Here is a 72,089-nt window from a genome sequence, read left to right as displayed (position 1 = left end):
TTTGAGATGGGTCAACCTTTTTATGTGAAGATAAATCATACATGCACAACTTGTTGTTGTAGGATACATATTAAATTTTCTAACCATTTTGATATTTTAAAGCATATATGCGTGTTTTTGCATTTTAAGTTTTTTTTGCAAGATTGTGACATGAATGAGCCACCTAGATCTTCAAGGGAATTTATATCCAACATTTTAAGTGAAATAGAGGAAGACCAACAATTTTAGAAGACATCATGCATGGATGGTAAATGCTTATTTTGTGGTTCTTTGCAATTTTTATCAACTTGTGGACATATGGATAGTACACATCCAATTGGAAATGAAATAGTAGATTACGGAAAATATAAGACAATGACATATGCTCTAAAAGATGGGAAATAGGGTAAAAGATGTGATTTAGTCATTGAAAAGATTTTAGTGTATGAGTTCATGAAGATTTTTCATGAAAACATTATTTACGAGTATGCAAGGAATACACATAGAGCTCGACAGCTAGATTTGCAATTCAAGTTGTGCAAGGATACGTTTCCATTGGATACCATTGTTTTAGTTGTAGACTTCACAGAGAACTACACACTACAACCACAAAATGAGGTGCAAGCAAAGTGTTATACTTGTCAATAGGTTTCCATATTTGTTCACATAACATTCATGCATTCACCTACAAGTACAGAGGATGACAGGAAGATTTTGAGGGAATGCCATTTTTACATCAGCGATGATCGATCACATTCTACAGAGTTTGTACATAGTTTTTTTCAACTATTTTACAAAGATTTTGCAATCAAGGGCATACCATATCGTCAGCACATTATTTGGTTAGATGATTGCACATATCAATTCAATAATGCATTAATGTTCTATTAGTTGAGTAGGATGCACAGGTTGTCTAGAATTCAATATATGTGGAATTTCATAAAGGCTGATCATTGAAAGGGAGAGCATGATGGTGCAGTCACATGCATCAAAAGAGCCTTAGCTCATGAAGAACTAAAGTACAAAGATGGAGCAATATTGACAGATGAAAAATCCATCGTCCAGTGGTGTAACGCTACAATGGGTCTAGGTAAGGAAGGTGAGTCTATGGCTTGTAGATTTTTTTGGTTGATAGATAATACTGACATTGCACCATATGAGGATTGCTGCACACTAACAGGATCAAGTGATTTGCACTCTTTTAGAAGCTCTGATGTAGGTTCATGGAGTATCCACACATGAAAAATGGCATGCTATTTTCCATCTTGTGTAGAGGAAACTGGGATGAGGTTGAGTTGACTGAATGGGTGGACAAATGGGATATATGGGTTTTGGACCCAATTGACACCTATCGTCCCCCATAAGCACTAAAAATGGTAGAGATGAATTTGTCCATTGAATTTGACCTCTTTTTTGATCTAGTGCAACCTGGTAATATATATATATATATATATATATATCTTTGTAATTTCAATATGTAACTTTATAACTTTTACCTAAGTATTTTTTGAATTAATGACTACATTTTGTACATTTATCACTGTAGGCCATATTTTTGTGGTTATTGCACTTGAAGACAATGAAGAAAGTGTAGACACCTAAAAACCTTTAGAAAATAAAGTATTTTTATTTTCAGAAAAATTCTTGACGACATCATCATTTATTAATTAATTAATTATTTAATTAATTTATTTATTTTTATGCCATTAAATCCCTTTATCTTAATTAAAAATATTTAATTAAAGAATACCTCCCAAAAATGTTTAAATCTTATTTAAACATTATTTTCTTATTTATTAATTATTTAATTAATAAATTGACCAAAAAACTCAAAATAAATAAAAAAATTATTTTTTACCCAAAACTTGGCCAATTTTTTTAAGATCACTAACCTCTTCCAAAATCTTCTAATCCTTCTTTAATTTTGATTAAAGGCTAATCCCATCATTTCCTACCCCTAATCCCAACTCAAAATATTTAATTAAGATTAAATATTAATCTTCCTGTTTATTAAAAAAGTTTTAATAAATATCTCCTCAACCCAAACCCTTGAAATAAATAAAACTTTATTTATTTCCTAAAAATCTAATTTATCCTCATCCTAAGAAGTTCTAGACTCTTCTAGAAAGTCTTCATCCTCATCCTAGGAAATTCTAGACTATTCTAGAAAGTCTTTATCCTCATCCAAAGTCTAGACTCTTCTAGAAGATGTCTTTAAACCTAATCCTAATCCCCTCCTAACCTTGTCACATTCTCTAAACATGGGTTAAGACTTACTAACCCAAGCCAAAGTTAACAAATATCTCCTCCTTCACCCACCCTCATTAAATGCCATCCACTTGCCTATCCCTAAGCTAATCCTAAACCATCCTAATCCATCCTCTAATCATTTGCACAATCCTAAGCAAGCTTAAAACCCTCCTAATCAAGCCCAAGTCAAAATTTCTCTCATCTCCCTCAAAATATCTCAACCATAAAACTTTATGAAGCCCACTAGGCCATAAATGACTCTTCCAAGCCCTTTTATTGCTCTTACAAGCCATTATGAGGGTCTTTATGAAGATTTTATCCCTTGAGCCTCCTTTGTTGACTCATCCTTCCCCTTTCCCCCATCCTCTCACCATGTGACATGTGTCACTCTTTGATTGACTGTAAGGAAGCACAATCCATGTGCTCTCCTCTCATGCAATCTGAGCCCTCCATGAGCTTTTTCCCATCCTTGCATCTTAGCCCTCAATCCCTCAAGCCTCTTGCCTATAAACTGGATCCTTCCCCTTTGCAAAACAACACAATCCATGAAGTAAAGTCATAATGCCATTTTGAGAAGCCATTTTACATCAAAACCATACACTCACACCCAAATTCCAACTCCATTTGAAGCCCTTTTTGAAGCATAAAGCTTGAGCATACATCCTATCTATTTAGACAAAGCTACTCAACAAGAGAGCTTCTCATTGAGAGAGCCCATTAATGGCTCATATTCTCAATTGAAAGCTCATCTTAGTCTATCTTGAAGTTTACGGATTTTGTTTAGTTTGTAGAAGCTTTATTTAAATTTGGTTTCTATTAGCATACTAACATTGCTCATCTACAGAAAGGACATATTATTATTTGTGTCATTGTGTCAAAGCCAAACACAAATTGGATCACTAGGTTATAGATGGTGAAGGTTTAGAGTACCATATCAACATCGTGGTTGTAACTAGCACATCGCTTAGACAATATTTTATGAAGAACCCTAACTTGTGGTTATTTGAGGATTGGCAAATAGAGAAGAATATTCTTCATTATTCAAACTTTGTTGTCGCATCAAATGTCCACTTGATAAAATATGGTGGAAAACCACATAATGAGACTCTTTGGAAAGTTTGTGAGTCAGACCACGAGGCAATACTTGATACATTAAAATGAAGAGCAGATCTAGTTTGTTCATTAGATTGAATAGAGAGAGAGAGAGAGAGAGAGAGAGAGAGAGAGAGAGAGAGAGAGAGAGAGAGAGAGAGAGGTCTAGGGCCACCTCGAATCATAGGGCCTTCACCTTTTCATTTTTTTTGTGTTATGCTCCAAGTGAGCCTTGTAAGTAGAATAAGGGTCATTGGACCTAGGTGTGGTAGTTAGGTTATTGGATGTCATTTAATGTCCTTACAAGAGTCACTATTTTGGCCTAAAAATCAAGGCATACCTTGTCATAGGGAAATGAGTAACCCAAGGGATGATTCATTAGCTTAGGGAAGGGTCCCTAGCATGGAATTTCTAAGGGATAGCCTAAACAACAAGTTAGAAGTGTTAAGAAGAGCAAGCAAGAAAAATTTCAAAAGTTGCTATATTGCAATTTTGCAATGTTTGTAAAATGCTGATTTTGCAAGAAATTGTGGATTTTCCTTTTAAAACTTGAAGGAGGCTGATGCAAACCATAAGGATGAAGGGGCAAGACCTAGGAGGAGATATAAAGACTTTCCAAAACCTGAAATGAGAGAAGTTAATATCATTATGTATGGTCAACATGCTATAGCATGATATTTGAAGGCAAAAATATTGAGTTTTTGAGTTTTAAGACATTTTTGACATTTCTTTTGTAGACTGTACTAGTTTCCATCGTAGATCGAGTTGTTTAGAACATTTTTTTTAAGGAATTTTTGTTTGATTGTCTTTCTTTTCATAGTTTTAAAAATCTTTCTCTTTTCACCAATCTGATGTCCTGTTTCAACAGCTTGTATTTATAGTGGTGTAACTCAGTATCCCATCATTGGAATTGTATGGCCTCTTGGGGATAGTGAGTATACACAATGTAATATATTGTGGCAAAAGCAAGTCCTACAAAAATTTGGTAAGCAATTTTAACCTCTTTCCCTAATCGAGCTAGAACATGTCTGGCTAGGGAATAGTGTTGTAACAGAGCTTATTTCTTGCAGGGATTGTGGATTTTTTTTGAAGAGTGAACATGGAGGTTGTAGAGGAGTGATAGGAGACCCCTTGGGTGGAAGGTGAAGGTGTTTCCAATCCATTAAGGCACCCTAAAAGACCAAAAAAAAAGTTAACCTTGTACACCCTCTAAAACCCTCAAAATTAGCACAAGGACTATACGGCCATTCTAGGGTCTAAAACCTAGAAAATCTCAAAGCTCTCACAAAATGAAAAGAGGTCCATGAAGACACCTTGGAAGGTTTAGTGGAAGAAAAGTGAGAAAATTCCTATTTTGTAGGTGAAATAGGGCTAATAAGGGCTCTTCCTTGTAGCCCTGTTTTAAGGAAAAAGGGTGAAATTGGTAGAGAAGATAATAAAAAAGAGTTGTTTTGGCATACTAAAGCAATGCATTGCAAGGCTTGGTGACTCCTCCATGATATTGCAAGTGGTTGTGAAGAAATTGTCAAAAAGACCTAGCTTAGTGGGAGTCCTTGAATACTCTTCATTCAGAATGGTAGCCTGGCAGTCAGCAAGTGCATCCAATAAAGAAAAGGAACATCATTGAAGGATATATATGCATATATGAACATTAAAAAATTAAAAATATAAGGGAATAGAAATATTGAGTATTGTATACAATAAAGATTTTTCCAAACCAAAGGCAATAATTCATTCATAATAGTCAGACAATTAAGAACCAGATATATATATATAAACTAGATTATTCTTACATATGTATACAACATTATTGATCAAATCAGAATTAGCAAAATGATATTGCACATAATCTCCATTACAACAACATGGAGGCTTTGCATTTTTAATAGTTATATCTTTAGTCCCAAAAATGTACATTACATATATTGCTCACTAATCCTTTACAATAGAAAATGTTTACAAAAAATGGCAAGTACTTGTATGAGGACGTTATATATTATAGAAATCCCACACCAAAGTAGCTAGCTAGCCACTCAAGAAATAGCAAATGAATGCAAGTAGTATCATAAAGATACCTTAATAAACTAGTATCCCCTTTACTCAAGCAACATCTTGGTCATTGATGTAGTAGTAGGTAGCATAAGTCTTCAAACAACAAGGAATGGTATAAGTTCTCAAATTCCCTCAACACCCAAGGTGAAGGGTCCTAGAGCCAAATACCTATCACAAGTATGGAGATGGATTTATAGGAAGGTTATCACAAACCCAGAAGAAAAGGTAACCTAATCACTAGGTCTACCAAATTTCTAAGCACCAAAAATTCAAAATGCACTAATGGATTCCCTTAGCCAAAGAGGGATCAAACCCCAAAAGCTGGATACAAAGACTAGGGGTGGCCTAAATTCATTGATATGGCCTATTTAGGTCCTAATCAACATGAATCAATGATTCATTTCATCAAAGACAACTTATATCATCAAGTTGTTTTGAAAACCAATTAATTGGCTTGTAGCCCTCCTAGAATGAGAATGAGGCATAAGTTTGAATTCTTCCAAACAACATGGTGAATTGACCATGGATTTAGATACCCTTTTGGGTTTTATAAAACATTCCAAAGCACCCCAGGATGGAGAGGAACAAAGGTTGATGTTGTTGCAACATTAGACTGGATTCCTAGGCCTAATTAGGGCTCCATTTACTCTATAAGTGTGTTTTGTACAAAGGAGAAAATCAATCCAAATATTACCATATGTGGGGGAATTCAAAAGAAAAAATAAACCAAGTTTTTAGCCTCTGATGAATCCAACAACTCAAACTAGAAGGGATTGTTACAAACGATGTATGGTGTACTCATGGTGATGCACACCTAGGGTATGGTGGCAAACTCAACTCCTTGCACTTCCTGAAAAAAAACTTGTAGAATCTGAAAGCACATTGTTACACCTTGCATTCCACCAAAGGGCATTAATTTCCCATGGTGGAATGTGTCAAAATGACCCAGCCCTAGCAAAGTGTTGATTTCTAGGCTGAATCCTAGGCAACAAGCAACAAAATTTGATAACTTTCAACCTATGAAGAATTAGAACATGAGACTTGATGGAAAATGAAATAGATAAAATTATCAAACTTTTAGATCCATTGGCACATTCCCTCTTTTCTATACAGTTTTGTACAATGGTCTGGAACACATGTTTTGCAAAGAAAAATGCTGATTTGTATTGATTTCAATGCCAAATTACAATTGTTCTTGCTATCATTAGTCTATAAGGATTTATAGGACATCTCTAATGGTTGCATGGTCAATTTAAACTACCTAGACATTGGAGGAAAGGATTTGAAAGTATTTGACACTTTTTTGCAAAGTTGCTCAAAAGTTGCTAACAACTTTTGAGCATTTTTTGCAAAATTTGCAAAAATGTAAATCTGAAGACCAAACTTGGTCCAGACATAAAGTAGGTGATCCAACATGAATCTAGTTATTAAAAATAATTAAAAACCTAGAATCCTATTCATTTTAAAGGCGTATTGATCATATTTGGTCTTAGTTACCTAGGGGCTCATATTTATGCCTAATCTTGGAACTAGGCCTTACAACTAGATCAATGTGCCAACCTATCCTAAGTGAACTATCTAGGATCCTTAGGTACCTTCTTTGATGAGTCTAGAGTGGGTGCTCCTTCACCAATCATCTACTTGATTGGGACATGTTTGGAAACTGACAATCCCCATTTAAACTCAAGTCTCCATTTAAAGGTGGCAATGAGCTTTTTGTTGTTCTGTTAAGATCATTAATATATTTTGACGAGAACTTTGAGGTATCATGCCCAGCTTGAGTATCCTGGCTTCCCAAGTCTTGTAAATTCAAGGCCATTGATGAATAGCCATTTCTAATTGAAACATTTGTGGTGTTGGAATGAAGTGCATGACTAGATTCTTTGCCTACTAATGAGCCAATTTGAGGCTTCACTTCACATTGCTCCATGGATAATTCTATAGCACTTGTTACTTCTCTATCTGAAAATTTTGTCTATGTACATGTGCACTCTTTCCCAATAGCTCTAGGTTTTGTCTCTTCATCCTAAGTAATTGGCATACCCTAGATGGAATAAAGATAACCATTTTCTTCTAAAATGTCCTTTTCTCTCAAATTAATCTCTCTATAAAGAAGTTTTTCTATATCTTCCCCTATATATTTAATAGATGTAGCTACAATTCCTCTATATATATTCTTTTGTATATTAAGCTTTCCTCCATAGGAATGAAAAGGCATGGAGATTCATGCCAACTGTTGGTCACTGTATTAAAAAGGTAGTTCTTGGCCATGCCACTAATGGGAATCATTTCAATCTTACTTTTAGAATCGATACCTCATTTTTCTTGAAAGAATAATATATATTGTTTTCAATGTCTTTGAAATATCTATCTCTGTTAGCTAATTGTTTATTCACTGCCTTTCAGTATTCATGGAAAACTAAGGTATTTGGTTACCTAGGTCCTACAAATCTTAACTAGGGTCCTAGAATAGTACTAGATGGACCTATTTGACCTAAATATGTAAAGAGCAAAAATTGCTCAAAAGTTGCAATGTTGCTCAAAAAGTTGCTCGAGAAACTTTTGCAATGGAAGTTTGGGAAGTTGTAACTATGCATGCTTGGGCCTATGAGCATGGGAAACATATTTTTGAAGGTTAGAAGGTTTCTAGTCAGATCTACATTTTTAAGTAACTTTTACAACTTTTGCAATTTTGTACAAAAAAGTGCAACTTTTGCAAAGTTCACTAGATTTCACTTTTAGGACTTGGAAAAGGTTCCAAACTATTAAAAAACAACTAAAATCACCTAATCCTAGGCTATCTTTACCAAAAATTGAAAAAGACCCAATTTTGTCTAATTAGCAACTTTTGCTCATATCTTGCACAGAGTGGCCTAGGCATACATATCTTGATCATATCTCTCTCACTGTTAATCATGAGATTGGACTATCTATTCCATTAGCTCTGGGTGGCTAGGTAAACCTTAGTCCCAAGCTCCTCCTATCCCGTTGAGCACTCAAACATTGTCAAGCACACCAAACCAAATCGACCCTAAGAGTCACTAAATGCCATAGGGCAACAATCTTTGACGAGGCATATCTTCGAGCTCGTGCGAGGTTGGATGTGATTCAGGGTGCTACAAGACCTTGTTGCGAAGGCCTAAAATAAACTCTCTCTCTTTTTGGAGATCCAATTCTATTTAAATTTTGTGGCCCCATATTGGGTGATGCTGAAACTTGTAGTGTTGGCCAGTACAAAGGTGTCAGCTGCCGAATCTCTCTCATCGTTTGTTGTGGGATCAAACTATCTATTCCATTAGCTTTGGGTGTCTATGTAAACCCTCTCCCCAAGCCCCTCCTATCCTTTTGAGCACTCAAATGTTCTTGGACACACTGAACTGAATCATCCCTAAGAGTCACTAAATACCATAGGGAAGCGATCTTTGATGGGCCATGTCTTAGAGCTCGTGCAAGGTATGGATGCAATTATGGGTGCTATAGAACTGTGTTGTAGAGACCTACAATAACCTCTTTCACTTTTTGGGGATCCAATTCCATTTAGATTCTACGGCCCCATCTTAGGTGATGCTGAAACTTGTAGTATTGGTCAATACAAAGGTGCCAGCTGCCAAATCTCTCTCATCGTTCATCATGGGATCGAACTATCTATTATATTAGCTCCAAGTGGCCAGGTAAACCCTAGACCCAAGCCCCACCCATCCTGTTGAATGCTCAAACATTCTTGGGCACGCCAAACTGAATTGTGCCTAAGAGTCATAAATGCCATAGGGCAATGATCTTTGACTAGGAATATATCAGAGCTTGTGCGAGGTACAGATGCAATTCTAGGTGCTATAGGACTATGTTACAGAGACCTACAATAAGCTTTCTCTCTTTTTGGAGATCAAATTCTATTTAGATTTTGCAGCCTCATCTTGGGTGATGCTGAAACTTATAGTGTTGGCTAATACAAAGGTGCTAGCTACCGAATCTTTCTCACCATTCATTGTGGGATCAAACTATCTATTCTGTTAGCTCTAAGTGGCTGGGTAAACCCTAGCCCCAAGCCCCTCTCATCCTGTTGAGTGCTCAAATATTCTTGGGCATGCCAAACAGAATCGTCCCTAAGAGTCACTAAATGCCATAGGGCATCGATATTTGACGGGGCATATCTTAGAGGTCATGCGAGATATGGATGCAATTCTAGGTGCTATAAGACCATGTTGCAAAGACTACAATAACCTCTTTCTCTTTTTAGAGATCTAATTCTATTTAGATTTTGTAGCCCCGTTTCGAGTGATGTTAAAATATGTAGTTTTGGCCAGTACAAAGGTGTCAGTTGTCAAATCTCTCTCATCATTTTTTGTGGGACTATTTATTTTTTTAGCTTTGGGTGGCTAGGTAAACCCTATCCCCAAGACCCTCCCATCTAGTTGAGTGCTTGAACATTCTTGTGCATGCTAAATTGAATCATCCCTAAGAGTCACTAAATGCTATAGGGTAGTGATCTTTGACAAGGCATATCTCAGAGCTCGTGTGAGGTATGGATGCAATTTTGGGTGCTACAGGACCATGTTGTGGAGACCTACAATAACCTCTATCTCTTTTTAGAGATCTGATTCTGTTTAAATTTTGTGGCCCCATCTCGGATGATGTTAAAACTTATAGTGTTGGCTAGTACAAAAGTGCCAGCTACTGAATCTCTCTCACAGTTTTTCATGGGATCAAACTTTCTATTTTGTTAGCTCTAGGTGGCTAGGTAAACCTTAGCTCCAAGCCCCTCTCATCCTGTTGAGTGCTCAAATGTTCTCAGGCATGCCAAATTGAATTGTCCTTAAGACTCACTAAATGCCATAGGGCAATGATCTTTGATGGGGCATATCTCGAAGCTCGTGCGAGGTATGGATACGATTCTAGGTGCTACAGGACTATGTTGTGGAAACCTACAATAACCTCTCTCTCTTTATGGAGATTCAAATCCATTTTGATTTTGCAGCCTCATCTTGGGTGATACTGAAACTTGTAGTATTGGCCAATACAAAGGTTCTAGCTGTCAAACCTCTCTCACCGTTCATCATGGAATTGAACTATCTATTCTATTAGCTCTAGGTGGTCGGGTAAACCCTAGCCCCCAAGCCCCTCCTATCTTGTTGAGCACTCAAACGTTCTTGGGCTTGCGGAACTGAATCATCCCTAAGAGTCACTAAATGTCAAAAGGCAACAACCTTTGACGAGGCATATTTCAGAGATCGTGTGAGGTATGGATGCAATTCTAGGTGATACATGACCATGTTGTAGAGACCTATAATAACCTCTCTTGCATTTTGGAGATCTGATTCTATTTTGGTTTTGTGGCCCCATCTCAGGTGATACTGAAACTTGTAGTGTTGTCTAATACAAAGTTGGCAGCTGCCAAATCTCTCTCATCATTCATTGTAGGATCAAACTATCTATTCCATTAGCTCCGAGTGGTTAGGTAACCCTTTCCCCAAGCACCTCCAATCCCATTGAGCACTCAAATGTTCTCGAGCATCCCGAACCGAATCATCCCTAAGAGTAACTAAATATCATAGGGCAGTGATCATTGACAGGGTATATCTCAAATCGCGTATGAGGTATGGATGCAATTATGGGTGCTACAGCACCATGTTGTGGAGACCTCTAATAACCTCTCTTTCTTTTTGGAGATTGGATTCTATTTTAATTTTGTGACCTCATCTTGGGTGATGTTGACACTTGTGGTTGAGGGCACCTAGGTGGCAACTAGATATGTCATCTCATCCAATGATGGAGACTCATGATAGAAGGTAAAGGGGTGATCATACACCTCATTTTGAACATGTTATTTTTTTATGGTAATAAGGTAATCCTTGTTTGTAAGGTCAAGGAACTTGAGGTCACCTATAAACCCAAGTTTCCTTAGTCCTAAAGATTTTTCTTTTTTATGTTATTTTTGTTACTAAGTTAACTCAATAAGTGTTTTGAGAGTCATTACACCTTATATAGGTCCTATGTGTTACCAAAAACCACCTGGTTAAGTCTAGGAAGAGTTAGTGCAAAAATTGTATTTTGCAATAAAAGTTGCTAACAATTTTTTGGCAATTTTAGCAATTTTTTGGAAAACTTTGAAATTAACCTTGTAACCAATCAAACCATCTAGTAACTGGTTGGAATGGATGTCAAATGATGAAAATACCCTCTATTAATTTAGAGGAGGCATAAGGTGTTGGTGATTGTTAAGTTCTTTTTATATGGCAAGGAATCACTGCTGATGTTAAACTTGTATATAGGATCATTGAGTTATTGTCAAATATCATTACTTCCTATTTAGAACAGCAAACCCATACTTTGTCAGAATGAAACACCACTTTAGCTACATGTTATCACTAAATGGAGTTAGTGGAAAATGTTAAGGATCTTCTTGGTTCTCTTAATAACCATTTCATGGGTTTGAAACATAATCACTTCCCTTTGTGAAGAGTTGTCTAAAAATCAGCAAATTATATGTTGCAAAGAAAATACAGTCATAGGATGTTGGAAGATTGGTTTCACTCATAGGATGTTGAAGAATCTCTTGGAAGGATGGAATATATGAGAGACTAAAGTTTGTGAGATAGTTAGTAGGTGTTCCTTGAAGTGTCTAAAGTTGATTATGATCCATTTCTCAAATTTGCTCATTTTTCCTTTATTGCTTCCCAAGTCTTGAATAGGGAAAGTGATCAAGTAGTTTTGTGAAGTTGGGTAGAATTTTGTTCAATGTTGTAACCAAGTTGGAAAGAGTCTTTGAAGACACTTAGGAAGGTGGGAAAGGTAGTTTTCCTTAAAAGTGTTCTTACTAGGAATCCACTAGCTTTTGGTGTGAGCACTCTGCATAATTTTGGATGCAAATTATATTAAAATGAAATACATGAAATGTACTTAAAACGTAAACACGAAAAATAAGATATATATCATGATAACCAATAATGTCATACATGAATGAACATATAATATATTATGATAACCAATAATGTCATACATGAACAAACATATAATATATTATGATAACCAATAATGTCATACATGAACAAACATATCATATATTAACCAATAATGTCATAAGTCTAATAATGTCATGCATCAAATATATGTCATACATCAAATATAAAATGTCATATATACATCAAATGTATATCGAATATGTCCACTAACATAAAATCCAACATATATGTCCACTTATGCCTATACATGTGTGTCTATCCCTATATCTTCTCCTTCCCACGAGGGAAAAAAATAAATCCCTAGAGGTCTTTGGTCATTGTGTGGAGGGGGATAATGGGGATGATGGGCCAGTCTTTCTCAAATGCTCACTTGTCCTCTTGTTTAGGCTCTTCTCTAACTGGAGTTGATACAAACAAAGTAGATATGAATCAATAATTATAATACATTAAAATCAAATATATGTACACACAAAATTAATTATATTCTTACCGCTATCAAATAGTCACTTTGTATGTCCACCTTAAAGGCTTGTAGATGATTGGGTGTAATAAGACCCTACAACAATTCAATCAATATAATCACTTATAAATAACATTTGAAATTTCAATACTAACTATTGTAAACAACAACTAAAACTAAGAAGATTCTTTCATACCTTGTTCAATGGCTTTGAACTAGCCATCACTACAACAACTCCACAATCGATGGACTGGCAAAGATGAGGAGTCTCAGACATTAACAAATGTATGCCATATAATACAATTTACATGTAACATGAAACATGAAACAAATGTACCTCTACGAAGCTTGTATCATGCCTAGGCTCAAACTCCCTTGTGAATGTCGATGGTCCAGTTGAGAATTGATGCACATGGATTTTTTTTTGTCAATCCTTCATATGATTACTTAATAAACATAAGTATTAATTTAAATGATTAAATCGATACATACCTCTCGACTCATCAACAAGACGTAAAATGGGGCTGGGGAATCTGTACTAGGGCCATCAACACTCTTACCTTGAATTTTGAACAATGTCAATACATGCTAATTAATTAGTCATTCACTATACATACAAAATGTGATCAAATTAGTTTATTATAATTGTAGTTTACCTATGTGTCAATGCCAAATGTGTCACTCAAGAACTCATCAGTGACTAGCCCATCATCCATACTGTCTCCAACATGACTGCCAAATATGTATAAGGATCCACATGATGTGCACATGTGACTGCGACACATAAAAGGCTCCTCCTCAACTAATGGACTGGTGCAATCAATGAGGGTCTACGTTAAAGCATTGATAGTCCCTAGAGTGTTGGTCTCTACATGTTCCTTCACAATTGAAGGAATAATCACATGCTCACCATGTGGCTTGACAAAAGGCACCCTAACTACATTAGGGTCACGATGTGCCCCCAGCCTCTCAAACGATGACCCCCCACCTCTACCTTGAGATTCTAATATATCGAAATAATTGGGGATCTCCCCAAAGACAAATTCACAATACAATGTCTTTAAGAAATACATTGGAACCTCATGATTATTATAGGGATGGGCATCGAAGACCATCCACCATCTATCCCAAAAGTTGTTTCTAATATCATCATGTATGCACCAATGGATGGGGGACCTTTTAGTTGTATGTTTAACAATGTCTTGTTCTCCAGGCTTTTTAAACAATGCACAATGCTACCTTTTTCTATTTCTTTTTTTCTTACATCTTTATAGGATTATTTATTTGCATAATATCTTTTTTGTTGATCCCTCTTAACATGCCAAATATCCAACTGACCACTAACAAAAGCTACATGGGTCATAATGGACTCAAAGGAGGATGCCAATTGTGCTCTCTTAGGATTGGTTTTTCCACAAGCTTTCAACCTACCAATGAGTGCTTCTAATTCATTTTTCCCTCTTTCTATTCCATTCATTATGTTGTCTTGGGTGCTAGGAGGAGGTCTTTCCTTCGATGGAGGTTGCAAAATTTCTTGCTCTTGTTGTGGAGGGTTTTTATTTTGAATTTGTTGATCCGGCTGAGGATTTGGTGGTTCATTATTCACATTTCCTGATGAGAAACCAATTGCATTCTAAATAAATAAACAAATTTAAAGAAAAACTAAAAAAATTTACAAAACAATCTAAAAACAATCTAAAAACTTACAAAACAATGTAAAAACATATAAAATAATGCAAAAACAAGAGTAGAAAACATATTACATGATCCCGATCTTGATCTTCGGTGATGAGGAGGCATTTTGAGGAGGTGGGTGAGAAAATTCTTCAACTTTTACAACTTGCATGTGTGCTATTAAGGAGAGAATGCAGCAACAAAATAAAATGAAATGGGTCATAGGTTTGTAGCCCACATATAAAAAGAAAAGATTTTGAGAAGCGCGTGTGTGCTTTTAGAATTTAAATATTTCATTTTGTGTGTCATGTTTTTGGAACCACAACTTGGTGCACTTACCCCTAAATTTTCATAAATAATTACTAAGAGGCTCAAGCCTAGAGACTAAATTACTATCCTTTTTAAAAGCTAGAATCTACCATATAGCATAACCAAACTAGATAACATTTGGGAAAATGAAAAGGCCCAATTTATCTAAGTGATAGCCTAATAAATAAGAGATTCTTACCAAGGGAAACCAAGAGTAAAATAATTGAAAAAAAGAGGTTAAGGAAAATGTAGTCCATCCATGAAAATAATTCTAAGAGAATAGACAAAAACATAATATATGTAGACAAAACCTCGATAAAAAAAGAACACCTGAGAAATAAAGGAAGGCAACATGTATAAACACAAGTGAGAGAAAACTTGAAAAACTCAAGAAACCAAAAAATGGAAGACAAAGAGCCATGATCATAATACAAAACTTATGAAAACCCTAGAAAGAAAGAACATCCAAAACCGCATACCAACACAGAGAAGAAAGAAAGCTTGCTAAGAAGGAAGGAAGGTAATAAAATTTCAAAGAAGAAATATAATGTTCATATATATAAAGGAAAACCAAAACACAATTAAAAGTATCAGTTTTGAGAGAGTATTGAATATAAAAATATAATGCCCAAATTATAATTTGAATGACGTGAAAAAAGATATAATTGCATGAAGTAAGGAAATAATTATTAAAGAATATCTTGAGAAGAAAATGATGCCAAAAAGAAGGGTGGAAAACTAGAGACCTACTTGAGAGGGAAAAAGGATCAAAAGGTGGTTGTGAATGAAAGCCTAGGAACAAATTAATGGGGTCAACACCACATTTAATGGTAACTTTGGTGACCGAAAGAATTTCCTTACACGATTATGTCAATATATTATATATATCTTCTCTAGGAAAAGTATAGAAATAATCCTTCTCGGCTAGAAAATTACAATTAAATTTGATGAAGATAACATTCATTTACCTACAATATGTGCCTAGATATTTTAAGAGGTGGGACCATTAGGGTAGAGGATATGTGGTGTAGGAGCACCTAGGGTTTTGACTCCAAAAACCTCAAGTTTTGGTTTTGAGTCCCTTTTATGGGTCCATACATGTCATAAGGGTGTTTAATATCCCAATAAGTGATTTGGACTAGTTTTGATGTCATTGTGTTAGTGTTGTGTCCGTATTGACAAGAAATTGCCAAGTATGCTAAGAGTTAACATAGTTGTCAAATGAGAGTTAAACATGTAAAATGATGTCATTTGGGGTGTAAAGTCATGGTGTAAGTGTTTTGAAGACCAAATGATACCTTTTTTCATCAAAAGGTGGGTGGAGTCGAAGGTTTGTGAAAAATCTGCATTGCAACTTTGATCATCTCAATAAAAAATGGTTGCCAAAGATTGCAACTATTGGATTTAAGCTTAGGAGGCATATAAAAGGCCTCATGATCGATGAATGAGGGGTTAGAAGATAATAAATTTTTTGTTAATACACAATCAATACCAAATTTCTCCAATTCTTGCACAATTTCTTTGCAATTTGTGCAACTTCTATACATTGGATTAGTTAGTGATTCATTTTGTGACATTTTGGTAGAATTTGTTCTATTCTTGCATTTTGTACAATGGTTTTTTGTAAGAGACCATGTCATCGGATGAGTGAGGGGTTGAGTACAAAATGGGCCCCTGAATACAACTTTAACTATTGAAAAATTATGGCCATTGGGGAACTGATAGTAGGGACTATTCTCTTTCTTCTCCAACTAGTAGATTGAAGAAAACTAATGAAGATGAATTTTTCAACCAAACCCTAGGCGAGTTGTCAATCAACCTGGCTAGGAGGAAGGCATAACAAAGTTGCTAAACTTGAAGGAAAGGATGGAAACACATATGAGAATGGAAAGGAAAGGTAGAATGAAGTCTTGTTAGCAGTGGGCCAACATCCCTCATAGGATTCACAACATGGCTTAACCACCTCATGTGGTTCTATAAGACTATTGATTGTATCAGGCATTCACAAGTTGATCTTTTGGTGCAACGAAAACTCTAACCTTTCTAACAATTAGTATTAGAACTCAAGGTCATAGGTTCAAAACTCGTAGGCCACATCAAGTGACACTAGGAGGGGGATTATTAGAAGTGGGCCAATGTCCCTTGCAGGATTTGCAACATGACGTAACTGCCTCATGTGGTTATATATGACTATTGGTTGTATTGGGCATTGCCAAGTTGATCTTTTGGTGTAATGACAACTTTGGCCTTTCTAACAAGTCTATGGAAGCCATATATGGGGTTAGACCCAATCATTGAATCCATTTTTTAGATAATTGAGGGGCAGGGGGTGGGGGAGTCAGGTGGGGCATGTGGGGGGGGTGAATAAGTTGTATCCAATTATCCTACATGCCTTTAAAACAATTTAGTACCCATTCAAATTTCATAAACTTTCTTAATAATAACTCGGTAACTACATTTAACTTCTTTAATCAAACTGATACCAAATTCACTTAAACTATCATCTCAATGTTCCTTACTTATACTAAGTATCAAAGTAATAACTTAGCTTATACCAAGTTGCAACAATAAATAAATAAAATGAAAATAAACTTCACAACACGTAAGTATTCACATATTTGACACAAATGTTTAACATGAAAACCCTATAAAGGGAAAAATCACTTGGGAATCGACAACCCAAAAGTTTTACTCTTTTGAAGTGAGCTCTTCTAGGAGCGAACCTTGTTAAAGGTTTACATGGACATTTTTAGTGTGACCTAGTTATAGGATTTTAACCAAAGATCATCTAGACTTTATTACTCCTTGTCATTACTAAAGAGCAACCTTCTCTAAATGACTTACAAACATCACTAATCGATGTTACCATATATGATTTCAAAGACTTGTTAGGTCCACTCAGTTAAGAGATTTTATCTCCTACAATGGTAAGAAAGTAATAGTCAAATTATTTTTTAGGTTTAGCACTACCTTGATTGCTCAGATCCCTACTTCACTCGATTTCTTTCTTCTCATCACTGTCTAGCTGATTCACACAATTTGACTTTCATTTTGCACTTCCTTTTCTTGATCTTTTCACTTATGTTATACTCGGTTCACCTTCTTCTTCTTTCTTTTTCTTCCACTTCAATTCTCACATAATTGACACATCATTAACAAATAATTAGTGGCCAAATATAGTCTCGGTCATCTCCTTAATATCTAACTTCACCATTCTATATCCTTTCATATTTTTTTGCTTAACCACAATCGTAGATCTCAAATCCAACGAATTTAATCACTTGGAAGAACTTCCTTTAACTTTGTACTTGTCTCTATCTTGCTTAGATCTCCACTAGATCTTCATTATATTTCTCCAGTTGTAAATCTTGTAACTAACTTTGACTTTATCCTTTGATCTTCCTTTAACTTTGTACTTGTCTCTATCTTGCTTAAATCTCCACTAGATCTTGATTATATTTCTCCAGTTGTAAATCTTGTAACCAACTTTGACTTTATCCTTTGATCTTCTCAAAATTTCTTAATTTTCACCGAAAATCACCTCAGATTAATCTTTTCCAAATGGGAGGGAAGTTGGTTTCCAAATTACCATACTTCATTGATGGGGACCATCAATATTTTAATCATGTCAACTTTAACATGAATGAGAATGCATGTCCTCGCACACATTAATATGAAGCTAATAGAGACATCTTTGTTTCATCCATATTTGAATTTAGAACTAAAATCACAAGTTGCGGAAACTTAGCCTGCGTAATGTTGGAAAATGAAAATTAACACTTGCATAGAATTAAAGTTACAAGTTTTAATTATTAGGGTTGAGTTTGAATTTCTACGTTATTAAGCTTATCAACAACGAAAATCAAAAGCTGCGAAAGCTTGCCTTGCTAACCATTGATTTCCACGCATAATGTTGGACAATGATAATTAACGCTTTCATAGAATTTAAGTTTTGATTAATAGTTTTAAGCACATAAATTACTTCATAGATTTTGAATTTGCAAGTGGAACTACTAAAATAGTTTACAGTCTTTTGGAGGAGATTGAACTAGAAAAGTTGATTACTCCTAAATCCTCTCATCCCATATATTTAGGATCATTTATTTCAAGTTAGTTATTCTTCATGATGTCATGACTTAGTTATTCTTTATGATGTTATTATTTATATTTTCTTCACAATAGATAATATGCTTTCAACATGTAGGTTTATTTTCAAGAGCATCCTGTTATTTACAATCAAAATAAAAAGATTGATAAATATTATTTTTCACATAATTGTAATATATAATAATTGTTAGAAAACAAAAATAAATTTTTATAAATTTTAAGTTGTAAAGAATTAAAAACTTCTTTTTCTATTGTTATTAATAATTTATAAATCTTTTTTTTTCTTTTTCTATTGTTATTAATAATTTATAAATCTTTTTTTTTTAACTTTTAGAAATTGGTTTTATTCACAATTTCTAATGTAAGAATTAAAATTTAAGCATAAACATTTTTAGTATTGTGTTACTGCTATCAATATTTAACTGCGTAGTTTTTGAGTCAAACTTATTGGTCCATGTTTCATGAGTAGCAATTCACAAACGAATCCATCTCTCATGATAATAAATGGAACACTTAGCACTCATTGGATCTAGGTGGTTCTTAATGGTATGAGAATAAATAGAACACTTAGTTCTCATTGGATCTAGGTGATTTTTAATATTGTTTATTTTAATTTTTAGTATTTTATTTTATTACTTTGAGTTAAAGTCAAAATCTACAGAAACCTTAGAGATTTTTTTATTTTTGATAAACTTTACAACTTGTATTGGTCTAAGTAGTTGTAGGAATGAACAAAATAAAGATAACCTTCAATCTTGCTCGAGACCATAGTCCATCAAAGTTTTAGAATACAAGATCATAGAATAATTGCGATGAATGCTATAGATGAGGACATGCCATTGTTTCCAATTACAATCAACATTTATACTTATTAGGAAATAAGTTACAAGAGTAGCCATTTACATGACAAATATTTCACACAAGGGGATTTGATTAGATGAATTCTTATAACCTTGAGGCCTTGAGAATTGATCCTCAGAGACCTACGTACTTAAACAACTTGTATTCCTAGTCTCAAGATAAGACCATTGTTAGTAGAGCTGAATTTTAATGGTCATATAAAATCCAAGAAAAATAATTCAAAGATCCCAGTCTTCCTAATTTATGTGTTCAGAAAACAAGAGTGTTTCCCTGCATACTTGTCAAAACCATGAAAAGGCATCAATAATCAAATTTCACAAGCCAAAGGGAATAGTGTTTTCTAATTATGAGGATCAAACTTCAGCCAACTCTTAACAACTGAAAAGTGAACTCCTTACATAATCTAAAAAGCTATGATAAATAAAAGTTCGAATAGTCCTTCATCCCTCCAAGCAAAGATTAGAAAAAATTCTTGGTTAAGAGGAAAACCAAAATATTTGTCTTAATTTCCAAATTCTGATTTTTAATGAGAGTTTCTACCACAAAAATAAGTTACAGTCTAAATCATCATAAATAATTACTAAGGGTGCTTGAAGAATTAAATTTTGAAGGGGCGAGCAGTCTGCAACTTTGTACAATTACAACACATTAGGATTCGTGCGGCATTACTGAATTGCCCCATTGCATGAAGTTGGCTGTTGTGTCCTTTTTTATTGTGGTTTTTCATGAGTCTTTGGTCTTGTGTGCCTTTAACTTGTGTTTTTTTCTGTGTGCCCTTGCCTGTAAATTGTGTGTGGTTTTGCATTTTTTTTTTTGCCAGTTTGAGTTGGCTGTTTGGCTTTGATGTTGGCTTGTGTATGTGATGGGGGCTGATGGAGGGTAATGATGTGGCCATAGCAAGTGAGCTATTGGGTGAACTAGTGTGTGATAATGATGAAACTTTGAGGGAAGAAAAAATTTCAAGCAATGATAAACTAGAGATCTCTAGTAATGATGGTTTTAGTGAAGTTATCATGGGAAATGGTGGCTCAAAGAATAAGAGTGAAAAACCTTCATATAAGGAAATCCTTACGAATATTTTAGTGCTAATTTTCCCTGAGACGACTTGTTTCAAGAGAAGGTTCGAAAGGATTAAAAGTTTTGAGTGTTCAAATGGAATTGGGAGGACTGCAACCCATGGAGATAGATGGGATGATAGAAATGGTGGAGGAGCCATTCATGGACATGAAGATGGTAGGAGCCCTTTTGACGGTTTGAAAACCCTAACCTTGTCTCCCAATGAAGATATGGTTAAAGCTGTTAGAGTAGAGTAGAGTCGGCTAAGAAATATTACTATATTCTTTGTTTGTTTAGATGCTAATGCTTTTCCTTCATGTAAATTTCTTGATGATTGGTTAAATGCTATGTGGGGAAATTTTTTTGGTTTACATTTTAAATTTTGCAGAATGATTCAAAAAGGGCTCTTCGTTATTTTTAAAAAATCTCATAATATGCAGGAGAGAATATTAAAAAAGGGTTTTTGGAATGTTGGTTATTCTTTATTTAGAGCATATCCATGGTCATCTAATAGTAATTTTGATGAAGTGATAAAAAAATCCATGCCAAATTGGGTGGAAATTAAGAATCTCCAAGCTGAATTTTGGCCATTTGTTTATCATATTTTGAAACCCCTTGGGTCGGCTTTGCAAATTGAAGAGTCTTGGGTTACACTTCTGCATTTAAATGTGCATTTTCTTGTGGCCCTAGACCAAGATGTGATTTTTCCTAATATTATCTCTTTAAATTTAGAAGAAGATAAATTCTCATGGGAAGTTTCTCTGTTAGGCAATTTGCATGTATGTTTTCATTGTAAACTTAATGGTCATATTAAGAAAAATTGTCCGATTTGTAATATGCAATTTGAGAAAGCTAAGGTGAATGTTGATAATACCAAAGAAACAATCCTAAAGAGGGTTAATGTTGTTGAAGTATCAGACAAGGACGGTTTACCATCTACTCCAAAGGGAAAATTGGATAGCAGTATGTCTAACCAGTCCATGCCATCAAAAGTGTCTTCTAAAGCTGACTCTTTGGATTGTGGCAGGCTTGTCACTTTAGATAATCCTTTATATGATAATAATTTGAGGTGATTTCAGCTATACAAGCCGGTCATATTCCTGGTAAAGTTCATTCCATGGCCCATGTTGTTTTAACCTCAGAGGTGGCTAAGGCTAGTCTTGGTGAGATCCCTACTAGATTGAATGCTCAATAGCTTGCCATGAAATTCATTAAAGCAAAGGAAAAGGTTATAAATAGTAAGGTTGGTATCCCTAAAGAGATCAGTTCTGCCTCACTTATGATTCAAAAAAATCTAGATACAGAGTCCGGGGGTCGGGGAGGTAGCAATTCACTGATGTTGTTAAAAGGAAAAGGAAAACATACGAGAAAAGGTCAATTTTGGGTAGCTCTGGTGGTAAGAATGCCATCCTGAATTGTTTCAATAGGCTCTATAAGGCTCCAAAGACTCCCTCTATTTAACCCCATACATGATGTTAAATATTCATAGTTAGAATGTTAGAGGTCTGGAAATGACAGATAGGAAATATATTGTTAGAAAGTGGTGTAATAAGTTAAAAGATAAGGATATCATATATCTGCACGAAATTAAAGTTGTTGGTTTTCAAGCATCTTGTATAAATAATTTTTTATGGGATAAATTTGTAGGGTTTCATTTTGAGCATGAGAAAGGAAAAGGTGGAGTGGCCATGTTAATTGGGCCCAATTGGGCTGAATCCATCCTACAACTTGGATGCTTAAGATGTAAAGGGAACTTTGGGTGACATTTAAATATGAGAAGGATATAATTGGGGTTTGTAACATTTATGCCCCAAATGATTATAGGGATAGAGTTGTGTTATGGGATTGGTGTTCATCTAACTTTCCTAAAGCATCTTGGATATTTGTAGGATATTTTAACATGGTGGAAGTCAGATGTGATAAACAAGGAGGTCTAAAACATCAATGGAAAGGCTATGATCAATTTTTTTGATGTAAATTCAGAAGATGTTTTAATTTGATTGATCCCTTGGAGAATAATAGGGAGAACTTTAATGACATTTGGTTCACTCGGTGCAATAATCAAGGGGGGTAGAACAAAGTATACTGTATATTGGATAGGATTTACTGTGATTCTTCCTTTTTCTCCTTCCAAACTAAAGAGGGTCATTCTCCTATTACTGTGTCACCTACTGCAATGTCAGATCATTCTCCTATTTTTGAAAGGATGCTGATAAATAAGGTTGATAATGTTAATAGAATGATTAACAAAGGAAATTTTTTTAAGTTAAATACCTCTTTGCTAAAAGACCCTGATAATAAAGAGGCTATTAGAATGGTGACTTTTTTAATCCAAATTATGTAATCAGTCTATAAGACCAGTTAAACAGTGGTGCCATCTAGTGGAATCTTGGAAAAAAACTTATTAGATTATTGGGAAAAAAGTAGCCAAAGATAAAAATGAAGAAGAGAATTATCTTCAATTCAAACTAAATGAAGCTAAATTTGCTCTTCAAAATTGTCCAGATGACCCAGTGTTGCTGAAGAATTTGATTTTCATCAAGCATCAACTAGGATTTCTTCATAGATATAAGATCCAAGGGAAAAGGATTTGGGCAAGAATGAATTGGCTTAGAGATGGTGATTAAGGATAACTTTAAGAAACCCCCCTTTAGAAAAATGTATTAAATTTTGGTGAATCAAACATTAATTAAAGGGAAAAAATTAATTTCTATTGGTGATTGTTTTTCAATCATATGAGAATTCTATAAAATCCCGGTGAATCTTTCATTACTGATGAAAATCATGGAAAAATACACATACTTGAAAATAATGATTATGTTATTATTATTATATGGTACCTAATTAATTATCAAACTTTAAGGTTAAATTTAGCCCACTTTTATCATTATAGTTTCCCTCCAAAATATTGAATGGTGGTTTGAGGGAAGCACCCCTATTATTTTTAATAGTTGGATGATCCTAAATCAATGGCCTAAATCATATTTCAAGCCAATCTTTAAAAAGGATACCAAGGTTTAAAGAAATCCCCCAAAGTAAAGACATGTGTCTCCAATCAAATCTATTTCATGGTTGAGAAAGGATAAAAAGTTCCATGAAAAGTCTTTAGAATAGAGACATGTGTCAAATCTACATACTTAATCTATAGTGTAACTTAATTTTTTATCAAATATTGGTGAATATGATCATCAATAAAGACAAGCCTTGAAAATTGTAGGAGAAAATATTTAATTTACTACGTAGAAAAATTAGATTCCAATGGCGAAGTCATCACTAAAATACAAATACTTCTATATTATTATTGGTGATTGGCCTAAGCATGGGATCCAATTTTGGTAAAGTGCAAGCAACATGGACACCCCAAAAGTGTTAAAAAAAAAAGCTAAATTTGGGAACCCCGATGAGTGAGATTAGCCAATTAGCAAATATTAGCCACTAAAGTTATCCTTGATGGTGATATAGGATCCAAATATTTTTTTAACATTATTAGAAAAAAGCATAAGGCAAAAAAGATTGAGAATATTCAGATAGGGTGTGGTAAAACTAATGATCCAAAGGTTATTAAGGAAGCATTTTATTATTTTTATGCTAAATTGTTCTCTTCAAAATTTGATCAAGATCAACATAAACAATTGGTAGAATGTTTGAAGATGATCCCTAAGAAGGTCTCTAATAATGAAAGTGATAAGTTGATTAGAAAAATTTCTTTAGAAGAGATTCAAGAGGCTATCAAAGCTATGGCTAATGAAAAATCTCTAGAAATGGATGGACTGCCAATTGAATTCTATAAGGGTAATCTAGATTGGATTGGGGAAGAGCTTTTGTTATTCTATAATGATACCTTTGATAATGGTTCTCTAGGTAGTAATGTGAATAGAGGAATAATTAAATTGCTTTCTAAAGTCAGCGATAGATCCTTAGTCAAGAATTGGAGACTCCTCACCCTGCTTAATTTGTGTTATAAAATCATTGCTAAGTTGTTGGCGAGGAGAATTGCAAAAATTACTAAAAACATTGTTTCAGTCACTCAAACTGGTTTTTATAAAAGGAAGATATATATTGGAGAATCTTATCACCAGTTGGGAAGCTATGAATTGGGCTAAGGCTAGTAGGCAGGATGTGGCTATGATCCTCCTTAATTTTGAGAAGGCTTATGATAGAGTCGAGTGGCCTTTTGTTATTGGAATGTTGAAAGCTTTTGCCTTTCCCTATTATTTTTGCAAATGGATTAAAATTCTATTTAAAGATTCATCCATGGTTATGGAGATAAATAGAGAATTTTCAAAACCTATTATCCTTCAGAGATCTATTAGGCAAGGATTTCCTATTGCACCCTCCTTATTTGTGATAGTTGTTGATGCTTTGTTTTACATTCTAAGGGATGCTTCTTTAGGGCATCCTGTTAAGGGCATCACCCTCCCTAATGTAGAAGGATTGATCAGTGCTCAGTTTGCAGATGACACTACTCTTTTTTTGGAACTATCTGAAGATAACTTTTTGATGGCTCTTAACAGACTTAATTTTTTATGCTCTATTTCTGAAGCCAAAGTAGGCCCCCATATGTCATATGTTATGGGTTGGAAGGAAGTACCTCCTAACTGGTTGTCAAAGATGGGATGGAATTGGACTGGACCTAAAACTATTACTAGGTATTTGGGTATTCCTTTCTCCTTGGAACCTTCATTTGTTGACATGTGGGAGTGGATGTTCAACAAGATTAATAGAAAGCATATTAGATGGAAAACTCACTCCCTTTCATTAGCTAGGAGAGTTTAGGTTGTATGAAAGGTCCTTTCTTCTCATCATTTTTTTTTTGCTTTGGCTTGGCTATTTACCAAAGCACAGTTTGGTATGCTTGAAAAAATTCTCAGAGATTTTCTATGGTCAGATGGCTTGGGTTCCAAGAAGAGACATTGGGTTAAGTGGGAGTGGTGTTTCCTACCTAAATAGTTGGGGAGATTGGGGATTAAAGATATTAGAATTCAAGGTATTGCTCTTGCAGTCAAGTGAATCTTCAAAGCATTTTGGGGGAATAAACCTTGGAAGGCTCTTATGAGAAACAATGTTGAAAGGTTTGTTATTAAAAAAGGTAAACATTGGGCCAACATTCCACTTTGAGATCTTATAATGGGAGACTTTAAGATGAAGGTGTTTGGATCTAAAGTATTCACCTCCCTATGGTTTGCATGGTCACAAGTGAGGGAGCTTATCTCTTGTAAGAATGCCATGGGGGTCCTCCTAATTACATTTTTACTGATAGATCAATCTGGTGGGGATTGTATTTGAATGATAAGCCTCTTGCTCTTACACAGAGTTGTTTAGTTAAAAAATGGAATGAGAAAGGTATTTCTCTGATTAGTGACTTAATGGTTAATAATAGGATTGGCTCATGGGATGAGATCTCCTAGAAGTTTGACATCCCCAATTCTCAAAGGAAGACATATACTCTTTTGACCAAAGTTTTATGCAAGGAGAAAGGTGGAAAGTTCATGGATACCAATACTTTTATTAGAAATGTAAAATGGAATGATGGCATTGGTATTGTCAACATCTCTATTAAACAAATTTATGATATGTTTAAAGCTGATCAATCTATGTTACAACGTATAGTTAATTGTTGGGGTCTTGACTGTCCTTTCTCAAACAAGATTTTTTTCTTTGATTATTTTTGGAAGGGTCCATGTGAGCCAAAGGTTATTCATTTTAGATGGTTGTTGTTGATTAAGAAGCTTGTTGTTGGGTCAATCTTGTCATCCATTAATGTTGAGTCTGTGACCTGCAATCTGTGTAATAGATCTGAGAGCTTTGAACATATTTTCTTTATGCATCTAAAATTTGGGCCATTTTCTTTGGTTATCCTATTGATTGGAAAAACAATACTATTTTTTGTTAGTGTGAAATTTTGGCTGGTTATGTGAGATCTTTTGACTTATCTCTTAACAGATTTTGGTTTTCTCTTACTGGTGAAGTGCTATGGTTTCTTTGGAAGGAAAGGAACAAGGAGATATTTCAAAATGTGAGAAGGTCCCTTACTAAGTTTAACCTTAAACTCACACATTTTTACATCATGTCACATGTTTCTTTTTTCTTGGAGATTACAAAGTCTAGATTCATGAAGTTGATGCATGATGGGATGCTGCTGATTTACAAAGATGAAGTTAAAGCTACACAGTACATTGAGAAATACCAAAGTTTCCTTACACAAGAAAAAATTGAGGAGCTTAGCATTCTCTTGGAGAAATTTCATTTGGATTCTGATATGGAGACAAGTACATGTGTTGGATCCACTTCAACACATGTTAATGATACTGAACAACCAAAACATGAATATCAGAAATTATAGTTCTCTAGTGCATGTATTTTCTATTGAGTAATTTTGTTGTATCATATATGGTTCTGGATGTTCATCTTAGAAACATTATACATAGTCCTATAGTTGGTTTAACTCCTCCCTCCAATTTTGTATAGTATTGAGGGTAGGTTGTATTTCAAATTGACAAGTTTTCTTGGATGTTGTTTAAAATTTTTCAATATAAAAAATAAATAAATAATTACTAAGAGACTCAAGCCTAGAAACTAATTTTGTATCATTTTAAAAAACTAGACTCCACCATAAAGCATAACGAAATTAGATAATGGGACAATGAAAAGGCCCAATTTATCTAGTGAGTGGTAGCCTAATAAAAATGAGCTTCTTACCAAGAGAAACTAAGAGTCAAATAACTAAAAAAATAGATGAAGGAAAATGTGGGATCCACAAAAATAATTTTGAGAGAATATACAAAAAAGACTATGTCTGTGTGAGTGAGAAACTAAAGAGATAAAAAATAGAGAGGAGAAAGAACACCAATACCAATAGGGAATCTAAAGAGGCACCCCAAATAAACCAAGCTAGGAAATTCCATGAGAGATAAAAATAGACAAGGTGAGAGAAAAACACATACACAAGGGAAGATGAGCCAAAAGAAATAGCCTAACATCATAGATGAAAGAAAAATGCCTAGAATCAACCACCAACAAGAGGCAAAAGAAAAAAGAAGCAAACCCCAAATATGAAGGACCCCAACCACACAACCCCAACCCTAAAAAAACCATGATCAAACAAGGAAACTTTAGAGAAAAAAGAAGGAAACATAGATAAAAGACAAGAAAGAGAAAGCACATAAGGGCAAAGAGAAACCAAAGAAGAAAAATAGAAGTAGAACAACCAAAATAATGGAAAACAAGGAAAATAGAAAAGGGAATATTCATAGACACAAATGTGTGTGTGTGTGTATGTGCGCGCGCACGTGTGTGTGTGTGTGTGTGTGTGTGTGTGTGTGTGTGTGTGTGTGTGTGTGTGTGTGTGTGTACATGTCTATGTATACATAAAAATTTAAAAAACTCAAGAGAGAAAGCCTAAAAACCCCAATCAATCAAAAAATGGAAGAAAAAGAACCAAGCTCACAACATCAACAAAAATCCTAGAAAGAAAGACCACCCAAAGCTCCACACCAACAAAGAGAAGCAAGAAAGTTTTTCCAAGAGAGTGCAAAGGAAAAAATAGAGCAAATAAATAGAGGAAGGTAGGAAAGTAAACATCAAAGAACCAATATAAAGTTCACACACACACACACACATAAAGACAAACCAAATCATGATTACATGTATCAATATTGAAGAGAGTATCAAACTAAAAATTCTAACTCCCAAATTATGATTTGAGTGACATGAATAGATATATAATTGTAATAAGTGAGGAAATAATTATCAAAAAAGATCTTGAGAATACAATGATACAAAAAAGAAATCTCGGGAAAACTAGAGACCCACTTGAGAGGGGAAAAACATTGAAAGGTGGTTGTGAATAAAAGACTAAGAACAAATGAATGGGATGAACACCACATTTAATGGTAACTTTGGCAACCAAAAATATTTCCTTACATGCTTATCTTAGTATATTATGCATCTACTTTAGGACAAATATAGAAGTAAGCCTTCCTAGATATCAAAATTGTAACTAAAATTGGTGAAGAAAATATTCATTTACGTGAGAAGTAGAAACCAAAGAGGAAAAATAGAGAGAGAGAAAAAAGAGTGAAAGAAGAAAAAACTTGAGAAGCAAAAGAATAACTAAAACAAAGGAAAACAAGGAACACGTAAAGGAGAAAAAACACACACACATAGATGTATAGGCTAAGGATGAGAATGAGATGATACCTACTAAGAGGTATAATTGTATTCCTCATTTTCATCAGTGGGAATTCTGGTTCTGCATGTGTCACATTGAGGGTCCAGGGTCCAGAGTGATTGGTCTAGGTTAAATCAATACTTCAGGGTTTAGGGTCCAATGAGAGACCAGTTCAAGGTAACTCAAGTAGTTTGATTATGTGATGTCACTTACTTATGTAGCCCAAGTCTCCTCTATAAATTTTCTTTTTTTGTCTCATGGATGCTATTTATTGTTGGTGGTTGGTGCTTTTTTTTTTTTACTATTTATTCATTGGTTAATTCTTTTAGTGATTGGTATTTTGATTTGGAAGTTGGTATTCATTTGGTGGTTATTCTTCATTGGTTTTGTTACTAATTTTGGATTTTTTATCTACTTGTTGACTTTGGTATGTGATGTTGGTATTGGTCAACTATTGTGATTACAAATTTTTTATCTTTTATTTATTAGTAGTTTGTGCCACCCTTGAGGTAGAGAGATCTTGCATGATTCCTTGCCTATAATTTTAGTTTTTGATTTGATATCCTTTTGCGGATCATACATTATCTTTTTGATACAGTGGAAGTTGGCCTGATTAAGTTATTGCGAGCTCCGAAGGTAGTGAATCTCTTATCATTAGGTCCCCCTTAGATTGGCACTAATGTTGGATGTAATGCTTTGCCAAGGAATCTGGTATGGTAAGACTAAAAGCCACAAAGTGTAGTGGATAATGCTTTTTATAAAAATATTTTTTTTTTCTTTTTTAACCTAACTCTAAATGCAATATTCATAACATGATTTCCTAACATTCTCCTTAAGTGCATTTCTTAGTTCCCAAATTCAAGAGTCATGTTTACTCTTCCAACCAACTCAATAAGTATTTCTTAATTGTTTCTAACTCAATATATTTATTAATATTTCATTACTTAAGTTAAACCATCTATTAGTTTATGTCTACTTATGGTTTCTTACTTGACACAAAATTCATCTTAATAACCATTTCTTTCTATTACTCTCTGTTCTTAAATCTCAAGCAGGACCTAACCACTTTTAGTCAGGTTAATCCACATTTATTCTCATAGAAATAAATGTATGGTAATAAGCACTTAGATAGTCTTTCCTAACTATTGGTTCAATAATCCCAATAATATTTATACAACTTCAATTTATTACTATTACCATTTCCTAATTAGGAGTTGATCTCCCAAGCCTTATAAATTAGATGTATTTACATAACTTGCATTACATATACATTAAATAGATTTAAACTACTAACTATACATGTAACTTACCAAATCATATTCTATTCACTAATGATTTTTATCATTCACTTGATAACATTTTTAAGGGAACATGATTCTTTTATTCATCATACGTATTATTGCTATCATCATGTAAATATAAGGGAATATACAATTTCATGATATAATTACTTCATCCATCTTTTTACGTGATATGTATTTATCCTAGACATACCCTTTACCCCTTTTTACATATATTTTCAATTCATGATACATATACGTATGCACTTATGATTTCTTCAAGAGTTTACATTACAAAATTACATATATTTTTTCCAAGGAAATTCAACAAATAGACTTCAAAAAATATTCTATAACAACTACTTAGCAAGGGTCCATAAAAATCCATCCATGAAAATTTGAGCAATACCTCAAAAATATTTTGCCACCCAACCACATGGAGCCATAAATGGTCCACTCCCCTGAGCAAGGAGATAAGACCATGATTCACATAGGTTGTACAATCTAAGGCTTATAATTGAAATCAAAAGTACATAGATAACATAAAGCCACATGAAAACATAATACCAAATTAAGTCATAAAGAAAATGGAGAACTGCAGGTGAAGTCATGTGTCAGAGTTCAATTACATTTAGGTGAATCTAATCTTACATTCCTATAGTGTTGGGATCAACCTCCTAAGCCAAAGACCAACTTGCCATATATAATGTCTTATCCCTGAGTACTCCAACATGTATGTATGATATGCTATAGTATAATTCTATATTGTTGGGATCAACCTCCTGATCCAAATACCATCATGACACACATGATATCTTCTCTCCAAGTACTTCAACATGCATGATATCCAATTACTTTAATTTATGTGAATTCCCAAACCCTTATAACCCATTAGGTTTATTAATGTTTCCACTTGATTGCAAACACTCACATGTAGAGCCACCCTACAAGACCCTAGTCTCTATCACATAGGATCATCTAGTGGCCACTTCTAGGCTCTATCACCTATAGTGAGCCACTCACATAGGGTCTCTACCCTACTCCCCAAAAGAAACCAAAATCCATAAAGAGTTTTAGGGCACAATAACCTAGGATCCCATACCCTTTGTCCTAAACACTAACTTATACATCAAAGCATATTCACATGAACTATCATCATAAAATCACAACAATACAAGCCAAATAATCATCACTACAAGGATTAAAATAATTTTTCCACATTTTTCAACAAATATATTTCATTTTACAATGATAAAATATACACTTCCTTAACATTGTCGGTTGCAAATAAAGTTTACTACAAGTCATACAACAACAACCTTTCTAGGATAGCCCAAATACTTCTCACTCTCGAACATAGGTACAAAAATAACTCTTTTATCACATCCCAAGCTTTCTGACATTAATTTTGGTTCTCCAATAAGATATAAGAAAAATATGATCAATTGTCTTTGTCATTATTCCTTGTACACTAGTCTACTACCAATCTTTAGCAAAAAAATTGTAACTCATCTAAATTCAACATAAAACTCAAGAAATATAGGCATGATGTTTATATTAATTATTATGAAAAGATATAATCTCAAATTATGTAGCCTACCATATACTAACTTCACTATACTCATAATCACTCTACGATATGCATAATATGTGTTTGTACAATCACACAAACATATTTTGTCATCAATGAAAAGAGTAGTCATCAATGAAATATCAAAGAAATACATCCAAGTGTCAAAAAAGACATAAATTTCTAACACAATTACTTTTGGGATAGTTCATGGGGTGGTTACACACCTTTAGAAAACTCAATATCCCTCAACATCATAAAAACTCTTCAAAATTTTTGGGTTCAACCCTAGAAAATTATTTTCAATTCCTACTGTTGGATCAAGGCCTAGGGTAGAGGTACAAATTCCTAGAGGACACTCCCTTGTCATCTAATGAAAAATTAGATCTATATAATGTTGTAAATTCAAGACAGCTGTGTTCCAAACCAAGAGGAGACAAGATAGTTTAGACTGGCTTCGAAACTAGAGAATACAATGTTAAATATTGTTATAACTCCATAGTTAAGAGTCAACTATGGGAAGAGTCTACCATTCCTTCACATATATGTTGGGACAAGAAATGTCTCCTTAAGGATAATAGGCTTTTCTAGATAGCAACCCAAAATAGAAATCGCATCTGAATTGTTTAGGAAGTTAGGATTTGAAGGACCTTCACAGTGTTTTTTTAATGTAAAAGGAATGAGGATATAATGGGTCACATTTTGTTACAATGCCCTTATGTGAAAAAATATTGGTATTGGCTTTACTAGAAACTACACCTCCAATCAATCATGAGTGATAATCTTATAAATCAACTAATATACAATCCCAAAATTAAAAGAAAAAATACATATATGAAACCCCCTAGATTCTAGCTCCCTCAATTCTTATCTAGGAATTATGGAAAGTAAGAAAGTGCAAAATCTTTTAGGAATCCCAATAAGGCACCAAATCCTCATTAAACAATATTAAAGCAAGTATTGTGGAAAACTTAAGCAACGAAGTTAGAAATATAATTCATTAGAAGGATGATTTTACTAACTGGAATAAATATATGAAAAGGGAATGGTTTGGGTTGATCAACCCACCAAGGTTTGGACAAGGTAGGTGTAAGGAAACTTGCAAGAAATAATATAATAGTTTCCACATAACTCATAATAGATTTGAAAATGAATATGGAATTAAAATCCACATGAAAGAGAATAGACAACATACCCACAAAATTGTGACACAAGATATACCCTGGGAAACCCTCATTGAGGGAAAATCCTAGCCTCCAAAAGCATCCATCACCATGTATTATTCAAAAAAAAAAATCATTGCAATACAACCATGGAAGCCTTCAATGCCATAGCCACTACCAAGAAATCCATTTGAACAAGCATGAATCCACACATCCCATGCCATGCTTCCAACCTTGACAAATGCTCCCTTGGCTAACCTATCAAGCCTTGTCCCACTTGACTCTTTCCTTTTTCCCTTTTGTCTTGTCACACAACAACTACCCTTGTGGTTGCTTATATAGTAGCAAGTCCCTAGAAAACCACCAAGTGGTATTACACAAACCATGTGCTACCTAACCCATTGACCCCACATTTAATATTGGAATTAATTATTTTCCCCAATATTAAATAATTACATGAAATATTATCACAATGTTACAATACAACTCATCAAGTATATCCCATGGAAACCTTTACATGTTGCACGTCTAACAAGGTGCAACATTACATAATAATATAATATAATATAATATAACAATATTATGCAATGTATGCAACACCCATTATCTCAACATATCCCACTTGTTGCATACATTGCATAAGGTCAATCTGTAGCCACATAAATGAACAAGGGAACAATCTCTCCTAGCACATCCACCATCATGGATCAAAGTATATGAAGTGCTCCATGCTGGTACCTGTAACAAAATAAAAGTATCCAAAATCTCAAACACGAATGCTCTCACCTCCTATTATGCCACTACCACCTAACATACATAGAAGCCATCCAAAGAGAAAGCGATCCAACCTGTTGCATTAGAAGATCATAAAATCTTATACCAACCAAAATGCCAAGCACAAAAACCTGAATCAAAGGTAATCACATGTATCCGTAGTTTTCAAAATATCCATAGCTAAAATAACACCCACATCAAGTGCCAAACCCATCCAACTATCCATACCTCCAAAGATATACCAAGTGAATCTCATATCATCAACATATCCAATCTATAACCTGCAATCACAAGCCTCAAGAGCAATACCTGCCACATATATACCAAGAAGCTCCCACTGCAAAAGATAATTTCAAATCTATAACCAATCCACTCACAACATCTCAAAGAAGTGAATCCATGTAGTATCAAGGACATCCAGAATACATAAACTGATATCCTGCAAGAACAACTCTCATAACAAGTCTCCAATACTCTCCCAAGTTCTCCACAACCAACAAAAGAAAGAGATAAAGGAATAACCATGTCATCTCTCACATGACATGCATGAAGAAAAACTAGTAATCATGATCTCTAACCAATCTCAAATCCAATGTAAGAAAAATCTAACATCTAGGAAGATAACCAAGACCAAAGAGAAACTATGCAAATCATAACTTATATCATATTCTTCTATACACATAGCTCTAGATGAAAATTTTGAAAGCATGATATCCTCCATAAAACTCCAACAAGAAGCCTCAATAACACCCAAATCATACCATATAGCTAATCATGGATGTAAGCCTCTCACAAGAAGATCAAACTGATAAACCATTCCTAAACCAAGGAATAACTATTCCTAATCCAAGGAATATGCCCAATATAAAACCATCTTCCAAACTCAACCAACATAACAACATATGAAAATGGAGATAACTAATACTAAACCATCTCTCAAATGAACCCTCTAGAACTAACTCATGTACCATAGCTCAAGATCCATATCCATGAAAGACAAGCATAAACATAATGCACCTAAGAGAAACAATGGGCTATACCTCTAAAGTAGAAAAATTGCCGAGTAGGCCAAGAGTGGGGAGCTCATAAAGATATCCAAGTCTCCAACCAAGACTCATCTAAGAAAAATCTCCTCTCAAGTCCATATCAAGTGAATGCCCCTTGGGATTCCTATTGAAACCAAACAACTGTCCCAACAAATAATTCTCTAATCCAAGAGAAATTAGAATCACCACCATCTCTAAGTATCCATGAGCACTTTAACCAATCAATCCATGCCAACTCCAAATGCAACATAGCAATATCATGAAGTATCCAACTTATGATCAATGTTCTCAATACCAAGAAACTAAACCAAGATCATTGTCAAAGTTCCAACCATGGCCTCAGGAACATAAACATGACAACACGATCTAAACCATCTCAACCAAAGAGATAACATGCTCCATACGAACATACTATAACATGTTAAAAATTTAAATACGTATCAAGAGTATACCATGACATAAAAATGAAACCATCCTAACACCAAGGATAACATGTCAAATGAAAGCATAAACCACACCTTTACCAAGAACCCTATAAGTCCTCAAGATGAAACCATCTCCACACACCATGAAGAAAAACCATCTCCACATACCATGAAGAACCATCTCCACACACCATGAAGATAACCAAGAACCCCACGAGTCCTCAAGATCTAACCATCTTCACACACCATGAAGATAACCAAGTGCACCATGCAAATGTTAAATATGCTTCTACAACAACAGGATCTAAGAAAAACCTTCAACATCTGCAAACAGTCAATAAATATATCAATGCCAAAAACCTCTCACTCAACTATGGTACCAAGTCACCTATGGCATCATAAAATCCATCTCCTACATGAAAATCCTCTAGGTCTAAATTACACAACTAAAGTGTCAGTACTTAATGAAACCAAGATCTCTAAACTTAAGAAGATACAAACCAAACTAAGAACTAATCATACACTATCACCTCATCACTATCACAAGCTCCCACTAAACCATGTATCCAAGCTATCCATGAAATCATGATGAAAAACCATACTCTAACCATGATAATCAACCAAGGCATCAAACCATCAAAAAACTCAAAGTGCACATCATGAGCTCCTCAAAATAAACCAAATAACCATGATCCTCAACCAAGAAGATATACCACCATAACCAAATCAGAAATCCAAGCCAATGAACATCAAGGATGTACCTCTATATCCAATCATATCATGCCAAAATCCATGCCACCATGATCACATCCATGAATCAAGCATCTAACCCTCAATATGTCCAACCTATTAGCATAAAATAGTCAACCACAATCCTCCACCATGACTATAGTTGGTAACAACATCTCATCCCTTCTACATAAAGAAAAGAAATCAGAAAATCATGTGACTTAGGGAATAGACAACACAAATCCAAGCCACCAATCTGAGTATGCATCAATAATGAAAGATCAATGGGAAAAGAAAACCCATAACCAAGCCATAAATGCAACCTACAAGTATAGACAACTTACAACACTGCACAACTCATAGACCCAACAAGTCATCATACATATCCAAATCAAATACTGATAACCATATCATCATGAGACCAATATGAAATATGAACTTAGTAGACAATGACATCAAATCCAAATCTCCAAAATATGCAATGCCATAAACTCACAATGTTACCATAGTCAAAATATATCATAAACTATTCAGATTAGTATATGACCAAATAAACCATGCCAAACTTGAACCAAATCTAAACAAAAGTATAGAGCTCTCCAAGGGCTTTTCGTTGACTACTCGAAGTCCAAAATCTGACTCCATATGCCCAAGTTATGCCCTAATTTGTGCTCAAAATAAATAACATCTGACTTTCAAGCTCTTAAAACCTAACAAAATGTCAAAATCATAGAACTAAACCTACACCAAGTTGACCACTTAGCTTCCACAAGGTGGTGTGGCACTAATTCTTTTCCATTGAGATACAACAAATAGACACTAATGTAGGATGTACCTTGTGGAAAATGTTTCATTCTTTCTACATGATGATTTATGTTGTGTGTTCATACTTTGATATTTTGTACTTCAATTGTTGTGGTCCTCCAGGATGATGTATCTTATCCTGATGTATATTATTTCAATTTTTTTGATCCACTATGACATGTGAAGTGGATGAGTATGCACCCTTTTGTACTTGTATATTCTTTTATGATATTTTACACATGTGGTTATTCCTATGGTATGGACTTGTTAAATTATTAAACTTAAAAAATCATAAAATATATACATATGATTTAGCGTTATGGAAACCTTGAGAAATGGAAATGTTATTGATTTTCTTATGTATGTATGTGATGTGTATTTGAGTTATTGTGTTCATATTGTTTTCTTTGGTATGTTTAATCTTTAAAAGAAAAAGTGTAGAAAACTTAACATCATTGTAAGTTAATTTCTTTTAGGGTCCTTAGCAAGTTGTTACATTTGTTATCAGAGCTTGAGTTTCTACACTAGGAACCTTGGGCATATTGTGCATCCACTAGAATACAATTAGGCAAATTGCTACTAAACTTGAACATAAACATCAACAACTACAAACTTGAAAACAATTGGAAACAACTTGCAACCAAACTTGAACATAAACATCAACAACTACAAACTTGAAAACAATTGGAAACAACTTGTCAAAAAATCAACATAGGAAAATGGAAAAATTAGGAGAACTTATAACCTTTATCTTCAAAACAAATGTTCATGCAATTTAAATTTATGATTCCATTCCTTTGGTTGATTTTAGTATGTCTTTCTTTTTGCTTGGTTGTTGTAGGAGGATGGTAATTGAGACTAGATCAGGTGTGAGGGGTCATAGCTCGGGATGATGTAGAAGCCAAGGAAGGGGTAGGAATAAAAGTCCTCATTCGACTGATCATGAGAATCTTATTTCAGAGGAGAATGTGGAGGAGAATAGAGGAGATTATAATGATGACTCAAAGGAGGCCAATACTTGGTAGATGTTGAAGACTATGTTAGAGCTCCTACCCCCTAAAAAGGGTATCAATAGGGTAAAAGCACAAAGCTCTGTCACTGTTTGTGATATCTTGTACTGTTTCGACCGAAACCCTTTCGGCCGTAACGGATCTGGTTGTACACACGTGGCGATTTCACGTGCCTACGTGGTATGTACTGTTTCAGCCGAAACACGTTCGACCGAAAGGGTTCCGGCCGAAACCCCGAGCCGGAATAAAACCCGGCCAAAACCTCTAGCAGCTATCATTGTTACTGTTGCGGTTCCTGGATGTTTGGAGAGCGGGTTAAGGGTTTCGGCCATAACTGGTTGGTGGTTTTTTCCTCCCCATTTTTTAATAGTTTTTAAACATATTTTTTGATCAATATATGTTAATCGTACTTAAAATAGTTTTTTTTGACATATTTTGCGAGTGAAATGCTTTAAATTGTTTATTTTTTAATATGTTTAAATTATTTTAATTATTTTAGATTATTTTAGAATGGTATTTAAATTAATTTGTTAGCAAAAATGTAGTTAAACATGAGATAAAAACGTAGAAAAACATTAATTAAAAGTGTAGAAAAACATTAAGTTAAAATATAGAAAAATATTAGGAAAAACATTAGGGTAAAATATTGAAAAACATTAGTTAAAAGTGTAGAAAAACATTAGGTTAAAATATAGAAAAACATTAGGTTAAAATATAGAAAAACATTAGGTTAAAATTTAGAAAAACATTAGGAAAAACATTAGGTTAAAATATAGAAAAATATTAGGTTATGAGGTAAACATGTAAAAAAATATTAGTAAAAAATGTAGCAAACCTTTAGGGAACATTATTCAGTTTCTAACATAACCTGATGGATCTAGAGGTGAAACAATAATATCTTATGGTGAAATTAATTTTGACATTAAATACACCTTCTAACATAACCTTATATTAACTACAATCATAACCCATACCACATTCAAATCATAACATAGGCCCTCTACTAACCAAATGAACCACACTTAGATATTGATGATGTTCATTTTAACAACTAGTTATTGTTAGGTAATGATGATTCTTACATTATCAAATGACACAGAACGACCTCATGATACATTTTTAGGTATTTTTATCCATATATATGTTAAGGGGACCTAGGGACTCCTACTAGGTCATTACGTCTGTTATAGGTTGTAATAGGTATTCATATGTTTACTAGCACATAATAGGTATTGTCAGGTAATAATGAGTCTTACATTACCAAACAACACATTACTTGATCACTTATGTCAACTGCATTTTTCAATACGTTATCCATACATGTGTGTCTTAAGGGGACATAGGAGTCGTAATAGGTCATACTATTTTTTTTAGGTTCTAATAAATCTTAATATGTATTATCAGGATATAATAGGTCTTATTAGGTAATGATGATTCTTACATTACCAAATGACACATAACGACCTCATGATACATTTTTAGGTATTTTTATCCACATATATGTTAAGGGGACCTAGGGACTCCTACTAGGTCATTACATCTGTTATAGGTTGTAACAGGTATTCATATGTTTACTAGCACATAATAGGTATTGTCAGGTAATAATGAGTCTTACATTACCAAACAACACATTAAGATCACTTATGTCAACTGCATTTTTCAATACATTATCCATACATGTTTGTCTTAAGGGGACATAGGAGTACTAATAGGTCATACTATTTTTTTTAGGTTCTAATAACTCTTAATATGTATTATTAGGATATAATAGGTCTTATTAGGTATTGATGATTCTTACATTATCAAATGACACATAATGACCTCATGATACATTTTTAGGTATTTTTATCCATATATATGTTAAGGGGACCTAGGGACTCCTACTAGGTCATTACGTCTGTTATAGGTTGTAATAGGTATTCATATGTTTACTAGCACATAATAGGTATTGTCAGGTAATAATGAGTCTTACATTACCAAACAACACATTACTTGATCACTTATGTCAACTGCATTTTTCAATACGTTATCCATACATGTGTGTCTTAAGGGGACATAGGAGTCGTAATAGGTCATACTATTTTTTTTAGGTTCTAATAAATCTTAATATGTATTATAAGGATATAATAAGTCTTATTAGGTAATGATGATTCTTACATTACCAAATGACACATAACGACCTCATGATACATTTTTAGGTATTTTTATCCATACATATGTTAAGGGGACCTAGGGACTCCTACTAGGTCATTACGTCTGTTATAGTTTGTAATAGGTATTCATATGTTTACTAGGACATAATAGGTATTGTCAGGTAATAATGAGTCTTACATTACCAAACAACACATTAAGATCACTTATGTCAACTGCATTTTTCAATACGTTATCCATACATGTGTGTCTTAAGGGGACATAGGAGTCATAATAGGTCATACTATTTTTTTTAGGTTCTAATAACTCTTAATATGTATTATTAGGATATAATAGGTCTTATTAGGTAATGATGATTCTTACATTATCAAATGACACATAACGACCTCATGATACATTTCTAGGTATTTTTATCCATATATATGTTAAGGGGACCTAGGGACTCCTACTAGGTCATTACGTCTGTTATAGGTTGTAATAGGTATTCATATGTTTACTAGCACATAATAGACTGACCTTACTATCAACCTTAATAAAACTATATCCCATTTACTTTATTAACATTCTTAACTCTAATTCAAACTACTAAATTAAGTCATGAGTTCTAAATTGTATACTAACATTTTCTAACTAAATCATTTACTTATCTAGTAACAAATTTTTCTATCCCTATGTCCTAACTCTCATCTACACTCCCCATAATCATCAAAGCATTTACATCAAAATTTAGATTTTAGTCAAGAATTATATTTTTTTATTGCATGTATGTACATGTGTACACTTAGTTATCATTTAATCAAGAAATTTTATTTTATTTTTATTGCATTTACATGTACATGTATGAATATTTATTTTTCACATTTGCATGAGCACGTTACAATGTACATTAGATATGGTCTCTAAGATAATTTGTTTTAAAATACATATGTATGTTACATGATTGTTAATTTAGCACCATACATTTAATGTTGTGTATTTATATGTACATGTGTTTCAAATTAAATTTCACTTTTAATTATTTTAATTTAAATAGACGTGTATGTTTATATTTGTATATATATGCATGTGCAGATCTCTAGATATTTATCACTTAGATTGTAGCTTCATATTCATATTCTCATATTTATTTTCATATATACATTATGGCATCTGGTTCTTGGGATCGTGCTCCTACATCCTCAGGGGATGCCAATGTTCGTGGTGGGGGTTAGAGTGCTGAGTCTAGTACAACATGTAGATCGACCTCCACCCATGATAGACAACAATTCTTAAGAGATACAGTGGCAAGATTATCTCGTGCTATGCAGGTTTTTGATACCTCACTTTCCTCTTCTACCACCCTCCCTAATAGGGAGAAGGTCATAGCGATGTGAGAGGAGTTATTTCATATGATTTAGACAGTTGAATCATACAACCCTTTTGATGATATGAGCATTGAGACATTTTATTCTTCTTTATCTCACAGTGTCACTTGCACTGTGAAGTACACACAGATTGATACTGAAGTTTCCACCAGCATGGTGAAAACCATGTTTCCATCTTATGCAGATCATTGTAGAGTTAGAGGCTACTTTGCGATGAAGTGTACTGATCCACTCGTCGCACCATTGATGTATCCTCATTGGTTGGCTACTCATCATAGATGGCCACAGAAGGATGAGTTCCCCCTATATTTCTGCAAACAATTGTTTGCAAAATTTCATTTACACTATGATGTTGACTATACAGATTATCCAGGGCATGTTGGGCAGGGTCAGGGGAGACTTTCTGATAGATTTAGACCCGTGGACACTCCTATGCCCGTTAACAAATGGGAAATGGTGGGTCCAAACCTTTTGGTTATGCCGAGAGGTCCACAGATGGCTACTGCAGGTGAGAGTGTTCCTGATGACACAATTAGGACACAGATTTTTTTGAGCATCACCACCATCGCCACACAGTTACACGAGATTTCTTCTGATTGATGTAGTCGATATATGCTACGATCTTGAGGTACCTCTCCCACAGCTACATCATCTAGCAGACCTGTTGATGATGATTATGGAGTTGCAGACATACCTTCTCCTGTAGACATTTCTGCAGTCATAGAGGTGGATGCATTGCATCGTTTGGCATCATATTTAGCATCTGATCTTTTAGATGCATATCGAGCATTATCTACACTCTCAAGGATTCCACTCCATGACATGAGCTCTCAGATTAGACATATTTTGTCACGTACAGAAGTCCCAGAGGATTCACAGAGGCAGGAGGACATTCCTGCACCTTCTACTACTCCTACTGCTACACAGGCCCAAGCTACAGCACCAACCCTAGCTACTTAGGACCCTACAGCACCCCCCCCCTACTCAAGATCTTAGTGGCACCATACAGCCTGGTCTATTTACTTCCATGCTTTCAGAGCAGGGCTGCACTATTGACTTGGATGCTGATACTATTTTTTCATTACATGATTCAGATATCAGTTAGATTGGCAGAGCATTACATAATGGTACGGTAAATATCTCTATATGTTTAGATTTATTTTTATTATAGTAAATAATATGTCTATATGTTTAAATTAATGTATATGTGTGTGTTTGTGTATGTGTTATAGGGTTTGAGTGATAGTATGTTACGTTTTGCTGATCTGCAGACACCGACAGATCCTACACGTCATGAGTCCTAGGTATGTTACAATTTATATATATATATATATATATATATTTGATTTATATACATGTAGATCTTGATATAATTTTTATGTACACATAATTAAATGGTTCACTTGTTATCATTTGACACAGGGTTCAGATGCAGCTGATAGACCCTTTTGGGGACAAGGCCCAGGATCAAGAGGGGGGATGTAGCTGATTAGATCATATGTGGCCTTTTATTTTATTACACACATGTTATGTCTAGATACATATTTATATGGACAGTTTGATGTTTTATATGTTATTTCCATATGCATACATTTTATATCCAGACACTTTGATGTCTTATATGTTATTTTCAGATACATGGTTTATAAGGACAGTTTGGTGTTTTATATGTTATTTCTCGATACGTGTTTATATCATGGAAACTAAATGATGTTTTATATGTTATTTCTAGATACATGTTTATATGGAGATTTTGATGTTTTATACATGTTATTTCCAGACATTTGATCTACATGATCTATTTTTATACATTTGATATGGGTACATTATATTCTCCAGATATATACACATGTATGTTATTGATCTTTTAATGTAGACGTCTATTTTATTGATCTTTTGATGTCTTCATCTTTTATGTAACTTATGTATGTGTTATGCACATGTTTCTATATGTTATTCATATTTTCAATATTCAAGTTTACATGTATATGTATAGTTATTCATCTTAATGCCTTAATCTAAGTGTAATTAACTATATAATTTTAATGGTCGATGTACATAACGATATAACATATATTTAATGACATGTCTTAATTAAATGTATAATTAACTATATTTAGTCTAATTATATTTAATGTAGATCATTTATTAACTATATTTAATGACATGCCTTAATTAACTATATTTAACCTTTAAATTAACTATATTTAATCTAATTATATTTAATGTCTTAATAATTAACTCTATTTAATGACTTAATTAACTGTATTTAATGACATACATTCTTAATTAACTATAATTAACAACATTTAATTAATAAAATATAATGTACATGTAATATGTAACATAGTTCATATAACATATACATGTAAGAACATAACGATTATATACAAACATAAAGAATGTATCATATAAGAACATATAAAGATTATATTTACATACAAATACATACAAATACTAAAAAGGTTGTCTTAAGGGGAGGTCCTAAGAGACCTGGTCTTAAGTGAGATATCCATGTCGAATTTAAATAAAAATAACAATACATGTCTAATTTTGCATATGCAAGATAAATGATCCAATGTACAAAAATTTATAAAACAAATATCCTATCAATATTAAATATGAAAGTATAAGAGCTATATAGGCATAACTCAACTAGAGCTCCACAATAAGTACATAGGTAAACTAGAGCTCCACAAACAATGTATTGTTAGGATCCTTTCTACTTTTTATTATCTCTAGAAGTTTTTCATGTTCTTCAATAGGCAATTTCCACTTTTGATTTCCACGACGTCCTTTTCTTTGTACTGCTTCAAATTGTAATTTGGTTGCTATAACATGGTTACTGTAGTGTAAAACCTTTTCTCCAGGCTTGTATTCAATAAATTCAATACCACTACCAATTACCCTTGTTTGTTGATAATATGTTCTTTCAATAACAACTGATCCAATTGGATATGATTGTTCATCAGCATCTATAGTTCCTTCTAGCAACTTGTGTTTTTCTTTTGTGCATCTTAAAAGATAATAGTCCACATTTTCTGCATTATCTGGTAAGGCTTGAACTGCAAAAATATCTCCTGCATGTATATAAAAAGATAAATATAAATTAATTTTAAAACAAATATACATGTATATTAATTTATATACATGTATATTGCCACAACTAAATAAAAAATGCGCTCATAATCAACTGAATATACAGGATCATGAATGTCAATGTCAATGTCAACATCTTCAAAAGGAGGCTTTCTAACTATCTCCTTCAAATCCCAATGTGAAACATATCCATTCTCAATATTTTCACATGCACTCACTACATTGTCCTTAATGCAGTCATCACAAAAACATGTTTTCTCTCTTACTTTAAGTACTAGAGGTTTATGCTTTCTTGTAGTCATCACTTGATGTAAACTTCTAATTCTAGGAATTGTTTGACAATTGTAAGGATTAGATCGATCTATATCTGTTACAAATACAAAAACTAATTGTCATATTTCAAAATAAATATTTAATTAAAAACTCAACTTGATTTGAAAAAGACATTAAAAATAAATATAACTTAGTTCACCTTTCACCTCCCAAAAGTAACGCTTATTGTATTCAGTATCTCGAGTAGCAAAATGAACTTTGCACCATTCAACAATTTGATTTGCGCTCTCTATCCTATTCCCTGTATGTACATAAAATATGCATGTATATATAAAATTTAAAATATATGCTATTAGAGTATTAAACATGTACATTTAAAAAATGCATATATTTACCTGCAAGTTCATGTTGTCGAAGCGCACGTTTTATACATGCTCCTGCTCCATCATGCTCCCCTTTTCTGTGTCCACTTTCAAAGAAATTCCATAAAAACTTAACATTGGTTCTAGCATGTTGCATTGCTAACCAATTAAATGCTTTTGTAGATTTGAATTGTCCTATGAACGTGAAACATGATAAGTATCTACAATTATCCAAGTACATATATTAAATAGAAATAGACATGTCCAAATAAATACAAGTTAAAATAAAGTTAAATAAATGTGTAACTATTTCGTGTATACTAACCTGCACATCCATTAGACCAAATCCAGTGCTCTGAAACATTTATTCCACGATTTCTGAGATCTTCAGAGAACGTTGCAAAACAATGAGCCACATAACTCCTATCATGAACTTTATCATCACTAATATAGAAATGAACCTCTTTGATGATGATGCATTCATTTTTATCCAATCTTTCTATCTAATCCACCTCAAATTGTGCATGTCTATAGGTCACTTGCACAAATATTGCAACTTGTTCAGAATGATAATATTGGCTTTGGAGCTCTGTATGAGGTGTAAATGTATAATTCTCAGAAAAATCTACAATTGAAAGTATACAACCAAGCGGAAAGCAATTTTTGGAATCACGAAACTATTTAGCTTGCCATCATGCACCATGACAATGTTGGATATGTGGATATATCAATGGACAAAACTTGGCCATGAACTCATCATAATGCAATTCACTCTCCTTCAATACAATTTTTCTAGATTCATCCCCTCTATTATTTTGGTATGTCTCATATTCATATCTCATCCATGAAACTGGTGTGGATTCATTAATATTCTCAACTTGCATAATTTCAAAAAATTTGTGTAAATCTGCACAAACTTCACACTAATTTTTGTTGCATTGCACTTTGAATTCATCTGAATCTTCTAATTTATCACATAATATGGACCTCACAAATTGTGTTGTACTTCTAGGGATGACCAAATTAGGATCAAGTATTGCCATAACTTTTTTAAATGATTGCAAGTGTAGACCAAATTCAACATGATTTCTACAATAAAAAGTTTCTCGCATCTTATTTATGCGTACAAAGGAAGGACGTAAACTCTCAAACATTCTCTGACATATTTTGACATTTGAAAATTCTTGTTTGAATGCTTCAAAAAGTTCACTTTGAGTTATATCTATGAAATGTTTTGGATGTTCAATTTTGGCCCATGTTTCTTGATCTTTAATTTGTATAGTATCATGCCTATTGGAAGAAACACGAGAATGTGTGGTCCAAAATTCAATAACTTGTCTTTTTACTTCTTTAGAAATCCTGTCTTTTCGAGGAACTCTACAAATATTCACCCAGTTATTCTCAATGTTATCATATAGCATATTTATCCTCTTGATGTATCTCTGGACAGTTCTTCTAGATATATGTATTACATCAAAAATTGCACGTACTTATTTTCTAGGTGTCAATTTTCTACTAGATATAGTAGTCATCAATGCTCTACGTGCATTACTCAAATCACCTCCTCGAGTTGTGTTGTCAATTTTTTTATAAGCATTTTGCAAATTTTCAACTATTGTTTTATTAATATTATGAGCATGGCTTTTCCTATTATCAACACCCAACAACTCTAAGACAGGTCTCATATCTCTTCTCCTAAATAACTTGACAAATAATTGTGCCTGTCCAAATATACTTTTATCCTTGAAATATTCATCCCACATGTTCTGACAATGCTTTTTGATAGTGTTATCATTTATCATATCTTTAGATGGAATTTGGTTAAAAAGTAGTTCTTCATCCAAATCCATCAAATTTTTTATGCTTTCTAATTTGTCTCTATCAATAGAACTGCCAATTTCTTCCTCTTCATTACTTTCATTTTCTTCAAGAATCTCATCATGTTCAGGAATTTCAGTAGGTTGGTTTTGAGCATCTTTTGTATGGCCTTTCATTTTGTCATCTCTTTTTCTATCATATTTCTTTGATCTTTTCCTTTTACTACCCATTCAATATTTCAATCTATAGAAAAAATAAAAATAAAAATATAGATTTCACTAAATATCAGCTAATGGTTCAATATATAATACATAAAAATAAAAATAATTAGAAGAGAAAAAAAGCACCTTCAAAATATTTGATCCTTTGCAATATTGATTAAATTAGCAAAACAGTTGTTGAAAATTGCTTCAAAATTAATTGTTTTTTGTAAATCTTCTTCCAATTTTCGCTGTCCCTGTATATTTAATTTTTTTTAAAAGATAAAACAATATTTTTTTATATCAAAAAGTCACACTAACCGCTAGCAGTTTCTCAAGCCGACTGGGGGTTTTGGCCAGAACAGTTTCGGCCGAAACAGTTACGGCTGAAACAGTCTATGTGGCAGCCTATGTGGTAGCCAAACAAGCAAAAATTAGAACTTCTGTAAACATCTCACTTTGAAGGAAAATTTGACCTACTAAATTGAAGTATTTTTTAAAACTAAAAATATACTTTTGTAGTTCTCGGAGTCACGATTATGATTGTATAATTTTTTTAAAGTTTTGATTATGAATAATATGTTATAATTTGAAAATATTACAAGTAGGTATTTTAAGATTCAGGAAGATGTCTATTCAAAAATAACAAAAAAAATAGTAAATCATGTTAAAAAATTAATTTTTTTTTTTGGTGCACTAAAGGAGAGAGTCTTTTTGAAGAATATGTAATTTTTTTAAAAAAATATATAGATTTGATGGAAAAAGTTTGACGGGAGAAAAAAAAACTGTCTATTTCTAATAACTTTGACTTTGACCAATTATAACTTCAAAAATATTAGCTGAATTTCAATTTTTCTTTTTTGGTGCACCAGGTATACATGTTAAATCTAACATATTCCAAAATCAAACCAAAATATGAACATTTTCATATATTTGTTTGACAGGAAAAAAACTCTATATTTTTAGTATTTTTAAAAAATTCAAAAATACACTTAAAAAATTCAAAAATAAATTAAATTTTCACTCAATTTTTTTAAAAAAAATTATAGACATAAACTTCATCCAATTTTACACATTTCATTAGTTTACATCATCTTCAAATTCTAAGCACAAATGCCACTTTTATTTCGTTAAAGTTGAAGACTTTAAATTCTGATATCACTTCTCCTTTATAAAAGGTGACACAGGTTTGTGCTTTTACCCAATAAGGAAGAATCATATCTCTCTAGGAATGATGAGAGACTGATATCCAAGAGCCCTTAGAGAGATCATTCTAATGATAGGAGAGCATCTATCAAGGTTGTCTAGATGAAGGACCTAATGTGGGCCAAGATTAAACCTTTCATAGGAGAAGGAACTCGGTACGATGCACAGAAATGGTTGATTGATTTGGATAGATGGTTTGTGATGCAATAATTTGACTCTAATGTCAAAGAAAGGTATGTTATTACCCACTTGGATATATTTATGGCCACATGGTGAAAAATAGAGGAAAAGAATCTTGGAGTGTACATGAGTTTTGTTACAAGGGAGTCATTCCATGAAAACTTTCATGATTTCTTTTTACTAGAGCAGTGGCACTGGCAAAGGGAAGATAAGTTTCACAATTTGAGGTAGTATATCATGACTATGGTGGAGTAGGATCATAATTTATTGGAGATCATTTTGTATGCAAGAATCAATGAGATTTCACCATTGATGGCACAAAACTTTATTTGAAGACTGAACAACCATATCATTGGGGGCGTAAAGGTATTCCAACCTAAGAACCTTAAGGATGCGGTTTAACATGATATTCTTGTGGAGTAGATTCTAAATTTTGGATATAGTGGTTTTTTTGGGCACCTTCTAGTAGGAATTCAACTTCAAGATCCAACAAAATATAAAACCAAGGAGTAGGTAGTAACAAGAAGCCTCCTTTCTCAAAGGGAAACTAGGGGCATTAGAACAACATCAACAAAGAGAAGCTTTTATATCGTCTTAGAGCAGTGATGGTGATTCCAATTCTCAAAATTTCTTTAACTCTTAATACAATAAACACAATCAATACAGATAGCTAGCATAGAGTACCCACTCTTTTTCCAATAAGGGTAGCCACCAACAATCTAGTGCACCTCCATCTAATAGAGGTTCAAGTATAGGTACATGATGTTTCTTGTGTGGATAGTTGGGACATATTGCATCCAACTACCCAAATGTGCTTCACAAAATTATGTGTTAGGATTAACCTCAAACAGATATAATAGTTACATGCAAATATAACCAATACCAAAAAATAGAAGATCGCATAAAAGAGAATGCAAGACACCAATATTTACCGTGGTTCACCCAATCCCTGGGCTACATCCATAAATAGAAAGTCCAATATTATTATTATCTAGTGATTACAGCCTAATTACAATATGTAATCCCTTACAGCTCAATACCACCACAAGAAGCTACAATATCACCATTACATTATGAAATCCCTAACCCTAAGCCTTTTCATATAAGCTTTTTTTTCTTACAAAATTAGGGATAGAATAATAGAAAAATAGTAGTTGATGCCTTTTACAATATAAGGGCATTTTTGGCTTTGGGGGCATTTCCCCTTGACCCCACCTTGTACTGCAATAGGGAGCACACTTGGGGCATTGCCCTAGGACCTCGTAGGGGTGTTTCCCCTTGACCTCGTCTTGGGGGTGCTGCACCCAAACTCTCGTAGAAATAATATGGGGAGAAAATTACGTCGAAAAAACCTTCAAGTCTAATTAGGCTCCACATCACAACAATCTCCCACTTGGAGACCAATTAGGCTCCACAACAATACCCTCTGACTTGGAGACTGATCATAGCACTGCTAAACCTATAGATCCCATTGGAATATCAAACCACCCTGGACTTTGCTATTCTTTTATTCTATTCAGTGTAGAAGAGCAACTGAAGTAAAAGAGGAGTTCAGCTTCTCCCTTGTCACAACCTTTATAAACATATCTGCTGGATTGTCATCTATATGTATATTATCTAGCTTTAACTATCCATCATCCAAAACTAATTGAATGAAATGGTACCACAACTAAATGTGTTCTGTCTTTGAATGTAGAGCTGAATTCTTTGCAAGATGAATGACACTCTAACTATCTGTAAAAAATAATTATCCCTCTGAGGGTATCCCAATTGTTCCAAGAAGAACTAAAGCCATATCATCTCCTTGGATACTTTTGTAGCAACACCATGCTCTACCTTTGTAGTGGATAAAGCATTAACCTTCTATAATTGAAAAACCTAGCTCACGAATGCCCCACCAATAGTAAATATATAACTTGTAGTACTCTGCCTGGCATCAATATCGCCTGCCAAATCTGAGTCAACATAGCCCTGTAAATTAGTAGTAGAGCTTCCAAAGTGTAAACACTTACTGGATGTTCCTCTTAAATATGTAAGAATCCATTTAACTGCATTCCAATGCTCAATTCCTAAATGACTCATATACATGTTGACAACTCCCACCGCATGTGCAATATCTAGCCTAGTACATACCATAGCATACATCAAGCTTCCTACAACTGAAGCATAAGGTACCTTGGACATCTTGTCCTCTTCTTGTGTCTTAGGACACATCTCTTTAGTCAACTTCAAATGACAAGGTAAAGGTGTGTTGGTAGCTTTAGCATTCTCCATAGAGAAATGTTGCAAGACCTTCTCAATATAATTAGCCTGAGATAATGTCAATTTCATGTTCTTCCTATCTCTGCAAATATTCATACAAAGGATTTTTTTTTCTGCCCCCAAATCCTTCATACTAAAAGCATGTGCTAATTGGAATTTCAACCACTTAATGTGATCCATGTTAGGCCCAGCTACAAGCATATCATCTACATATAAACATAGAATAATGTAGCTATCATCATCCAACCTCTTAAAGTGATCTAAATGACACCTACTATATCCATGCTCATGCATAAACCTATCAAATTTCAGATACCATTACTGAGGTGCTTGCTTTAAGCCATATAAACTTTTCTTTAATCTGCACACAAAGTTCTCCTTACCTTTGACTTGAAAACCCTGTGGTTGAGCCATATATATCTCTTTATCCAAATCACCATGAAGGAAGACTATTTTAATATCAAGCTGCTCCAAATGCAAATCTTCAGTAGCCACAATACTTAAAATAGTACAAATAGAAGTCATTTCAACAAGAAGAGAAAATATCTAATCAAAATCAATGACTTTTTCTATGCAAATCCTTTTACAACTACCTGGCTTTAAAGCTTTTCTTACCTCCATCATCTTCTTTCAACCTATAAACCCATTTATTCTGTAAAGTGTTTTTACCTACAGGCAACCTACATAAATCCCATGTCTTATTTTTTAGCAAAGAGTCCATTTCTTCTTTTGTTGCTGACTCTTGCTGAATCTTTGTATCCACCTTTATAGCTTCATCATAACATTCAAGTTCACCAACATTAGTAAGTAAAATAGAATACAAGGAAGGAGAAAATCTTTTTGGAGGTCTAATTTTCCTTGTTGACTATCTAACATTCACTGGTGTGTGTGGTATTTGTTGTTGTGGTTGTTTCACATCATGAAGAATGGCTAGAACATCATCTTTTGGAGTATCATCCATCACTACATAATCATTTTTTTTCTTCTCATGTTGCTACAACAGATCTTTGTACAACACTTTCTAATTGAATATGATATCCCTACTTCTTACAATTTTACGATTTTCAAAATCTCAAAGCCTATAACCAAATTCATTAATGTCATTTCCAACAAATACACATTTCTTTGACTTAGCTTCTAGCTTGGTTCAATTTTTAGAATCTATATGAGCAAATGCTTCAAAACAGAAGGTCTTGAGGAAAGAATAACTCACCTTCTTAACACTCCACGCTTCCTCTGGAATACCATAACCCAAAGGAGTAGAGGGACCTCTATTAATCAAATATATATTAGTATTGATAGCCTCCACCCATATGTTTAAGGGAAACCCTACATGCAACCTCATGCTCTTTGCACGCTCCATTATAGTCTTGTTCATGCATTTAGCCACTCCATTTTCCTATGGAGTCCTTGGAATAGTTTTCTATCTATGAATAACATTAGTTCAGTAATAATCTTCAAATTCATGACTACAGTACTCACCAACATTATTATATTTGAGACATTTTAATTTATTACCAGTTTCATTTTTAACCAAGCATTTCCATTTCTTAAAAGTTTGAAATACATCAGATTTCTGTCTAAGGAAATAAACCCATACTTTTCTAGTTGCATCATAAATAAATGTAACATAATAATGAAAGCCACCAAGGGAAGATACCTAAGACAGTTCCCATACATCTGTGTGCACAAGCTCTAATTTCTCACTTTTATTTTCCTTCCCAGTCTTTACAAAACTCACTCTCTTTTTTTTTCCATACACACAACTTTCACAGAAATCCATATTAACACATTTCAGACTTGGTAAAAATTTCTTTGAATGAAGTATTTTCATACCTTTCTCACTCATGTGCCCAAGTTAGTTGTGCAATAGCACTGTATTAGAATCTACAACAACTATTTGTTCTCCCTACTCAACTGCAACAACTGTCCTTGAACATTCATTTTTCTCTAAAACAATTAAAGTAAAAGGAACAATATGACTTGTACAAAGATATAAGGTCCCTACTTTCACACATTTTTCTACTACAAGGGAACCTTTTGAAACCTTCCAATTTTTATCATTAAAAGTAACTACACAACCCTCATCACCAAGTTGCCCTACTGAAATTAAATTCCTACTTAGCCTTGCAACATGTCTTACCTCACGTAGTAGCCAATGATTCCCATTCTGCAACTTAATCTTAACTTTTCCCTTTCCAACAATCTGACAGGGTTCATTATCCCCCAAATAAACAAGCCCAAAATCCCCTTGGACATAATCAATGAAATAACCTTTATGAGGTGTAGCATGAAATGAAGCACCAAAGTCTAAAACCCATGAATCATCAACACTTTCTAAAGACAGAAGAAAAGCATCCTTTTCAAATTTGTTACTTACCACATTTGCCTCCTTGTCTCCATCTTGCTTTTCTCCTTCATTTTTCTTTCAAGTCCAACAATCTTTCTTCTTATGCCCTATTTTACCACAATACCGGCAATCGTTTGGTCCTCTCGATTAAGACCTCCTCTCCTTTGACTTTCCTTTCTATTTTTCATGATTTCTAGAATTATTTCCTCTTTCAGTGATTCTACCTCTGCTTTGTGCATTCAAAGCACTTCCTGATGTAGATCCACCTAAGGTTTTTCTATGAGTTTCCTCACTCAAAACAACACCAATCACATCATCATATTTTAGCGTACTAGATCCAAGAACAGAATTACTCATAGCCATTACCAAGCCATTCTAGCTTTCAGGCAAAGAATAGAAAATCAAGAGAGCCCTAATTTCTTCATCAAAATTGATACCCATAGAAGATAACTGACTATAAATAGTATTAAACTCATTTAAATGATCTACATCAGATCAACCTTCTACCATTTTCATATTAAATAAATGCTTCATGAGAAATACCTTATTTGAATCAGAGGGCTTTTTATACGACGTTCCTGGGGTTTTCATCAACTCTTCTATCGTCTTTGCTTTTGTAATGTTAAATGCCACCATTGGTGCCAGGTATAATCGAATGCTTCCAAGTGCCTTTCTGTCTAAAAGATCCCAATCATCATTTGACATAGATACCTAATTCTTGGTTTTTCCTTCCAACCAATTCTATAAATCCTTCTGATAAAGATAGTCTTCCATTTGCATCTTCCATAACTGAAATTTCTACCCATTAAACTTGTCAACACTCAGCTTACCCTCATCTGTCATCGCTCACGCTCAATCATGAGACCTTCCTACAAAGGATCACAAAACAAAAAATGATGACGGTCTAGCCAAAAAAAAAATTTAAAAATGACAACCGTCTGGCTTTGATACCACTTGTTAGGATTAACCTCAGATAGATATAATAGTTACATGCAAATATAACCAATACCAGAAAATAGTAGATCGCATAAAAGAGAACACAAGACACCAAGATTTACCATGGTTCACCCAATCCCTAGGCTACATCCACAAACAAAAAGTACAATATTATTATTATCCAGTGATTACAACTTGATTACAATCCATAATCCCTTACAACTCAATACCGCTACAAGAAGCTACAATATCACCATTACATTATGAAATCTCTAACCCTAAGCCTTTTTATACAAGCTTTTTCCACTTACAAAATTAGGGCTAGAATAATAGAAAAATAGTAGCTGATGCCTTTTACAATATAAGGGCATTTTTGGCTTTGGGGATGCTGCCCCTGAAAAAACCTCATGGGGGTGTTGCCCCTCAACCCCACCCTGTACTGTGACAGAGAGAGTACCTGGGGCACTATCCCTTGACCCCATCTTGGGGGCACTACCCCCAAACCCCCATATAAATAATATGGGGAGAAAAATACATCAAAAAAACCTTTGAGTCTAATTAGGCTCCACATCACAACATTGTGGAGAAAGATTCATAACTTCTAAGCCTACATTCGGTGATGTAGAGAGATCTCATAGAGTCTTTGTAGTGGTAGACCACCATCATGTAGATCGCCATGGTACTATTGGTGACACTACATGAGCTATCCAAGTAACACCTCCTTCTATATTATTTTATTTTGGTGCTACAAAATCTTTCATATCACCTTCTATAGTAGCCAAGTGCAAGATCAAGGTGGTTAACAAGAAATAGGTTGGAAAGTGGAACTAACTTCAGGAGCTAGGGTAGCCATGGACCATCTAGTGCATCAATGTGGTTTAGACCTAGGAGTACACTACTACAATATACCTTCAAGTTATTCCCCTTGGGTACTATGATGTGGCATTGGGTATGGATTGGTTAGGAGTTCATGGAGTTGGCATTGACAGTAGGAGAAAGATTATTAGGTGCAAGACTGATGAGGTTAAGGACACTGAGATTGTAGGCATACAAAGACTCATATTAATCTACATGATTTCCACCATCTAGAAAAAAAACTGTGGCTAGTAATTAGGGATTTCATTCAAACTTGCATCAAATTTTATGTTACATTTTCTTTAGTCAACTGAAAGTTTTTCACAATGTCCTTTTGTGGAATTTTAGAGTTAACATTTTTAGTTTGAAATATTTTTAATGAAGATGATAAGAAGTATAATACTCTACATTTTCTTCTAAAAATATGGCATTTCCCTTCTAAATATGCTTTTAAATTTGGACTTATGCTTGAAAAATAAGGTGTGGATAGGAAAACATCCTTTAACATGTTATTTAATTTCTTGTTAATTTTTAGCAAGCAAGTAGCATTAACTAATCATAATTTAATATTAATTTTTATGACAATACTTATAAATAAAAACTATTTGTTAAGATTTCAAAAAAAAAAAAAAAAAAAAATTATTCATTAACAATAATTTTAACATAACAACATTTTAAAATTATTAATTCATTAAATATATTTATATACAACATAAATTTATTATTATTTCTTTCTAATTTATGATAATTAATTTTTTAATGAATAAGCCAACAACAAGGCACTTTCAAGATTGATTAGGCATAAGTGAATGAGAAAATGAGAAAACGTCCATACTAACCCACAAATTTGGCATCAAGAAACCAATAGAGTTAATAGCACTATGGACTAGGTCCATTTAATTGAGCTTGGGTCGATGTTTTTTCAAAGTTTGTCAAAATTTAAATCTTTTAGCCTCTCCTTCCTAACTAAAGGCAAGAACATTGGCACTTGCACCCCTTGTTCTATTGTAAATTCCCATAGGTTGGGAGAATGAGGGATGCAAGTTTATGTGTGTGCCTTTTTTGAGCATTTTTAATTTCTTATAGGGATGCTATTTTCTTGGATCTAGTAAGGTAGAACTTGATTGATCTATTATTTTCATTGGAATCCTCTTTCTCCTTATACTTTTTATTTTTCTACTAGTTTTCTTCTGTGTATATTATGTCTTTAATATATTTACTATTGATTGAGATATTGCATTTGGGTTTACTATCTCCAACTCATCTCCAAGCAAATTAGTTGGCTTTATCATTGCTTGTATTTTTGTCTCCGCTTCTAGTGTTTCTTTTGGTTGTAGGGGGCATATGGGATGAGTACTAAGCTATCAATGTTTTTCTATCATAAGTGTATTTAGTTATTTTTCTGTTGTTCCCTTTAGTGGTTGTACCTTCTCATTGAGCTCTACCTTCTTTTAGGCCATATATTTTTTCTAGCTCATCTATCCACTAGAGGAATCAATCATAAATCTTGGTGTTTTTTTTTGGCACCTAGGAAATAGAATTTTAGCTCCACAATTTCCAGGGTTTGCATTTGTCTAATATCCTTCAAAATGTTGTTCATGGCACAATTCTAAATCATAAAAACCTAATTGAATTAGCTTCATCCATGCCAATTTCTAAGGTTTATTGCAATGTCACCACTATTAGGGGTTTCTTGGAACAAATATAACTTGCAAAATAAATGTTAGAATCAAACAATAAAAAATTCAAATATAGTATTCTAACTTTTATCTTAACCCCAAACCTTAAAGACATCTCTAAACTAGGTTAACTACCTCCTTTTGAGGATCTCCAAGTCCTTAATGATATAACATCAACTATAGTACTATCCTTAGTTACTTCACCATCTTGTCAAGAGCATGTCCTCTAAGATTCTTCTTGGAAGAGATGATATCTATCCAAGGTCCTTTTCACATATGCATATATTGACTCATTCAAATATTTTGGCCATATCAGATTACATTAATCTCAATCATGTCAATTAGATGAAGATTTCTCTCTCATACCAGCATTATCATATTAGTCTTTGGTGATGTCAATCGGATGAAGATTATATCAATCTCTCATGCCAACATTGTAATGCCCCACCTGGAGATCCTTGGAAACAAGGATGAAATACAAGCCAAGAATTTTTTTATTTTTCTTTATAGGTATGAATGCACATGACAAAATCATACAGGGATCACAACGATCGCAACAGAAGACTTCACCACAATCTCGGCAACCAACAAATCTCCAAACTGACACACACAAAAAAGCCAACAATGACAACACACAAGATGAGGGCTCAAAAAATGACCACTCATCAACAAAACACCAAGCTAGGGTAGAATTCAGAAACTTGAAATTTGGCAAAGCCTGAAATCTTGAAGCCCCTGAAAATTGGCTAAGTCTGGATTTCTAAAGCCTTGAAATTTCCTAGAATCTTTATCTTATCTCCGAGAGGTCTGAAACCTATCTCAAAAGATTCTTCACATATATTAAAATATATCTTACATATAAGGAATTAACTTATACTTAAATGATATATTTTAAACCCCAAAGGGCTACAACAAAAACACGTAAAAAGGATCTGAAAGAAAACAACCTAAATCCAAAAAGCAACAACATAGGGTCGAAGAACACCAAAAAGGGTATCCAAAACAACTCTCAAAAAGTTTGGATAAAATCGAGAAGTGCTCACTGTCAGCCCGTGCAAGTTTTTACAAAACTCATGCGATACTTTAATACAACACTAAAAAGTATCACACGACATTTCTAAAGGAGGGCAACACTTTCAGAGTTTGAGTGATACTTTTCTCAAGGGTGTGCGATACTTTCAAAGTATCGTATGACATTTCTCCAAAGGAGGTGCGATACTTTCCAGTATTGCACGACATTTCTCCAAGAGGCGTGTGATACTTTCCAACATCGTACAACATAGTTTCTATGGGAGTGCGATACATTTTTATTTTGCACCATGCTGATAAAATGTCGCCCATAGAAACACAAAAATGCCTAAGGAAAACACAAAAGGGGAAAAATAAAGAAAAAATGAGTTCAAAACCTCCACAACGGGGAGTACTGGATCCACATAGATCGAGGAGCGAACACTCGAGTGCATAATCAACAAGATGCCAAGATCAAGAAGGAGATACATCTATCCATCTAAAACTACAACAGGAAAGAACATACTGAAAGCAACATCACAGTGAACATAAGCAACATCACAATGTATAGAGATAATATCACAATTACAAAACAACCAAATTAAGTACGCGGTTCTTTTGAACTGTCAATAGCATCATAAGACCATTATGGATCCTAGCCATCCCCCCCATGTAACATCCCAAGCCACCTATTGGATCATCAATATTGTCATAATAGGGATGTCACTACTACACATGCTACCAACATAAGCATAAGGAAATCTAACGTGCTACTAGTAAAGCATCAGATAATCATATAAGTAGATAACATCACCTATTACATGCTGAACATCATAATAAGGAAATCTAACATGCTAAACCAATAAGTAATAGATAAACTAATCCAACAATTTACATCATCTAGGCATATGCTAAACATCATAATATGGGAATGCGTCAAATAAACTAACATCATCTAAACATGATATCCAAGCATTCCAATGAAAGCATAAATCACAAGAAAGCATACTCCGAAACCCAAAGTACCAAGTGAAAACATCCAACAACGGTCACACTAGGACAAAAGACTATCTCTATACACTGGTCCCTAGCAGTGGTGAAGGTAGCTACGCCTCCCAACCATGTGGAACCCATAGGTCTACACCCGCCATGTTGATGGAGATAGAGATCCAACCACAAACACACATAAAACACAACATCCAAGGTTAACACTCACGCTAGATAGTAAGATGGCTGCAACCAAGAACCTAAGACAATGCAAGGAGTACAGGTCCTGGTCAAACACTCAAAAGGCTACTAAGTAGGGACTGACATCATGGAGAGTCACTTGGCATCAAAAAGCCCAAGCTCATATTTGTGCAAATTCAACATCCCTCAATGGAAAGGCTCTAGCGCCCTAAATTTTTATTATCTTAAGCTTTTATTACCAATCACACATTTTATTTAGTTATCACTTATATAAAGCTCCCTCTGCCAACCCATGGCACCAGGATCACCAGGCTACGAGATAGAAGCCCCCTCCATATGCTACCCTACCCTACCCATGCTCATCCTATGACAAGTGCTCGTGGGCATGCATACTCCCATCCCGACCCCAATGATAATAACTTTTGAAAGTACCATAGAAGATCGAGCCTTGCAAGTTACCCGACAAATGTACGCGCACGTACTCGTGTGTGGTGCACCACCATCATGAAGATCAAAACACAAGGATAGGATGAGAACATAATGGAAAAAAAAACACCCAACCAAAAGCAACTCAAGAGGATGAATTCTACACGAATCCCAAAGCCATTAAAACCATACATCATAAAATCACTCAACCGGCCTCAATCTAAGAGTATGGATTCCATGCGAATCCCAATGATGCAACAAGACCAAACATCATGAACTCAGTCAATCAACCTCAATCTGAGAGTATGGATTCTATACGAATCCTAGCACTCATGAAACAAAAACAAAGGTCTAAAAGAAACAATAACACCAGGAATAAAATCACTCAACCGAACACAATGTCGGGAGTACGAATGCAACATGCATCCCAATGCAACAAAAAAGTGTAGTAGTGGTCTGACTGATATCCAAACGGATCATCAAGGTCCACGACCCACATTATCCCAAGAAAACCTGAGAAAACAAGGTGGCACGCAAAATGAGGTAAAAACCCCAAATTTTTGGAAAACTACAAAATTAAAACCCATTTGGCCTTTGGGCACAAAAACCCCAAAAATCCAAAAATAAATGGAATCAGACACCGTATGCAAAAACAGCCAGCATAATGGTGCAAAATCCCAAACCCTCCTCCCAAAAAATAGGAAAATGTCCGTACCTACCCAACTGGGTAGAACTAGCATACAGAAATGGAAGGGAACACTAGTTCTCAGCCTCCAAACAAACAGCTACCAAAAATAGAAGCAGAAATGGAGCAAAAACAATAAAACAGGAAAGCTCTAACTCACAGCCAAAAGGGCAAAATGGGAATCTGAACCAAAAAATAAAATGCCTGCAGAAGTGGCCAAAAATCACAGCAATCCAAGGTTTCTCTGAGCTGGATCCAACAAGCTCAACCTTGCGACGATCCCACACCTGTAGCTCCCACAACGAACAGAACAGTAAATCCTCATGAAGAGGATTTTGGGTTTTACTCTCCAACTTTCTAATTCAAAAGTGAGAAGTGAGGAATTAAATTTTTTTTTTGGATACTTATTCACTTTTCGAGTGAATAATCGATTAGGACAAATAACCAGCCAACCTAGTTAAACCCTGAATCAACCCAAACGAAAATAGACTATTCCTATAAATAGGAATTCATCTATGGAAAAGCTACCCGAAATTAAAATAAATCAATTAAAAAGCTCAAAAACTCAAAAACACATAAATTTCTTAATAACTTTCGTGACAATGCAAACCTCTAAATGCACAGACACGCTTACTAGTCTAATCACATAATGCAAATGAGTTCAGATTTAATAAACACTCAAAGGTTTAACTTAAACATTTAAAATAAGGATATGTCAACCATACATGGATGACATTGGTGAAAATATGAAAGGCTAAATCACTAACTCCATGTGCCACTGCTAGAGATATAAATCCTGCACATTAAACAACATGATCAAGTGCAATTGCATAGAGTAACATAGCTGAAGCAATAAATGCATTAAATCACCTAATTTAACCATTTATTTAATTATATTAAAATAATCTATTTACATCACTCACATTCACATAAAGCATAACAATGTAGGAATGAAGTAAATAATCATAGCATTAAATCCATCACCTAACATAATCAAAGGTATGTCCAAATACTAGATAACCAGATATCATCATAAAACACACTGTCATCTCAAAATGGCATCACCATCCAATATGATTAACTGAATAGCATAGTAGTCTAATATCTATGATACTAAAATCAAGGTATAACATCTGACCCTCAAGTCGTCTCAAATCTAAATCATCATATAGGTAACACATAACTCTCAGATCAGAATATCACAAGGTAAATGACTATAGCACATAACCAAATAATCCCACATGAACAATCCATTTCTAATTACTTAAGCATTTAATAATGATTGATTAAAGAATCAACAAAAAGGCACTTAAAACACATAAGCAAACACAGTCATAAACATGACTAATCACTACTACATGAACCTAGTCCACTGTAGCATGGTAATAATACATAGTGCAATCTTTGTACACATCACAAGGTAATCATGGAACAACTTCATGATACCACATCGATCCTTGTAAACACTGGCACAAACCTCAGTGAACCATAAATCAAATCATAATCTCATAGATCAGTCAAAAGCATAATCAAAGCAACTGATATAGAAACATAAATCCAAACACCTCGACGGTGTAGACCACTCAAGGTCACAATCATGATCCCATCACAACAAAAGATCAACAAGGTTGCATCCATCAGGATGACTTACAGAAGTCAAATTGGAGAGGCACTACAAACATTATAGAAATGATATCAATCTCATGCATGTCATTTAGGTAGACATTACATCAATCTCACATATTATCATTATATAGTTTATATTAATCCTAATTGTGTTAGTCAAATGAAAATTATGCCCATCTTTGATACTAATGTCATATAGCATGTAAGATAAATCTTTCCTCCATAATAAATTATATTGATCTCTTCATAAAATATCAAATATTTTTTATAAACACAATTATACATTTAGCATAATATTTCAATTATATTAAAATGACATAACATATAAATTAAATAATACATACACCTACTTTTATGAAATCCCACCTTGTCTATTAGAAAATTAGCTTGAATTTTTACCCTTTCATGAATTTTAAAGTCATTACTTTGCCACATCCATACTCTTTTCAACTTATGATTATTATATTTTATTGTATGCTTAATATCTTTACCTTTTAAATCCCTTATCTACATACTATATTTTAATTAAATAAGGATACCTTCTGACTTAATAACAATCCATTCGACCTTATGCCTCATCCCTTGCATGACATAGGTTGCCTAGGACTTTAATTTATAGATTCCTTTTAAATCTTCAATAAGGTATTATTTGATGGTAAATTCTGAATGATTATGATTCTTTCTCCCTTCCACATATAGTATCTCCCTACCATTATTCATTGACTTGATTTTTAAGCATTGTGCCCCATTAGGTTCTTTAAATAATAATCAGATTAATTTCTTAGAACTAATAATAATGGCTAGCCTTAAGCCTTGAACAAATGGCCCTTATTATTATTATTAATGTGTCTTAGTAATTAGTAATATATTTTATATTTGTTAGTCCCTACCTCTTTGGTAGGGACTAATGTTTTCAACTCACTCTAGCCTATTAACCATTTCTTGAAAATTGGACAATTTTTGTTTATCCAATGGTTCTCTTGAATTATTCTATTAAAAGAAAATTTTAATTTTTTATTTCTCATTTCCTATTGGCTCCGCTGATTTTTCCCAACAGTATTTTCTTCTTTCCTAAAGAAATTAGAAGAAAATAGAGTTGTGAAATATGACACGTTGCATGTTTTTTCATGTGTATAGTTAAGCTTGGACAACTGGCATTTGGTAAATAATTAACATTATACATGTCATATTTTGGATACATGTGTACTAGGGCACAAGCATTTACAAAAGATGGAAACAATTTCTTTTTATTGCATGACATAATAGGGCAATGCAAGAAAGAATGGCTTATATTATTTGGCTTATTTCATGACTTCTAGTGTTGTTTTGTTATTTCCATCAATTTTTTATCTACACTAGGAAAAGAGGAGAAGAAGGACACAAAAACTGGGTAGCTTAAACATCACACACTAAGGCTTGATTCTTAGGCTAAAAGTGTTAAATAGTCAAAGTTGACTCAATTTTTCAAGTTTAATTTCTTCCTTAGTTTGTGATGTTTAAGGGCGGCCCACAAAAACCAATCATTATTTCTCACCAAAAGTTGTGCCTCATGTTTCACAATTAGTGATATATAGAAACATTTTTAGTTATAGATTATCTTCAAATTTTTTACTAGGGTTTACCATGGATTGCTGATTTTGTTATGGTCCTTAAAATATTCTTTCATTTTTTTTATTGTTGAGCGTGATAATTTTAAAAAAGTAGTTGGTAGTCAGAGATGGATGTGTGGAGTGCATGGGTTATTTTTTAAAACTAACTGTGTGTTATGTCACCATATAGAGGTTGGAATGTGTATGTAAAGGAATTCTACAATATTGATCTTTTGAAATGCTACACAATTAAGAAAAATATTATACCAAAATATCCATACTATAATTCAATTTTTTTTCTTGGGAAAAATATTATATCACATTATCCATAGTCCTTGTGATTGAAAGAGTGGTTTTCATCGTCAAAATATCAATAGAATTGATGTTTCTTTGCTTATGAACATAGTGCTTTGACACTCGTGTCACCAAAAGGCATTAATTTATTTTAATTCATTTTGCATTTCTATTAAATTTTTGTGTCTATTTCAAAACATTGATGATAGGATTTCTCTTGTCTTTTTTGGTATGAAGAAATTCATTGTGTTGATTGCAGAAATGGAAAAAGGGGTTGCACAAGCCATAATTCATTCTTCTTCTTTTAAAAGAGATCCATGCCAAAATATTTATAATTATGGGGCAGAAAACAGATGCTATAACCCAATCCTAAGCTACAGTTTTCTTTTGAGCAAGTGCTTGAAACATAATCTTTTAGTTTCCTAAAATACTACACCATAATGTTTACTACAAAACTGAAGGTTTGATTACATTGGCTAGTGATACAAGTTTTAATTGTGAAGACATTAGCACATTGTTGAAGTGACCTAGATGTAATCTTACATTGGCTAGTCATACACACTTTAATCATAATGTAAATTTTTTATGTTATTTTTAAATTATATATTGGTTGGCTTATGTATTCTATTTTATTTAATAAATTATTATTATATAGCTTTCTATGCTCATACTTCATTAATTTTGCATATGAATCAGATACAACTTGATAATATATCTTCCACCACTTACACAAGGTAGGGACACGAGCTCTGCTAGAGCACTTGTTTTTAATAATTTATTAAGTTATTAGTAAATAGTTAAGTCGTAATTACTTCTTTATAATTTGTAAATTTTATTAATAAATTTTTTATATTGATATGTATAATAGTTGTTACATGTTGTATTGTTGACTCCTCCTTGTATAATAAGATTGGAATATTTTTATAAACATATCTTATATTTTGATTAATATTTTTGTAAATATTAATTTATTATATATCATAAGTGATGATAATATATGATATTTTTGTATATAAAAAATTACTATTATATTTATATCTTATCTTAAGTTCTATTTAAACTTCATTATTGCAATTTCATTTTTAGAGGTTTCACTCAATAAGATGAGGATATCGTTAATGAATTTCAATGTAGGGGTGTGACATTCACGCTTGTATGTTTCCTATTATCCTCATAACTTCTTCACACCATAAATCAAAAGGTATTCTATAAAGATAAATCTGTATATTTGAATTGTACGGATCTGCATGTGATAGATTGAATCCAGGTGTCCAATTCTGAACATAGATTATTTGATCATAAAAATTCCATTTAGTTTGTTTTAGAACTTCCTCTTGATCTTTGAAAGAGTTGAAATTCACAATGAATTAACTATTTGGGAAGGAAATAAATTTCCAATATTGTTATTTGTCCATTTTTCTTGACTCATCCGCAAACTTGTCATTTGGGGAGTACCACATTCATTTCTAGAGTTTGCATATTATCGTCTATGATGCCTAAGAGGTCAATTTTGATTGATTTCTACTCATAATGTCTTGCAAATTTTTGATCTAAAAAGTTTGGTATGTAGTACCCACTTGTCCACACACACAAACACATAGATCTTTGAATATTTATTTTTAATTTTTATCTTGTAAGAACTGAAAAAGAGAAGATGGTTTCCATCATAGGGAAATTTGTGATATTTTTATGAAGATTTGAGTGTGTAGTTTTGGAGTCAAACTCATTGATCCATGTTTTATGATAAGTGGTTCACAAGAACTCATTTCCCATGAGAATGAATGAGACATTTAGCACTCATTGCATCTAGAGGTGAAACATTGAGCCTTTTAGAGAGGTCATCCATCCCAGTACAATTTTAACTCAAGTGTTCTCAACCATGAAGTTTCATCCAAGATTAAACTTTCCTAACTTGCTACCTCATTTCTTAAACCTTTAATAAGTGTTGTGTCCTATGAACCATTCACTATAGAACATCTTCAAATCATCAATTGATAAGAACACATACATTAACAACATTCTCACACATCTAAGAGGATTATTAGAAGTTGGGAAACCTTGATTTATATTTCATCTCCTATGCTCATGCTATAAAAAGTTGTTGAAATTAGACCCCATGACCTTTCTAAGCACTCTTCTAACTTGTGTCAACGTGAGAGCTTTGAACTAGGGCACTTATTTACCACTTCTAAGAGTGGGTGAGGTGTGAAATTGCCATTCATTGTTAAATATTTGATTCCTAAATAATATCTTATTGCTCCTTCTACTATTTCCTCTCAACTAGTTTTCTCACACCATTATATGTTCAGGCTAGTTGGTTTAAAAAAAAAAAAAATCAATTTTTTTCAATCTCAATTTAGAATATATAAAACAATTGACTTAGACTTAATTCTCTTAAACAATACTTCTATGCAATATTTTCCCTTTCAAGCTTTATGCTTACATCTTTTTACACTACTCAATCTTCATAAACTTCTTTCTCAGTTCATATGTTATAAAACTCTTACTTTGACATTATATCATTATTTCCTTAAGGTTACGTTTCAATTTGACAAAACTCAGAACACATTCAAAATACAGATTTCCTCTAAACCTTTTTTATTGTTTGTTTGGCATCTTCATCACATTAATCTAGGGTTTCTACCTGATTTTTTTAAAATCTTGGAGTGTGTAGGATTGTCAAATTTTGTTGGGATATGAAGCCCAATAATCACATGTCTTTTTGTTCTACCTCTTGACTCTTTGTATTCGTAGAGTTCTATATAATGGTTGTGTGCAACACATGTAATTCATCATTTAATTAATACAAATATTCCCTGTTGGAGTGTGGATGTAGCCACAGTTGTGGTGAACCATGATAAATAGTTGTGTTTTTTATTTTGTCTTCTTTGTTTACATTTGATTCCATTTCTTTGATCATCTTAATATTTACGAATTTACAGAGATTTGTTCCTAGAACATAAATACTTGCATTTCTATTTCAAGAATACATGTGACATTTTTTGTGATTGTAAACTAGTCGTTCAAAAGTAGAAGTCTAAGAGTTGATATGTTTTCTGTGTGATGTTATGTTTTCCATCAGTCATCTCCTTGATATAATTCACAAGCAAGGTTACATGCACACGTCAACTATAGAAATCTAGTGCAACTAGGAAATTGCAGTCCTTAAAATAGGCATTTTAGGGGGTCAAAATTACCGGACCTTGATTCTAAATGATTCAGGACAAAAAAGAGTGTCACTATCTTGAGCCTCTTTATGAAGGATGCAGCTATCCTCCCTACAAAATGTACATTTGACCAATTTTCAAAAATTGAAAACATCATGGATTTTTTTAAAAATTTCAGCATTTGATCTTCATGATCTGCATAGTTTGTAGTCAAAAAAAAAAAAAAAAAAATTGGAGAAAAATCACTACGTTTTCGTGAATCTAGAAAAAAAATAGTTTGACTTTGTTTTGTCTTTAGTGCATTTTGTTTGGAGATTAGCCTGTCCCCTTTATGAAAACATGCACAACACATATATCCTATATAGAAAAATAATGAAATTACATAGAAAAATAATTTCAAAAGGCATTATTAATCATTGGGAGGAACATAGAATATTGTATTTTTGTGTAATTTGATCTTTGAAATTACAAATTGAAAAAGCAAGTCATAAAGACAATAATCTTTCAACAGAACAATTTATAGTGTTCAATATAATATTCTTATTGATTTGTATTAGGAAAATTTTCTTATCCAATATTTTGGTACATATTTTAAAGAAAATTGATGTGTTACATTTTTAGAGGATACTAGTAATATAAGAAAAGAAAATCAAAATTTTCATGTTTGGCTAAACAATATGTATTCCTTGTTAGCTTGTCATGAGATAATCTACTTGCTTTAAAGTTTGTCATCTCATCATACTAGAAGGCACCTTCCTTGATAGTAAATGATGTGTGATTAGGAGTAAACGCCTTACTAGTTGTGTGAGACTATCTAGAATTTGTACCAAAAGCTAGAATAGTTACAATCCCAATGTAATCATCATATAAGCTCTAGTGTGCCACTCAATTGGTTCTTGGTCAAATGAAGCTCTTGGGTTGAGTATAATTGAGAGGGAGCTTGGAATTTTCCCCTAGATTTTAATAGCTTTGATAATTTACCAATCTCGAATGGAATTCATCCTATGAAGTTGTTACTGTTAAGATAAATTTCTTTGAGTTGAGCGAGCACACCCAATTCAAGAGGAATACTACCATGAAGATTGTTTTCGTACAAATGCAATGCGGTCAGAGAGGATGGGTTTCCTAGGAAAGCTGGTTTTGTGCCCGTGAGGTTGTTTTGATAGAGGAGTATTTTGAGTTGAGCAAGCATACCCATCTCAATGGGAATGCTACCATGGAGTGTGTTGTGCCCCAACCCCAAGTTGGTCAAAGAGGATAAGTTTCCTAGGGAGGGTGGGATCATGTCTATGAGGTTACTTTCCCCAAGATAAAGCATGTTGAGTTGAGAAAGCACACAAAGTTTAAGGGGAATATGTTTGTGGAGTTTTTTTTCTTCCAATTCCAAGTTGGCCAAAGAGGATAGATTTCCTAAGGAAGGTGGGATCATCTTTGTTAGTTGATTTCTGGAAAGATAGAGTATTTTGAGTTGAGCAAGCCTACCCAATTCAATCAGAATGTTGTTGTGGAGTTTGTTTTCATCCAATTCCAAGTAAATTAAGGAAGATAGGCTCCCCAGGGAGAGTGGGATTGTGCTTGTGAGGTTTCTTAATGGAAGGAAAAGTGTTGTGAGTTAAGGAAGCATACCCAATTAAGTGGGAATAGTAATGTGGAGCATGGTGTCTGTAAGATAGGGCTCATCTAAAGAGGATAGGTTTCCTAGGGAAGGTGGGATTGTGCCTTTGAACGAGTTTCCTCCTAGATAGGATTTCTAAATGTGGAAGAAGGCCAAGTTGGGAAGAAATGGAATTTCTCAAGAGGTTATGGGACAATATGAGAGCTTGAAAAGAGTGGCAGGCAATCAAAGTAGTGGGAATGAAGCCTTCCAATTGATTTTGAGACAATTTAAGCACTCTAAGATGAGGCAACCTCCCTAGTTGGGGAGGAATGTGGCCATGGGAGGTGTTATTCCTGAGAGTAATTACTCTAAGAAAAGAGAGATTGCCAAGGAAAGGAGAGACCGGTTCCGCTAAAGACATGCTAGTGAGATTCAAAGAAACCATGTAGTGGTGATGGTGAGAAGAGCAGAGGATTCCTATCTAGTTGCAAAAGGAGTGAGGAGGAGGATAATTCCAATCAAGCAAGGAATTGTAAGGGTCTAGGGGGGGAGTTCCTAAAAGCCAAGAGATCTTCTTCATCAGAAAGATGAGACATTTGAGACATTTGGGAAGAAGGCAGTGAAGAGAGGAACAAGATTATTATTTGGAGGAGGAGGGGAGAAAAAAATAAATCCATCTTCATATTGAACTCGCAAACAACTAATAGAGAAAGCTATCCAAGCGTGTGTTGTTTGCAGGCTCTCCACAATCTGATTGAGCTTCTTTTCTTTTCTAAATTACTATAGACATAAACTCCTCCATTATGGGGACCATCAATATTTCAATCACATCAATTTTAACTTATTTATATTATTGGCTATGCTAATAAAGTCTCTTCTTTTGGGATGCGACTATCCTCCCTACAAATTTTACAATTGACCAATTTTTAAAAAATTGGAAACATCATGGATTTTTCTGAAAATTTCAGCATTTGATCTTCATGATCTGCATAGTTTGTAGTGGAAAACAACAAAATATTTGGAAAAAAATGTTTACCTTTGTTTTGTCTTTAGCGCATTTTGTCTAGAGATTAGCATGTGCCCTTCTTTTGTGGGGAATGCATGTCCTCATGAGTCCCATGCATTAATATAAAGCGAATAGAGACATCTTTTTTTCATCAACATTTAAACTTAAAACTTAGATCAAAAGTTGTGGAAACTTAGCCTGCTAACTGTTGATTTCCACAAATGATGTTGGACAATGTTAATTAACACTTTCATAGAATATAAGTTTTGATTATCAGGTTTAAGCACAAATATCCTTTCATATATTTTGAATTTGAAGGTGAATCTACTAAATTAGTTCACATCCTTTTGGAGGAGATTTAACTAAAGTTCATTACTCCTAAATCCCTGTCTCATATTTAAAAATCATTTATTTTAAATTAGTTATTCTTCATGCTTTTATACACTAGAGATAATTTACTTCCAACATATAGGTTTATTTTCAAGAGCATCACATTATTTGCAATGAAAATTAAAAGATTGATAACTATAATTTTATTTATTAATTATTATATATACATTATATTTAATAGTTTTTCGAAAAAAAATTGTTTAGTTTTATAAATTTTAATTTGTAAAGAGTTAAAAATTTACTTTTGTATTGTTTTTTTTGGATCGATAAATGGCCGAAGCCTAGGTTAATTATTGTTGTTTGTTGTAATTAATTATTTTTATGTGTTAAGCAAATTTGAACCCAAGACTTCCCACATGAGAGGCTCACAAGTTACCATTATGTTGTAGGCTCTTGCCTTACTTTTGTATTGTTAGTAATAATTTATTTTTTATTTTTTATTTTTAAAATTTGACTTTACCATAATTTCTAATGTAAGAATTAAAATTTCACCATTAACATTTTAAATATTGTTTAGTTTTATTTTTAGTATTTTATTTCCATTATTTTGAGTTCAAGTCTAAATCTATTAATTGATAATGTTACATCAAAATACTAGAATAATTAGATTTTTTTTATCGATAAATGGTTGAGGCCCTTAGAAATCATTTTATTGATGATAAAATTTAGTTTACAATACCATCGGTACATGCACTTGTAGGAAATAATGAAATAAAGAGAACCTTTAGTCTTGCTCAAGAAACCATAGTCCACAAAAATTTTAGATTACAAAATCGTAGAATAATTGTGATGAATCTTGTAGATGAGGACATGCCCTCAACTCCAATTACAATCAATATTTCCAATTATTAGGAAACAAGGTACAAGAATAGTCTTTTACATGACAAATAGTCTACATAAGGGGTTTCGATTAGATGAATGCTTACAATAATCTTGAGGCCTTGAGAATGGATCCTCAAAGACCTGCATATTTCAACAACTTGTATACCTTGTCTCAAGCTAATACCATTGTTAGTGGAGCTAACTTTTAATGTTCATAATCAAATGCAAGAAAAATAAATCAAAGATCTCACTCCTTCCTAATTTCTATGTTCAGAAAGCAAGAGTGTTTCCTCTGTACTTGTCAAAACCATGAAAAGACATCAACAATCAAATTTCACAAGCCAAAAGGAATAGTGTTTTCTAATTATGAGGATCAAACTTCTATCGACTCTTAAAAACTAAAAAATGAACTCCTTACATAATCTAAAAAGCCATGATAAATAAAAGTTTGAATAGTCCTTCATCCCTCCAAGCATATTTTAGAAAACATTCTTGGTTATCACGATGAAAATAAAAGAGGAAAATCAAAATATTTGTCTTAATTTCTAAATTTTGATTTGTAATAAGAGTCTCTAACACACAAATTACTTATAGTCTAAATCATCATAAATCATTACTAAGCGACTCAAGCCTAGAAATTAATTTCTTATCCTTTTTAAAAAAACTAGATTCCACCATAAAGCATAACCAAACTAGATAATGGCAATGAAAAGGCCAAATTTATCTAGTGAGATGTAGCCTAATAAAAAAGAGCTTCTTACCAAGAGACACAAGAGTTAAATAACTCAAAAAAAACTGAAGGAAAATGTAGGATCCACAAAAAGAATTATGAGAGAATATACTAAAAAGGATTATGTGTGTGTGTGTGCGAAAAACCAAAAGAGATTAAAATAGAGAGGAGAAAGAACACCAATACCAACATGGAAGCCAAAGAGACACCCCAAAAAAACCAATCTAGGAAACCCCATGAGAGACAAAAATAGACAACATGAGAGAAAAACCCATACATGAGGGAAGATGAGCCAAAAGAAATAGCATAACATCAAAGATGAAAGACAATTCCTTAGAATCAACCAGTAGTAAGAGACATAAGGAAAAGGAGGAAAACCCTAAATATGAAGGATCCCAGCCCCAAAAAAACCTCAATCAAGGAAGGAAACTTCAGAGAAAAAAGAAGAGACCATAGAGAAAAGGCAAGAAAGAGAAAACACACAAGAGAAAAGAGAAACAAAAGAAGCAAAATGGTGCAGGAGCACCTAAGGATTGCTTGATCAATCCAAGTTTTTGTTTTGTGTGTGTATACCTTTAGGGAATTTTGATTTTTTTTTACATAAGGTCATGTGGACCATGGTAGGAGTACAATAGGGTGTGAATTGAAGAGTCCAAGGATAGTTGTAAGTGAAAGTAAGGATCAACAAGAGTTAAAAGCCCTTGATTGGCACAAGGATGATGTTGACATCATCATGAGGTCATTAGGATCTAGGATGGGTTAGGATGATGTTTTTATGTTAGTCGAGGTATTTGGTTAATTTTGGGAAGCATTGGATATCATTTGGCAAAGTTGGCAAAAAATTGCCAAAAAAGATGTAAAAGTTGCATTGTGCAACTTTGCAACTTTGAAAAGTTGCTTGAGCAACATTGTAAAAAAATTGCAACTCGATGGAAAAGAGCCCTAAGAGGAAAATAACCACCCTATAAAATGTATTCCCTAACCAAGATGTGGGATTGGAAACCCATTGTATGGACATAGAAGTAATGAAATTGGAGTTTTGAAGTAATTCTAAGC

Source organism: Cupressus sempervirens, chromosome 6, assembly GCF_028749045.1.
Source record: "Cupressus sempervirens isolate cs-2001-9-10 chromosome 6, ASM2874904v1, whole genome shotgun sequence".
NCBI lineage: Eukaryota > Viridiplantae > Streptophyta > Pinopsida > Cupressales > Cupressaceae > Cupressus > Cupressus sempervirens.
This window is presented reverse-complemented; position numbering follows the sequence as displayed.